Genomic DNA, 72,089 nt, shown 5'->3' with positions numbered 1-72,089 from the left:
TATCGTGATACTGGTATTGTATTGTATTGAAATGGTGCTGCTACTTGTGTGATATACTGGTACTGTAATTGGTATTTTTCGTATACAGTATTATAATGGACTGGTTCTGGTGCTACTTGTGAAACTGGTATTGGTACTTGTTGCGTAACCGATACTAGTGCTATTTGTGTATTGTTATATATTGGAATGGTGCTACTTGTGTAATGGCACTGGTGCTACTGTAGACTGGTACTATACTGATATGGTACTAGTGATACTGGAATTGGTGAAAAAATAGGTTGACCCTTTACCCGACTAGGATAGGGTAAGGAAAGTACGGGCATTATACTGTACTATATTGTACTTGTATTGGTATTGTATTGTACTGAAATAGGACTACTACTGCTTATGGGATATAATGGTATTGGAACTAGTACTGTTTGTGTACAATACTATACCAGACTGATTGGTGCTACTTGGGATACAGGTACTGGTACTACTTGTGTACTGGTACTATATTGATATTGGAACTAGTACGGTTTGTATACTTTAATATACTGGACTGGTGCTACTTATGTACTGGTAGTGGGATACTAGGACTAATGATTTTGGAACTGGTGTAAACATGGGTGGACCCTTTGCCCGGCTAGGATAATGTAAGGATAATATGTTAAATTCCTTGGACATTATTTACTGGGGCTAATTGACCTAGGGAGTCGTGGGTGAAATATAGTAGGCAATTCACTAGTTGAGTTTTTGAAGGTGCCTTAAATGCCACCGCGCGTGCACACACACACACACACACACACACACACACACACACACACACACACACACACACACACACACATGTTCATTCGGCAGGTTTCTTGACTCTGTAAACCTTGTCATTTTCTGCTTAATTTCACAGCGACTCCCTCCTGACAGGTCCATGCTACAACACCATCTAGGTGCTTTCCCATTCTCTCTCCTTGGCTCTCACCCCTCTCTCTCCTTCCTCTTTCTTTTCCATGTCTCTGTACTAGGCGACGTTGCTGTATTCCTTGTACCTCTTGATGATGGACCCACCATATTGCGCTGGAGGAATGTGGCCACTTGCTCTAAACACTATAAAAAGGCGAGCTCCCATGCTCACTTAACATTGGTATTGTATTCTTCTTTGGGGTGTATGTGTGTACTTAATAGTTGTTATCTGTACATTGGGACGGTGAGGGTGTTACCTGCAAGTGGTGTGCGTTACAGGTTGTCTCTCTATGGAAAAAAGGCAAGGATAAGCAGGCTATTGTGGAGCTAGCTGCTCTGACTCGATCTCAGGAGACCTATGGCATTGATATGGACTATTGTCCGAACTATTTGGTTCTGATATAATTCACTTGTTGCCATGGTTATGTTCTTCATGCATATGCCAGAATATACATGAATGGCAACCTCCACTGTATCATTTACGGCATTGGTTGTTTTCACCTTAAGGGTTTAGGAAAGGCTTTCATTAACGTATTATTGGCATATATATATGTGCATCCTTTTGTCTCGGCTGAGAAATTCCGTGTTGGGAGAGCGACTCACACACCCATGAAGTGCATGCAAACACTACCTAGATCAACATAATGTCAATCGAGGACACAGATGACACGATAGGCACACGGAGGAAATCTCTTTAGCTTGTCAGGCTGAGACCATCCTACACATACAACACTCTGGAAGGCCAACTATACCACAATCAAGAACCTCACTGCTCTCAACTACACCACCTAGCCACATACACACATACGGAAGGTAACTCACCTAATCATGCCATAGTCGTACGAAACTTAAGGAACACCATCCCCTCACTAGGATACACCTGTCCCTAAGCTTCTACACTCAAAACCCTCACTCTAAACCCATCTGTAGAAAACAAAAAGGATGACAGAGTAGAATTTTGAAAGTGCCCGAAGCTGAAATTTATGAGTACCTATGCGTAGCTTATGTCGCCAAGATTCTATAGACTACTAGCACGTAGAAAACAAACATCGTTTGATACACTTACGGCCACAAATAGCTCGTAGATGCATTGGCGTGTGCGCTTCGTCTCGCGTGGAATGCTTGGCGTTGTCGCGTAGCTCTCCTCGAGCCTACAACAATGGTGTAGTCGGATCTCCAATGTGTTGAGCGAGCCGGGCATAGCTAGAGGATAAAACTCACGCTCACTCTCTTTCTCTCTCACACAGAGTAGACGGCAGCGCTAAAGTTTTGATTATGATTAAAAGTCTTCTTTACAAAATGACCTAGGTACCTTATATACTAAGGCTACCTTAGGTTTAACCAAAAATGGGTTTAAAAGGGTCAAATGGCTTCGTATTTACAATCTGGAAGTGCCATTGCACCCCGGCTTCTGAAACTAGAATAACTACTCATTACAAATGACATTTATAGCCATAATCCGTAGCATTTCATAACTCGCAAAAGATAAGACTTTGGTACGAAACTTGAGTTATGTTGTGTTGTTGACCCAGCGGTCAACACTCCCCCCTTCCGCATTCATGTCATCCCCGACATGACCTGATTGTCGATGGCGATGTGGTCTTTGTTGTCGTTTTGGCTTCATCTGTTGCACTGCTTGTAACTTTGTCGAACCACAACAAGAACTATGATCCATTAGAGCGGACATCTATCATCATAACCATTCATCTTTTGAGATCCTCTGATTACTTTTATGTCTGCTCTTCTTCATTGGGGACTTCTTTGTTCTTGTGCAATCATGTTGTTAGTGTTGTTTGCAGCTTTGTCATTGTAGGCCATTCTTCGACTCGCCATTGAGGAGAAGTATGCTATGATCTGAAATTGGTGCTCCAATTCATTTGTCAATTGATTTGAGTAGCATTTCCTTATTGTTGATGTAGAAGGAATATGTACAAGAGGATGGTGATAGGTGTCTTTAGATTAGGGTCTAAAACCTGGATGACCAAAGGAAAAAAACCCGGTGGGAAAAAAAATGCCTTTGGTATACGCTAGTTGAGCAGTTGAACGTGAAGTACATGTTCATGAAAGGTGAGTGCTTGGGTGAAACACGGAAAGAGTGCCTGATGTAAGTGCTAATTATGGGACACTCTATATGCATATGAGAAATTTGTCACCAAAAGCATGCAATGTGAAAGAAGGAGATGATGGGTGTTTTGAGGAATAAATGTAGCACATGTGACATCAAAAGATGTCTCAATAACTTCCACCTTTCCAAGAAGGGTTGTCGATGTAGAAGTTTCTCCACTCGTATCTCACTGTGCTCAGTACGTGAGTGTCTTTTGGACCTTCTCCTTCACTTCACCAGACTTAAGTACTTAGACTTCGACTTTTTTGCTCACCTATACCAGCATGAGCGACACAACGTAAATATGCTCAACTCTTCCAGCTTGAGCAGTACCTAGAATAGCTAAGACGCTTAGACCACAGAGAATATTACTTGAAGCTTTGGGACTAATACCTCACTCATTTTGTGGCTTAGCTACTCGACTCTGACTTTTATGACTTGTCGGTTGCATGTTGACACTGCTTTTGACAAGTTCTTCGGATGTTGTAGTGGCTGCTGAGACATACTTCGTGAAGTTTCATCGTTTTCCTGTACCTTCTTCTCTTTGTAGTGCTCAGGCCTCTCGTCAGTCTTTTCTTCATGTGGATTATGGATTTTTTTATTTTTTCTTAATAATAAACAAAGAAAATCTTAAAACAACTCAACAAAAGAAAAATCATTCAAATAGAAATCTAAATGCTATGTACACTATACACATGTCCCTAGGGGCTCATATATGGATTTTGTCCCCATACTCCTTGTAACACTACTATGAGGGCATATACTCTAAATTTCGTCAAACAATTATCACAATAAAACGCAAAAATTCAATGCATCTCACAAAACATTGCCCTCTAATAGTCATAATGTTAGGTCCGCATTCAGAATGCCTCCCTCCTTCCTATTTGGAGTCATCCTTTACGACAGGGTATCGCAAAGGGTATGTGTTGTGCTTGGGCAATTAAAAGTTGTGCCTATGCAGGCCTTGTAATGTAGCCCTATTATGCATACACAGTCAATGCATGGAAAAGATTTATGTTGTGCAAGATGTGGGTATAAGCAATTTGCTTATTGGCATTTGTTGGCAAGGCTTCCTATTCTAAGCAATGTAATGGTCTTTGAAGCTTCTGTATCGTTGCTTGATTGAAGCGACTTGCTCTCTTCTAACTGTACTGTAATCGTAGGAAGAATTGTAAGAATTCAAGCGGCGATGCACTGACAACAGTTTTGTTGTTCTTCTTTGGGACCCATTTCTTTACGATTATTGGCTGTTTTGTTGCTGGCTCTCGTTTGGGAACCCATACTTTCTCGTGCTTCGTTTGTGTTTGAAGAGACTTCTTTGGGATCCACCTTTTTGTTGTGTGAGTCAACAGTGGTCTTTGCTTCAGCCCTTGTATGCTTGGTTGGGGACGGGATTTAGGCTTTGAAAGTTGATACTGTGGTTGTTTTGGAATCCAAATGAATTCCTGACTTTTTTGTGCTTGAATCAACTTCTTTGGAGCCCAAACCCGAGTTGTGAAAGCTTGCGACTTTGTGATATTCTTACCCATTCGTGCATGCTTTCCTTGCTTTTGTTTTGGTGTTGGATCTTGTGATTTGTCATTAGAGATCTTTGTCTTCTTGATCCATATCTGTTTTTGGCTGATATTGCTTTTTGGTATCCAGATTTGTTGAGCTTTTTGGCTTTGACTTGTTGTCCTGTTCTTTTGACCTGTCATGGTTGTTGCTGAAGGGGTTGGTGATAGTGATGGCCTGAGTTGATGATAGGGGATGTCGTAAGATTCATCACTATCGCTACTATCCTCAGCAAGGTTGACTTCATGTACTTTCCCTTGATTTTTTGGATGGTAGTGGAAAGTTACTATCTGTTTGCTCGTGGGTGGTAGTTTCTTGGAGGACTTTTCTAGCCCATTGATTAGAGCATTGTTAGCTCGTTGCTCTGGTCATATTCCTCCTAGCCGAGTCTTTGCATCCTTATTAGGAGCCATGTATGAGGATGCTTGTGGTGGCTGTGTCTTCACCGAGGACTTTGGAATCCACTTTTGATGCACTTTATTCATGTAGCGATGACATTGATTCCTGGGTCGTTGATCTTCTTGAAGCTCGAAGTGTTCTACAGAGTCATAGAACTAGTCGTCTTCTTCTTTTTTTGATTCTCCACATTTCTTTGTTTGCTCCTTATTTCGAGAGCTTGTTGATGTCTGGATCTCTTCGTTTTCTTGGATTACACTCACTGCAAAATAAGGAACGACAAAATAGCCATTTTCATCACAAAACTTTGTTGTGGGAGCATCCTCCACGGCGCACACGTCCAGAGTAGCCAAGATGTGTTCCCATCCAAAAGGCTCTAACTCTTCTTCAGGAAATGGTTCTCGAATATAGTCCCTATCCTCTATAACCCGCTCTAGGATACATTCCTCACGTTTCAAGCTACCACATTGTGAAGCTCCACAAATCCACAGTTCTTTAGGCTTACCTAACCAAGCTGGAAGTTCTGATCTTGCTACTGTGGCGGAATCCATCTCCTCAACTGGTGTTCTCGTCACATCCCTATAGCTATGGTCCCTCAAGTTTATCTTTGTTATGGTTTCCATATGTCTCAGGTATATATGGTCATAACCCCAATCTTGGACCATTTTCAATTGTCACATGAATGGTCTTCCCAGAATGATGTCATAGTTGTTCTTCTTGCCAAAGTCAACAACAACAAAAGTGTGTTCATATTCAATGCCACAAGAAGTAACAAGTACTTTTTCTAGCAGGCCTAGGGGCTTTTCCTTGTGTCCGTCTGCAAGCTGCAGGGTCATTCGTGTGGATATCAAGGCAGATTTTCCCCATTTTTTCCAAACCTCTTTGGTTGCAATGGCCACACCAGCTCCAGTGTCAAGGATTTCCATGGTTTTTACACCATTGAATTCCACAGGAAGGGTGGTGTTTCCATATTCTCCCTTGTAATACTCGCCTACCTTGTTTAATGGCACTGGCCTAGTATTTAGTTGAGGCATTTCAAGCTCTTTGATGCCTTCCTCGATTTGAGTCATTGGGGTTTTTACACCAAATTTCTCTAGACATTTACTCACATTAGCCCACATATTTGGTCTTATTCTGAGCAACTCGGCTAACATTATTGTACAGGTGACTGAGGTAGATAGAATATCTACCAGCCCCTTTGAATCGATGGCCTTGTTGGGAGACAGTCTCTGTGATGGGACTCCAACCACATCTGACTTGGTCTCGTACTCTCCCATGTAGGACGGTAGTGTTCTTAGCGAATGGGGTTGACTATCCATAGATTGTACAGATCCTTTGTCGCCCCAATACGATCGCACGTCTAGATTCATTTGAGATCCAGTCTCAAATTCCTCTATTGGTGGTAGAAACACTCCTCGTTCATCACCAGTCTTGTCTACTCGTCTTCTTAGGTCATCGGCTTCATTGGCCTCTCTCACTTGTTTCCACAATTCATCAAGACCGTCTATCTCTTTGCAATCCTCAGGTATAGCTTGGTGAAATCCCTCGGAAGAGTTATCCGTGGTATTCAGTACTATCCTTGGTTCTAATGCTGGGTCTTTGAGGTTTGGTATGTGCTCATGACTAGAATCTGGCTCTTTTAGTTCCTGGTTTGGTGGGATTACTTGTGTAGGCATGACATGGATCACATCCTCAGGTTTTGCAACTGGTGGTTCTAGTAAAGCTTGGGTTGTTTGAATCATTTTCTTGCACATTTCAAACCTTTGCTTTTCTAGTTCTGCATAGGGATATGTCATCCACCTGTGTTCTTGGGTTTGGTTGTTTTTGAGCATCACATCATAGGCTTTCAAGAGGGCATCTAATGTCTCATTAACCTTCTCTGCCAACACAGATCCTCCTGAACTAGCACTTCTCGATTTCTCATATGTGGATGGTTCTTCTAGAGGTTTAACCATCTGTGTAAGAGAAGGTGCCTCCTTTTCCTCATGTTGTTTTATCTTCTCCTCAGCTTCGGTAAGCTTCTCAGCTAGGGATTTTTGCTCTCATTCCCTGCGTGCTTTCATCCTAGTCTTTCTAGCTTTCCAACTATTTCGTTTGCTCTTGGTTTTCTGACTAGGTGCGTCTGTCTTTGGTCCATCATCTGTCTTTGGACTCGTGTCACTTTCCGTGTTCTTTGTCTCTAGATTCTCATCAGCTTTCTTTTGAGCTTGTGCTCTCGTAACTACTTGAACTGGTACAACATTTTCATTTTTTGAGCTACTAGGGAGATGAACAATGCTTGATACATTTGTCGTGATTTTCTTGATTTGGTTTGGGTTTTTCGGGCAATCGAGGATCAAGTGAGTGATGCCACACTCAAGACAATAAGCAGTTACTTCAGTGATCTCCGTATGAGGACATTGTTTGACCAAGTGGTTGTCACGACTTTTGTTACAATCTGTCTCTGGTTGAGGAGATTCTTTTAGCATTTCCTCTTGGCTATAAGCAAGCTTTGACCTAGATAAGCCGCTATTTGCAATGAATCTCAATGTCCTTTTGTCCATTTCATACCTTCTTTCTTTTGACTGAAACCCTGGAGGTGGAGGTTGTACCGGCCTCACCACTCCATGTGTTTCTCCCACATTTTGTTGCTCCGAAGGGTAGTACTCACTTTGGTTTCTATACCACATTGTAGCTGGTACTGGCGTTGGTTTATTTGATGCTTCCATCATTGGCATGTATCTCATGTCTACCGACATTCTAGCACTGGCAGCAGAGATTGTTGTCCTAAGACAAGCTGTGGCCTTAAAACTCCTACTGGTCCTGGCGCATTCCCCGTAATGTATCTAGGTGGAGTAGGTGCTTCTGGAACAGGTTGTACATACCTCTCCCTAGCATTTTTCATGCTATAATAGCACTCTTCCTCCGTATGGTTCGTCCATTTTCTCTCAATTTCACACCACTTCGGCTCTCCCGAATCAGACCTTACAAGAGGAATCAACCTCTTGACCAAGTCGTTGATAAGCTTTTCTTGATCAATAGGTGCCGTTGGCTTGGCAATGGACTCACTTATCTGTGAAACACTGTGCTGAGAGGATGTGTCATCTCCTTGACTCTTTAAGTCCTTTTCTTTGTATGCCTCACAGTTGTCCACTAGATAAAGAGCTTCTTTGATCAACTCGTTTAGCGTCATTCTCCTTATCATATGCAGATCCTTCTGAAGGCCCACATGTATCATTCCCTGGATAAAGATCAACATCAGTCGTGCTTGCGTAGGTAATTCCGCTCTCGGGCAGAGCTTAACATATCTCTTGAGCTGTAATGATGCTTTGCGTACTGATTCATTCTCTTTCTGTTTGAATCTATGGATTTGCGAGACCGTGTTGTGAGCAATGCCTTTTGGCGAGAATTCGTCAATAAACTCCTCAAACAGCTCATCTAGGGTCTCAAAATCCCATTTTTCCACCGAGTCGAACCATGTAGCTGCATCATCTTCTAGAGTCAATTCAAATCCCGCAAACTGTGTCGCAAAATTTGAAACTTCCTCTGCTCTAATCACTCTTCTAAAAGCCGTTACGTGATCTCTTGGATCTTTATCTCCGGAGTATTTTCAGTTTACCCATTTCTGGACTTGGGATGGTCTAACTCGTCGATTGTCTACAAGTCTAACCAGAGACTCTCCCAATCCTTCTCTTGTTATCGCTCTTGAAGGGAATCCTGGTGGCTCTCTTCTTGGAATTCCTATAGGAATTCTCGTGTTTGGTGGAGGCAATTGTGGTCCTTCATTGACCAAATATCCACCTCTTTCTAGTACAGTCTGTGGATTTTTGCTTTCTACAACTCTGTATTCTCGTCCATACTTGTTGACAACTATAGATCTCCAATGACAATCGACTCCGTATGTGTAGACATATAAGAGCTTGTAATCCGTTATCTCTTCTAGGTATGGATCTGAGCACCTATAAAGATTGACCTCATTGTCGTCAATGTATCTATATAGTCCTTCACTCTCATGACCAATCATCCAAACTCTCTCAACAAGATGGATCTTTATCAATTGCAAGTTTGGAAGATCCATTGTGGGAGGATATTCCTCTATCGTCGAGATCTCCAAGCTTGTGTAAGCTGCGTTTGAATCTAGGGTAGACATGATTTTTGGGCTTAAGAGCTTTTGCTTGGTTCAAGTAGACTTAGTCCAATGTGTTCAAGTGCTTTGGTTAGGGAAAAGTCGAAACTATGTCCAAAACCGCAATCGTTTCGTCACAATTCTCGCAAATTGTCGCTTTTAGACACCCCTAACTTGCGGATGTATTTTGAGGCCTCAAACGACTTTTTGCTCAGAATGACTTGAATTTTCACCTTAGCTTCTCCTTGATGTTCTGATCACAGTGGTGTGCTCATAGGTTGGTTTGGAGTCCTAAATCAAGCTGGAGACATCCTACGTGTAGGATGTCTAACTACTCAGATTTTGTCCAAACTTGATCCCAAGATTCTCCTAGTGCTCAGCAACCCAATGGTATGCTCAAAATTGAATTTGGATGCCAATAGGTCAAGATTTGGGCTGCATTAGCTTCTAATGCACCCCAAGAGTAGGATGTCTGACAATTCTTGTCTTTGCTTGGTAAATAGGCCAAACAAGGTCCAAATTCACTTTTGAAAAAAGTTCTGGAATCCTTGAGACACTTAGAATCTCCCTATATGGCCAAAGTAGAATTTTGACCACTTTATGACCCTGGAGACATCCTACGTGTAGGATGTCTTTTTGCTATGTTTTAGCTCAAACGCGCACTGTAGCTTCCCCTTGATGTGCTAAAGTCACAACTATTTTTACTTTTTGATTCTGACACCTATAGGTTGGTCAAATGATCAAGAATCTGTTCCAAAATCCTGATGTCTGTTCTGATGAATTCCTAAGTCAAATCAACTCCAAATTGGACCAAATTTGCCTAGGAGGCTTATCTAAGGCTATATGACAGCATGGTATGGTCACATTAGAATTTTGGTTTTAGAATTATGCAATAGACATCCTACGCGTAGGATGTCTCTTTGCTCAGAAGGAACCCAAACTTGGACCAAAGATCCCCCTAGTCTTCAGCAACCCACTGGTATGCTTAGATTTGAGTTTGGATGTCAAAAGACCCCAAAACTAGCTATTCTTGCCTTTTTTAGTAAAAAATGCTAAAGTCTGTTCAATCTTCCTTCCACTGACCCAAATGAGATGAAATTTATCACATGCACTCAATACAACATTTAGAACATGCCTATTTAGTCATCCTATGGTTTGGTCTCAAAATTATGCCTTGGACACAATTTTGGTAGGATGTCTGGCAATTTCTTGTCTTTTGGCTTTGATCTGTCAAAATTTGGTCAAATTTCCACTTTCCAGGTGAAAATAGGGTAGAACCTACCTTCTAAACACACTCGTAACCTCAGATTTTCAAAAAAGTGCCCAGATCACCCTGTAGACATCCTACGCGTAGGATGTCTTTTTTCTCAGAATGGACTTCTGTTTCTACCCAAGGTGCTTCTTGATGCATATAACAAGAATATGTGATCACAACAAATTTTGGATGTCAAAATTGCTCAGAATCACCACTTTTGGGAAAATATTTCTCTGAAAGAGTAACATCCCCTTAACTCTCAGTCTATATGTCCAAATGACATGGGCTTTGGTGTGTGTGTCCAACACAACATGCAGAATATGGGTATGATGTCAAAACTTGATTTTGCTTCCAGAATCAGTCTCTAGACATCCTACGCGCAGGATGTCTACTGATGAAATTTTTGGCAGAATTCATCCACAGGCATCCCCAAGTCTTGAGCACTACTTTTCAAGCATTCCTACGAGTTTTTATGCAAATTTGTGCTCAGAATCTTAAGTTTCTTGTTTTCGCGTTTTTGACACCCCGTCTTTGGTCTTTTGGGTGTTAAGAGTTGGTCAAAACTCTAGTTTCAATATATACTTAGGGTAAACCCCCCCTTCTGAACACACTGGTGCAATCAGAATTTTCAAATTTGGTCTCCAGAAACCCCTTGAGACATCCTACGCGTATGTTTACAGAATTGCAGGTTTTCTTCACAGAACCCTTGCAAATGCTCTTTTATATGCACAACATCAGTCAATCATATAAAAATATCCACAAAAGCTTGTTTAATGCATTTTTACCCTCAAAAGCACACTTTTTCGTGATTTCAAATGCAATCAAGCACTTTAGCAAATAATTCAGTGTTGAATAGCTCTAGATCAGAATCGGATCACTTACCTAAAGCTACTCCTACAAATCATACGGGGTTTTGCATCTATGAGTAGAAAAACGCTTCACTGCCACACACGGACTAGTAAACGATTTTATCACCTCACAAATCACTCGACCACCAACAACTACTCTAATCCACAGATCCTAACTAAACCGATCTAGTCGTAGACCCTTGGCAAGACACACGCTTCCTGGCTATCCACTTGATCTCGGAATATCCTCTTTCGGATCCACTTAAGAAAAACGCTTTCTTAAGCCGAAACTAAATCAATCAACCATCACACGAGTGTTAGTAGGAAACCTACTTAGGTCCTTGTGTCCTCGGCAACGGCGCCAATGTTGGGAGAGCGACTCACACACCCATGAAGTGCATGCAAACACTACCTAGATCAACATAATGTCGATCGAGGACACAGATGACACGATAGGCACACGGAGGAAATCTCTTTAGCTTGTCAGGCTGAGACCATCCTACACATACAACACTCTGGAAGGCCAACTTTACCACCATCAAGAACCTCACTGCTCTCAACTACACCACCTAGCCACATACACACATACGGAAGGTAACTCACCTAATCATTCCATATTTGTACGAAACTTAAGGAACACCATCCCCTCACTAGGATACACCTGTCTCTAAGCTTCTACACTCAAAACCCTCACTCTAAACCCATCTGCAGAAAACGCGTAGGATGACAGAGCAGAATTTTGAAAGTGCCCGAAATTGAAATTTATGAGTACCTATGCGTAGCTTATGTCGCCACGATTCTATAGACTACTAGCACACAGAAAACAAACATCGTTTGATACACTTACGACCACAAATATCTCGTAGATGCGTCGACGTGTGCGCTTTGTCTCGCGTGGAATGCTTGGCGTTGTCGTGTAGCTCTCCTTGAGCCTACAACAATGGTGTAGTCGGATCTCCAATGTGTTGAGCGAGCCAGGTGTAGCTAGAGGATAAAACTCACGCTCACTCTCTTTCTCTCTCACACACAGTAGACGGCAGTGCTAAAGTTTTGATTATGATTAAAAGTCTTCTTTACAAAATGACCTAGGTACCTTATATACTAAGGCTACCTTAGGTTTAACCAAAAATGGGGTTAAAAGGGTCAATTGGCTTTGTATTTACAATTTGTAAGTGCCATTGCACCCCGGCTTCTGAAACTAGAATAACTACTCATTACAAATGACGTTTATAGCCATAATCCGCAGCATTTCATAACTCGCAAAAGATAAGACTTTGGTACGAAACTTGAGTTATGTTGTGTTGTTGACCCAACGGTCAACATTCCGTTTGAGGTTAGGGATAACTGGCAATATATATCTACAGACTTTTTCATAAGCATGTTTTTAGAATAACTTTGAAAGGTGGTATCCTCTTGCAAACATGGGATAAATGTTACCTTGAGTTGCTGGTTTTGCTAAAATATAATGACAAAAGCTCTTGGGAATGGTCCTATACGATAGGGTTGATTGAGGGGTTAACATACGGCCTGGTATACTCTGTTATGGATGATGTGGCTTGTATGATACTCATGTTGTGCCTCTAAGTTCGTTATCCAGCTTACCATTAACTCTTGGTTTCAATCTATAATGTTCTAGGGTTATGGATATAGAGCTTTAACATCTGGTCACTTAGCCATGAATGGGTGGTTGTGTATAGAGTTATGATAGATTGTGGGCACAATGGTTATTCTACTGATATGTGCTTATGGGATTGGTAGTGAGCTTACCTTGCTTGCTCAGATACGATCTGGGCCAACTTAGTGTTGTGTATATTGTTCCTTTGTAAAAGTGCTCAACTTGGCCGAATATGGTTATCATTGTTGTGAATAGGGATAAGACTGATTGTGCCCGATTATGGTTAAGACAATGGCTATGAAAGGTTGTGGATTATGGTAAATACGATTGTAAATGGGCTCCTCATGAAGCTGTAGATGGCCGTTTTTTGGATCAAAGTTATGGACCATGGCGTCTCACTTTCCTAGATTTTTGAACAAATGTGAAGCTATGGAATAGCCCAGCTATATGTTGTAGTTTTTAGGGGAGTAGCACTCATACTACTACCTTACATATGATTTTGACTCTATCTAAGGAGATGTAAGACTTAATTACTAACATCTTTTTATGTTACAATGCCTCCAAAGTATAGATTGACTGCATGTATGAGCATTGCAACTGACCCTGAAAAATAGTGGCAATTAATGCCAAACTATGTAAAGTCAAGAAACAGGTATATGTGACCCACTTCGAGGCTAAAATGCCTCATAAAACTCGTCTCTGGCCTTATCTCATGAGAGCTTGCAAAGCTAAAGGGGCTCGAAATGTTTTAGTCCCTTGTAAAGGAAACCATTGCTGAATATATTAGTAGCTTCACATTTCTTATTATTTATCTTTGAAAACTTTTTAGTTGGGTGACATCTATAACATGTGGGATACCCATGCATCACCTGCACCCTGCATACGATGCCAATGCTAACTGAAAGTTGTGTTGTTTCCATGGATGCAGGTGAGGTTTACCTTCTCAACTATGGTTTTCAAAGTTCCTTGGAGTGAAGATTTGGATTATATATCTTCAGGCTCTTAACTCTCTTATACTTATGTATAAGGACCGTTCTGTACTATGAATGGGAATTATACCACCTTTCACTGACATAGTTTCTAGTGTCTTCAGTAATTTGAAAGAATTCTTTTGTGTTTATGTTATATTATTACTTGAACACACACACACACACACCTAACACCAAGGGTAGTAGAAATACTATTCAAAGACCTAGTTACTATATTTTATCCCTCGGTGTTTGTCCTAGATTGTTGTTCCAGGGACTAATACTTGTGGGATGGGGCTATCTTCACACGGCCCTTATAGGTTCTCCGTGTTGAAGGATGAAGATGCTACCGGTTCTTACCATTAGTCATTCCTGTCTATTATTAACACAATTTCTTTTGATCATGCAGAGCTTAACACTATCTCAAGGGTTAGAGCTTCCTATTGAGCCTCTTTCTAATGCCTCGCTTCAAGTACTTAGATGCATTCATGACCCTTTGGCATCTGAACGTATAGCAGGAGCTTCTACGAATCTAGCCAACTTCTTGGTCCAAACCATGTCATTTGATAAGTGTGTCCATACCCTTGCCTAGCTTGTCAATAACTCTAAGGAAGGTGTTGCAGATCTCTCCAAATTCATAGAGAAAATTCCTTCTCTAACACTTTCTCATAAAGGAGAGTTAGCTAAATTTTTGACTGAAGGTGATGAATTGACCAATCACTTACGCAAATTATGTGGTCTTACACCTGGGTTTGTTTCACCTTCGTCCATTCTGGTACAAATAGTATCCAACAATATTTTTTGTAGGGACCCCTTGGCCCTAGATGCTGTCAAAGCATTTTAGAAAGAGATGTGTTCTCTCAGTGAAACCTCACTAATGGAAATGGTGCCTAAAAAGTCTCCCGGGTTTTTCCCTTACCTTACAAACAAGTTGAAATCGGATCACTTGGTGTGGATCATCACCTTTGGGCCTTGCCCAACAAAGGACTTTTAGCTTTTCTAGCCAACCTTCCGGCATCTTCAATTGAAGAAGCACGACTCAAAGTGTTAAAGGGTGTCCAATCTCTTATTAAAGGTGACCTTATTAAAGCTCCTTTTACTATGCAGTTTCTTGATACTAAGAAATGTGGCTCAAATACTGGGTTGTATGTACGTACAAAGGGCTTGATGGAGTTCTCCAAAAGTAACTCTGAGTACTACATTGAGTGGATTTGGAACATTTACAGGCCTTATATCAAATGCGCTTGTCAGTTTCTTGACCCTAAGGCTTCTTGTGAATCAAGCATTATTTGGTTTGATCATACTATATGGTATGCCCTCAACAATTTGGATCTCATGTTTCCTGATACTCCTTCAGCTCACTACCTCTCCCTTTTTTGCTCTTGGTTTGGAGGCCAAGCAAACGATGGATTCTCATGCATCTCCTTTGTTAAGCAGCTAGGTGGGTGAAGAAAGTGAGCAAGACTTCACCACTTCACATGAATAGTAATCAATTTAAAGTAATCATTCAGTGGGTTCTGAACTGCTGCTTTATTGTACTTGGTAATGACTGCTTTCGACAAACAAGTGGCATCCCTATGGGATTCTCTTGTTCCCCCGCTATGTGTGACCTTTACTCACTATATTTTGATTATAAATGGATTATTAGACAAACTTCCCAAACAGAAGGGCTCTCTATACTTATAAAGTGTAATCACACTTTTAGATTTATGGATGACATATTAAGTATTAATAATCCCAACTTTGCCCGACAGGTATTGGATATTTATCCTGCTTGCTTAGCAACTGAAACCACCTTTTAGAACAAGATACTGTCAATGGTATTATCTGTCCATTGAATTGGCTTTTGACACCACCTGCTCTATCGGTAACTTTTCTACTATATATTTTTGGAAATGGGATCACCTTAGACTTACTGTTGTTGGTGAGTTTGAATAAAAAAAAAGCAATAGACCATTCAAAATGGCTCTACGTACCTGTTTAGGTATTCTACATTTAATTATCTACTCCTCCTCTAATGTATTTTTAGCCCTAGAAGAAACGAGGGTCCTTATTAGGAAATTTCAAGCTAAAGGCTTCCATAAACGAGTTTTGATTTCCACCATAACAGCGGCTCTGAGTAAAAATGAATGGCCTGGGGTCAAGTTTGATGTTGCATTACTTTGTCCTCTACTGAGGAAGTAGGCCCATATCTAATGGGCCTACTAGACTCATTAGTTATGGTGCCTGGGTAAGGGTGGGCACACACACACACACACACACACACACACACACACACACACACACACACACACACACACACACACACACACACACACACACACACACACACACACACACACACTGCTAGGGATAGTGAGGTTAACTTCACTATACTAATATTGGTGCTCCTTGTGTGTTGGTACTAATACTGTTGCTAGTACCAGTGCTACAGGTGTACTGGTACTAGTATTGGTACTATATTATATTGAACGGATACTGGTGCTACACACACACACACACACACACACACACACACACAAACAATATATTGGACCTGGGCCACAATTAGAGAAATCACACAATTTCACACACAGGAACACACACACACACACACACACACACACACACACACACACATTTGAGATGTACTTATTGTTGGAAGATGCTTATCTGTGAAAAAAATGACATAGGCAACTACTTCACTCGCAGAAGAGTGATGGATGGTAATGATGACAGAGTATGGCTCCAGACGGTGTACAATTTTGGTTATTTACAAGTCAGATTGATCCTTTGTATAATAATTCCAGCTGAAAACAGGTTGCAAAATAACATATGTACAATTTTTTTACTCCTTCTCAGTATCAATTATTGTGGATACTATTTTTTTTGGCATTTTATACCATTAAATCCGTGAGCAAACTTGCCCAAGGAAAATAGATGTACATTTGAAACTTATATGTAGTATATGGCTTTTTTTATATTCACAATTTTTTTGATATTCATTATTTTTTTGGGCAAAGAATTCAAAAAACCAAACTGACCCACTAAGGAGGTCCAATGATACAATTATAGTATCACTTTTTTTAGAAGATAAGCTGAGCAACCGTAAAAGCTTATCAGGTGGGTAACACCACTGACCATAATAAAGCATAGTAACGTGGTGCAATAACTGAGCACCATTCGCTCATCGTAGCTGTAAAGCCAGTGCGTTAGCCTGCAAAACAAAGCCAACCCTCTCGGTAGCTTTGCAGCACGTACACAATCCACACATAGTAAGGAGCAACCTATGCACACTCTCATACTCAGTAGCAACAACGATTTCAGCCGCTTAGTGCATACGGGAGCCACGCCCTTGGTATAATCCAAACGGAGGGTGCACAAAATGGAAACGCCTTCAGAAAACATTGTGAGCAATCGCCCATACTGCCATACAAAACGTGGACTGCCATCTGTTGCACATAATAGAAGGTAATCAATTAATGGATTGTATATCTCATAACAGAGAAAGTAGGCATAAATAAGGGGTTATTTTTACACAAGTACTTCTCACTAAACTGTTCATATACAGTATATGCCTCTAAACACATAGGTAACAATTATGCACATACATATTCAATACGTTTTTCGCAAAAAGCATTTTTTGCACACACGCATATACACATAGGCATAAACATAACACCTTTGCACTACACAAAGGGAGGAAGAGTGTCTCCGCAAAGATGAAGTACATGTAATCATATACGTAGGGAACAATGAGTACGACATAAGTACTAACCAACAGGGTTTACTTAACAACTAGTTTCGGTGCAAGAACAAGCTTGGAGTGGTGTTTTAAAAGCATACAAATATGACGATGCCAAGTTCAGCTCAGTTAACAAGGCTACCTATTGTTCTTTTGTATGTACATAAATTTGATACAAGTTCTGAGCGAACAAGGTAGTCATTGTTAGAAAGAACACTGTACGATTTGTGATATAAACAGAGGTAAAATATAGTGTTTTAGTTATGAAAGCCTCCTGTGAGGATAGAATGATACAATATGGTAATTTTTTGAAAATAGAGTGGTACTACAAAGGAATTGCTGCTGAAATTTTCCAAAATTCGAATATAAGTACAAAATTGCAAGAGCATTTAACACATTGTTTGGTTAATTTCAAAGTAAACACCTAGGGATAAGTGCCATAGTATTGAACACTTTATGTACTAGGAATATATACCATTTGGTTTCAGAGTATGGGTAAAAAAACATTTGCAAAGCATATATGCATAAGCCTTTTTAAAGAAGGGACAACATAGAAATTTCTAAAAGATAGTAACTAATGTACATATGTCTAAATTATTGTTAATAAACATGGATACAGGATAACAGCTAGGATGAGCATCACTCGGGACGCACTTAAACTCCAACGGATTCGAGACAAGCTTTTGGCTGCACATAATAGAAAAAAGCCATTAGTAGTTAGGGACCCTATCCTCAAACCATGTAAACCCATCAAATCTTTCAAAGACCGAAATAGACCATATTTACATAGGCAAGCTAAAGAAAACATAATTTATGTTTAGGAGTATGGTTGGGGTATGAGATGTGACATCAATAACAAGCAGTGGGATTGCTTGATATACCTGTCACCCATTTAGTACAACTTAGTTCTACTTGATTGTATTGGTGGTTGGTTGGGAGGTAAAGATCCCTGCTCTCATCTGGTAGGAGTTCCGGCTTTAACTCCGACTTTGTCATGTATCAAAGTATCTTGTAATGTACTTTTTATCAAGAAATTGTTCTATACACAATGTGCTTTTGCAAACAGTATTTAAGTTTATCAGTATATGGTTCTGAATGATGGGATTTTTAAATTTAAACACACACAACATTTCCTAGGATACCTTTGGTCGGGTATCCATCATAGTGAGGAAAGTTAATACTGGAATGAGTATACTTAATACTGGTATGTGCATAATTCGAATTGTTTGTATAATATTTATATGGTGATTGATTCATGCCTTTTGGATTCCATCTCTCACCCGTTTAAGATATGGTAAAGAAGAGGACATTCCAATCCCACCAATTGGTACCCAATGTATTATTTCTTGTTTCAAAGGGGTGGAACTCCACAAAAAAATGCTTGATTTTGAGAAACAAGCTATAATCACCCACTCTATATCTGTCTTGAACACAGCCTCTCTCTACTAATTCTTTTTAGAAAAGAGAAGGATAAACTTGTGGAGGCATTAAGTGCCTTCCTAGCCAAATTACGCATTATTGATGCACAAGATAGCTCAGATCTTGATTTTTATTTCACCTCTCTACCCTCTAATGAGAACAAGTTGTATTTCATCAATAACCTCCCTGCTGTTCCCATAGAAATTAAGCACTCAGAAAAAGTTATCAATCCCCTTCTAGATCTTGACCTTCTTGAAGAAGAAGAGAAAGAAGCACTTAACTTTTTAGCAGATGCAAACAATCTATCCCCAGAAAGAGCAGTTTCTAAAATATTTTCAGAAGTTATCCCACTATTACCACCCAGGCAAGTGGAATTGGATGCTATCCGACTTGAACACAAGCTCTGGGATTATGAAATATTGAACCATCGGGCATCTTTTACATTTCCTCTCTAGGTTTGCTTTGTAGCATACCTACGGACATTGTAGAGCAATGCAAAACCCTTGCATTACATGTTAAACATCTCTTATCACAAGATGTTCTCTTTGAGCTCAAGCAAGTCAAATTATCCAATGTGGATGGTAAGAAATTTCCAAACTCCGCAATCATTGTTCGCACCAAGGGACTGTCTCTTATGGACAGAGCAAAGGATCAAAAAAGTTTTCTGAGAAACTGTTGGAATTCTTATCGACCCTTCCTCAAATGTCAATGCAAAAGAATTGATCCAAATGCCAATTGTTCCTCTTCAATCATTTGGTTCGACTAATTTTTATGGTACGTATTTCAAAATCTACCAAGATTCTTTCAATTTTCATCAAGATCGGCACATGCTTATGCCTTTATAGCTTGGGTAGCCTCATTTCCAACAGAATTAAGACATGTTGTAATCATTTATTATCAATTTCATGAGTATATGCTAGAAGCAACCAAAGGGCTGGTACTATATACACCAGGGACGCCACTTCTTCAAAAGCTACATAACACACCTGTGTCCAACACAATAGAAACCTTACTCAAACCTCCAAAAGGTAAGGAACAATTAAAGAAGATCACACACACACACACCAAGCAGCATGGCATCAACAAGCAAGAAACCAAGGCAATTCAGAGGATCGGAAGACTACGGAGATACTCCCAAGGCACTTGAATATACAAATTCTGAAGACTAGGTACGCTCACTTAGTATCAGAAATAATGGTTTACTACATCTTGAACGCAATAGTTGGATGCATGGAAGATATATTCACATATTGTTTTGCAACAAATATATGGACTTTATCAACCCTAAACTATTATTTCAAACAATGATTAATGATTTTCACATCAATAATGATTTAGAAAAAATGAGGATATGTTTCAGTTGGAAGTATACCAATAACCTAAACCATACTCTTTACAAACCAAATTTTGTGTTTGGCCAAGAGTTTGATGAAACACAACCGTGTGGGTGCTTAACTCATACACGATTCTCTAAATTTTTACTTGATCTAGAACCCTTCGGAAAACATGTAATCACACAGACCATAACATAGCTAGGCATAAAATCTTCCAAGAATTTATCAGGAAAGGTTTAAATCACATTCCATCAGTACCTGTAAACCCTAGGTCAATAGTAAGAGAACTTGGCAAGGTATGGAAGACTTTATGCACCATCTTAGGATGTGAAGATAGCAAGGCTCATTACAATTATATCCGAAGTGTAGTTAATAAAACCTTTTGCCATAAATTCCCTTATCATAGGCAAAATCACACTCCATGGTACAAAAACACAGACCTAATGGATGAAATTCAATACATCTTACAATACTTATTTATTTGTGGACTAGATAAATTAGCACAAACACCGGTATTCATATGTAAAAAACTCATACAAATGGCAACAAGAAGAAGATTAGAAACCCCTGTCTTCTCTCCTCTAGTGAAGATGAAACATGTCAAGCCGTAGGCTCTTATGCCTAGGAAATTGGGTTAGAGACACCATTAGAATATTCACTCCCATATCTTATGGGAAATTTTAAAATTCACAAAATGGATTTTAGATGGATCACTAATGCACATAACTGTGTATTTACTCCTGCTACAACTATAATCACTAAATTACTAAAAGGAGTAATGCAGGGACTTTATATAGTACACATAAATCATACATAAAAACCTACAAACTTTTTCTGGGACACAAACCAATGTGTATTGGATGATCAATAACAATATGATTTTTTGATAAACTTACCAAAACATATCACAAACATTCATTCATTTGACGTAACATCGTGTTATGAGGCTATCCCTCATAAAGGCAAACATGGATTGTGTGAAGTACTGGATAACATTATTAAACTCATAAAAAATATGAAATATCTTGGCTTTAAGAAAAATCGCAAGCAGATTGTGCTTACCAAAAAGAAAAATGAAGTTGTCTGGACATTTGAATATTTACACAATATTAATGAATTTGTCCTTGATAATTGCTTTACCAAATTAGGCAAACATATTTATCGACAAGAGAAAGGTATACCAATGGGGTATAATTGCTCTTCACTATGGTGTAATTTGTATTTGGCATGGTTTGAAATAGAATACATAAAAAAATTATATCGTCTTGCATGTTATGATATAATGAAAGCTTTCATATATTTATGGAGATATATGGATGATTTGTTATTTGCTAAGAATCCCTTTATTTTGCAATGTTTAAACCACAAAAAACCCTTGTCCCATGAGGACCCCTTTACTATTTACCCTTTAGACATTATTGGGATAAAAGCTACACACTGCAAGGAAAACCAAGCTACATATTTAAATACACATATCCAATTATGTGAACCAATGGAAGGGCAGTATGTTACATGCATTGCATGGAAAAAAGACAAGTTACCGTGTCCCAACGTATCATTTATACTTGCAGCTAGTAATAGATAAAAAAGGATGGCATATAATGTATGTATATCACAGGTGCTGCCCATACTATACAATGAATCCCAAGAGTCATATGCGGCAACAGATTTCAATAAGCTTATTTCTATGTTTGTAGATAATGGTTTCAAAAAGGAGAAGATTGTTACATATATTACTAACTTCATTGAAGAAAATAAATTTCCTGGCATTAGATTTACCATCAATACCATAAAACATAGAATTGGTAGAGGATAGGTCCACTTGGTGGCCTATCCTCCACTAAGTGCACCTTTTCTCAGGGATGGGGGAGGGCCACACACACACACACACATAATATATTGGACCTGGGCCACAGCTAGAGAAATCACACAATTTCACACACACACACACACACACACACACACACACACACACACACACACACACACACACACACACACACACACATTTGAGATGTACTTATCATTGAAAGATCCTTATCTGTGAAAAAAATGACACAGGCAACTACTTCACTTGCAGAAGAGTGATGGACGTTAATGATGACAGAGTATGGCTCAAGATGGTGTACAATTTTGGTTTATTATAAGTCAGATTGATCCTTTGTATAATATATCCAGCTGGAAACAATTATGCAGGTTGCAAAATAACAGATGTACAATTTGTTTACTCCTTCTCAGTATCAATTATTGTGGATACGGTTTTTTTTGGCATTTTATACCATTAAATCCATGAGCAAATTTGCCCAAGGAAAACAGATGTACAGTTGAAACTTATACGCAGTATATGTTTTTTCTTTATATTCACATTTTTTTGATATTCATTATTTTTTTGGGCAAAGAATTCAAAAAACCAAACTGACCTTAGATAAATATAGCGCATAAAATTGAAGACCCACTAAGGAGGTCCAATGATACAATTATAGTATCGCTTTTTTTAGAAGATAAGCTGAGCAGCCGTAAAAGCTTATTGGGTGGGTAACACCACTGACCATAATAAGGCATACTAACGTGGTGCAATAACTGAGCACCGTTCGGTCATTGTAGTTATAAAGCCACTGCATTAGCCTGCAAAATGAAGCCAACCCCTCTGGGTAGCTTTGCAGCACGTACACAATCAACACAGTAAGGAGCAACCTATGCACACTCTCATACTCAGTAGCAATAGCGATTTTAGTCGCTTAGTGCATACGGGAGCCACGCCCTTGGTATAATCCAAACGGAGGGTGCACAAAATGGAAACGCCTTCAGAAAACATTGTGAGCAATCGCCCATACTGCCATACAAAACGTGGACTACCATCTGTTGCACATAATAGAAGGTAATCAATTAATGGATTGTATATCTCATAACAGAGAAAGTAGGCATAAATAAGGGGTTATTTTTACACAAGTACTTCTCACTAAACTGTTCATATACAGTATATGCCTCTAAACACATAGGTAACAATTATGCACATACATATTCAATACGTTTTTCGCAAAAAGCATTTTTTGCACACACGCATATACACATAGGCATAAACATAACACCTTTGCACTACACAAAGGGAGGAAGAGTGTCTCCGCAAAGATGAAGTACATGTAATCATATACGTAGGGAACAATGAGTACGACATAAGTACTAACCAACAGGGTTTACTTAACAACTAGTTTCGGTGCAAGAACAAGCTTGGAGTGGTGTTTTAAAAGCATACAAATATGACGATGCCAAGTTCAGCTCAGTTAACAAGGCTACCTATTGTTCTTTTGTATGTACATAAATTTGATACAAGTTCTGAGCGAACAAGGTAGTCATTGTTAGAAAGACCACTGTACGATTTGTGATATAAACAAAGGTAAAATATAGTGTTTTAGTTATGAAAGCCTCCTGTGAGGATAGAATGATACAATATGGTACTTTTTTGAAAATAGAGTGGTACTACAAAGGAATTGCTGTTGAAATTTTCCAAAATTCGAATATAAGTACAAAATTGCAAGAGCATTTAACACCTTGTTTAGTTAATTTCAAAGTAAACACCTAGGGATAAGTGCCATAGTATTGAACACTTTATGTACTAGGAATATATACCATTTGGTTTCAGAGTATGGGTAAAAAAACATTTGCAAAGCATATATGCATAAGCCTTTTTAAAGAAGGGACAACATAGAAATTTCTAAAAGACAGTAACTAATGTACATATGTCTAAATTATTGTTAATAAACAGGGATACAGGATGACAGCTAGGATGAGCATCACTCGGGACGTACTTAAACTCCAACGGATTCGGGACAAGCTTTTGGCTGCACATAATAGAAAAAAGCCATTAGTAGTTAGGGACCCTATCCTCAAACCATGTAAACCCATCAAATCTTTCAAAGACCGAAATAGACCATATTTACATAGGCAAGCTAAAGAAAACATAATTTATGTTTAGGAGTATGGTTGGGGTATGAGATGTGACATCAATAACAAGCAGTGGGGATTGCTTGATATACCTATCACCCATTTAGTACAACTTAGTTCTACTTGATTGTATTGGTGGTTGGTTGGGAGGTAAAGATCCCTGCTCTCATCTGGTAGGAGTTCCGGCTTTAACTCCTACTTTGTCATGCATTAAAGTATCTTGTAATGTACTTTTTATCAAGAAATTGTTCTATATTTTGTTCTAGACACAATGTGCTTTTGCAAATAGTATTTAAGTTTATCAGTATATGATTCTGAATGATGGGATTTTTAAATTCAAACACACACACACATATGTTCATTCGGTGAGTTTCCTGACTCTGTAAACCCTATCATTTTTTGCTTAATTTCACGGTGACTCCCTCCTAATAGGTCCGCGCTATAGCACCCTCTAGGTGCTTTCCCATTCTCTCTCCTTGGCTCTCTCCCCCTCTCTCTCCTTCCTCTTTCTTTTCCCTGTCTCTGTACTAGGGGACGCTGCTGTATTCCTTGTACCTCTTGATGATGGACCCACCATACTGCGCTAGAGGAATGTGGCCACTTGCTCCAAACACTATAAAAGTTGAGTTCCCATGCTCACTTAGCATTGGTATTGTATACTTCTGTGGGGTGTATATGTGTACTTAATAGTTGTTATCTGTACATTGGGATGGTGAGGGTGTTACCCGCAAGTGGTGTTGTGTTAAAGATTGTCAGCTCTATGGCAAAAGGCAAGGATAAGCAGGCTATTTTGGACCTGGCTTCTTCGACTCAATCTCAGGTGACCTATGGCATTGATATGGACTATTGTCCGAACTATTTGGTTGTGATATGATTCACTTGTTGTTATGGTTATGTTCTTCATACATATGCCATAATACACATGTTAACTGAGTCAACGTCAGTTAACAGAAGCTGCTAAAGGCCCGAGCCTTATGGATGCACATCGAGGATGAATACAAAGAAGCAGTAAAGATTGGAGCTACACATTTTTTACATTTTTCCAAAATGGTCACGTATTGTAAATTCCCAATTTGTTTCAAGCCATTGTAATATTTTAATGTGTTACGGACTCAATGGGAGTTTCAAGCTGTAAAGAACAGTTAGTAGTGTGCTTAGGTTGCAGATTCAGTAAGTGGTGGAGTCGTAAAGGCCTTCGGTGCCCGGACATTGCATATTTTTACCCTAAGTAAATAAGGAAGTGTGTAAAAGAAATTAGGGTTCTCAAGCTTATTTGTTGAGAGCACTCTTTGGTGAGAGCTCTTGAGGTGTGTGGATATGGAGTCCTTGAGCTTCTCCTCGCTCATGTGATGTGATTAATACTAATCAATGCTTAATTCTTTTTCACTATGCCTCTCTCATGCTTCTTATGATTGTCTATGATGCTTTGATTAGCTAGATCTTAACTAATTAGTGGTTAATTCCTTTCTACTCTTGTGTGATTGCCCTCTCTTGCTTGTGTGTGCATGTAGGTTTGATTGGAGTGTGGTGCTCGATAGATCTATGTGTGTGTGCTTGTGATTAGTATGTTGCATGATAGGATTAGTGTTGTGTGCGTCTTGCAATCGTTAGTGTGTGTGATTGGGTTGATTAGAGGTGAAGACAAGTGGATGTGGAGATTGCCCATCATTGTGGCTTAACTGCTCCATAGGCCGAGAAGCTCACCTCATAGAGTCAACCATTCATGTTGCCATGATTAGCTCACTAATCGTGTGAGTGTTTCCATGCCCTAGCCGGGTATCTCATCCCTCCGGATTGATAATTTTGTTGGTCATTGGAGCTATGTAATGATGGAAACCCCCAACATTTGGCACCGTTGCCGGGGACGATTGCCTACGCTAGTGTAATTGTGGCATAATCGGATGTGTTTCTTCACTAATTTCACTTGTGTGTTTATGTTTTTGTGGATTTTGGATGTGTGTGCATGAAGCAATGTGTTCATTATTCCCTAATTTCTCACCGTATCTTGCCAATTGTGTGTTCACACACTCTAATTTCACACTAACCCCTTGCTAATTTCACTAATTTTTGCTAACTTACACACTAATTTGTTACGAAGGATTGGAGCTTTCAACCGTTAACCGATCTTCATTGGAAAGGTAATCAAGGTGGTATTCTCAACCTCTCTAGAATCTAAAGATGTGTAAAATTGTGTAGAGACTACACCATGATGCAATGTAATGTTGATGCTATGTTATTGCAATGCAATATTGATGCTATGTTGCTTTGAAATTTTTTGGATTGTTCGTTTTCATGCCGTTGTAATGCTGAAATTTTCCAGATTTGGTGGCATATGAATTTGACATGTTTCAATTGCTAATTGGTGATTGTACATTGCTGATTGATCTAATTGCATGCTTGAATGGTCAATTGCAAGTGTGTGTGCATTCTAATTGAGTGTGTGTATGACTAATTTTAGGTGTGTGTGCACTATTTTGCCCTTGACTGTGCACGTAAAAATCAATGCGTGCTTAATGATTTTTCAATAGTGATGATTGATTTGTGTTGTGGTCATGCCCAACTAGAGATTTGTGAGATCACATTGCAATTTTGACAAGATTAACCCCTTTGTATGCGCACCTAAAGATTGGTAAAAACTGCCACTATTAGTATGTATATGCCTAAACAGTGCTTAATGTGCATGATTAACTCAGTGTTTTGACTGCATATTTGATGTGTGTAATTGTCAATTGCTACGTTTTTGAGCTCAAAACAGGGATTTACACACTTTCAATGCGTCAAAATTTTGACGTAATTTTGCCGATTTAATTGCCTACTTTTGATTTTATTGATCAGATTAATTGGCAATTGAATTGATGTCCTTTTTTTGATTTTATTTGGCTGCACTAATTCCCTATGTGTGGAGAAATTTCATTTTTTTTTGGGGGTGTTTTTTGGATTGATTAATTCCATAAAAATTTAATATCTTGAGATCTTTACGAGCTGTTTTGAATGGCATGATTTCGAGTGCATTTGAACTTTCGTTCGCCAAGTTTTGAGCGTTCTGCTATTCCCAAGGACCGGGTTGATGATTTTGTTAAATTTAGCATTTTTAGTAAAAATTCCTATTTTTAGTGTGCTTATGCGTGTCGAAAGTGTTCGATTGTGATTGCCGATGATTTTTAGAGATTTCTAGAATTTTCTAAGAATTTTTGGGATTTTTTTGGAGATTGTGGGATTTTCTGATTTTTTGTGTTCTTGGGTGTTTTTCGGCCTAATTTTGGCATTTTTGGACATTAAAATAAAATTTTAAAAAACGATTCTCAAGCTTTGACGCCTGTCTTTGCCCGATCATGCCTTTCGACGCATGGTTTCTCCGTGTCGGATAGATCTTTACGGTCTCTTGGGATAGTTTCCTACGACATTAAAATAATCTTGGTTCTTCTTCTATTGCCGCCACGCTCTCTCGCATTTCGTGGCGCGTGAACACCACCCGCACTCACTCTCACTCTCTCTCCCTCCCCACAACTAACGATTATCTTCTCTCTCTCTCTCTCTCTAACTTTTCCTCTCTCTCCTCCCCCCTCACGCTTATTAACTCTCTCTCTCTCTCTCTCTCTCTCTCTCTCTCTCTCTCTCTCTCTCTCTCTCTCTCTCACTAACTCCCACTCTCACTCTCTCCTCCCCACTCACGCTTATTAACTCTCTCTCTCTCTCTCTCTCTCTCTCTCTCTCTCTCTCTCTCCCCTCTACTGTCTCTCTGTCCCTGCCCACGTGAAGCGTACATGCCTCTCTCTCTCTCTCTCTCTCTCTCTCTCTCTCTCTCTCCTCTGCGTCCCTCTGTCGTATACCCACATTCCACTCACTCACTCTCTTATCTCGTACTGCGCGCCATCAGCCCACTCATGCACGTGTGCACTTACTCTCTCTCATAATCTCATTCTCTTTCTCACTGTCATGCTGCTAGCCCGGACCCCGCGCGCCTGTCTGCCCACGTCTACGCTGTCCGCGTACCCACTCTCTCTCTACCCCACTAACTCCGCGGAAGGCCGGCCAGTGGCGTCAACGTTGTCCATGCGTATAATTGCAACGAAAGCACTGTTAGCCCGAAGTCAACGCCGTTAGCGCCTGTAGATTCCCGCCATTGCCAACGAGGTAAGTAATAGAAAATAAGATTAAAAAAAATCATCTTTAAAAAAATAAAATAAAAACAAAAATCACAAAAAACATTTAAAAAAAATTAAAAAATTATTCAAAAATCCAATAGAAAATAAAAAACAGGTTTTAAAATTCACAAAAAATAAATAAAACACAAAAATTAAGAATAAAAAAATATAAAAATATATATTGTGGTGTGTGGCCGGATGGCCTGAGTGTGAACCCACTTGTAACTACCTCTCATGCATAATATAAATAGCTGCTAACACGAAAGCTAGGCAAACTTATCTTGGCCTATTCCGGTGCACACTACATTGGTGGAGTTGACGGGCACTTTCTTGATTGGGTGGGTTAGTTTTTCTAAGGTTCTTGGGTTTGCCTGTACCGGCATGGCGACCTTCCTCCTTGACACAGGCTAGCTGCCACCTGATTGCAGCGCCCCATGGAACTCGCCAACCCCATAGCTGCCCCCTTTCTAATTATTTCTCACCGGCCTTGGCCTGGGCTTTCTATTTGTTTCTCGTTGGCACCGTCTGCACACAAGTGACGCTGCTGCATTTTACGACTTGCCGCAGGTAGCCCTTTGCGAGCGTGAAGATGGCGCCCACAGGCAAGACGGCCTCAAGGGTGGCGATGAAGCGGCCGGGGAAGGAGGCCAAAGTGGGGGCAACCAAGAAAGCCAAGCTCGCAGAGGCAACTGAGGAAGCTCCAGAGGAGGTATGCGCAGATGGCGAGGTGAATGTCAGCACAGAGGTTAATGCAGGAAGGGTCCGCCTTCTCAAGCAGGCCACCCAACAAGCAACACAAGGTGCCCCTATTGTCTATTGGATGTCTCGTGATCAACGCTCTCACGATAACTGGGCACTCCTATATGCTGCCCAGCAGGCCCGCCAACAGCGCTATCCCCTATGTGTTTCCTTTAACCTCGTCGACTCCTTTCTTCATGCACAGGCTCGCCATTTTGGCTTTATGCTGCATGGCCTCCGCGTTGTCCAACAAATCTCTCCTCCATCGGCATCCCTTTCTTTCTTCTCCGGGGAAAAGTGGAGGACAATATTCCTGCCTTTGTTGAAAGATGTGGTGCATCGATTTCATGTCATGGATTTTTCTCCCTTGCGAATTGGCAGAGCATGGAGAGAAGCTGTTTGTAGAGGAGTCCCATCTTCTGTTTCTGTCTTTGAGGTAGATGCCCATAATGTAGTCCCAGTTTGGGTTGCTTCTGAGAAGCAGGAGTATGGTGCTCGAACAGTTCGCAGTAAAATTCAGAGGCATCTACCAGAGTATTTGGTTGAGTATCCACCACTCACAGCTCCTAGCCACAAATGGACACTGGATACACCTGAAATTATTGATTTGGACTCCCTTATTGATGAAGTCATTAAGAAAGGTGCAGAGGTGCCTGGTCTTTATGCTTTCATAATTGTGATCCAAAGTCGCAATCGCATAGTTTATCCTTTTCTTTTTAGGTATTTAGTGATTTAGCAAGCTAGTTTTTGTTGAATAATCGTTATCCTCACACCAAGCCCCTTCTGCGAGGGATGTATGTCACCAAAAACATCATGTTCATGCTGTTATGCCATAGCCCTCATTTTGTAGTTCCTCGTCTTGTCCATTAGCGAGAAGTATGAGTTCCGTGCCTTGACGATGATCGGCATGATGACGAGTCTAGCCCCCGAGTTCAGTCCCCTAGTCTCTGAGCTCTTGTAAGATCACTCCCCCCACATGAGGCGTTGGAGTTGATACAGTCCCTTCAGCCATGTCAAGTTCCTTCTCAGTCCAATCTTATAAAAAGATGTCCATCTTTTTCTCCCTAAGGGGGGAGGTGTGGTGTGTGGCCGGATGGCCTGAGTGTGAACCCTGAGTGTGAACCCACTTGTAACTACCTCTCATGCATAATATAAAGAGCTGCTAACGCAAAAGCTAGGCAGACTCATCTTGGCCTATTCCGGTGCACACTACAATATAAAACATAAAAACAATAATTTTTTTCAAAAATCCATTAAAAAATCAAAAAGGGGATTAGAAAGTCACAAAAAATAGAAAAACTCATAAAAAATTCATAAAAAAATAAAATGCTCATAGAAAATCATTAAATAGAAATTCACAGATTAATTTTTTTGTATAAAATTCATAAAAACTCAAAACAAATCCATAAAATTTAAAAAAGTGATCGAAAAAATCAAAATAAATCACAAAATTCATAAGACCTTCAAAAAAAAAGAAATACAGCAGAAAAATTCTTTGTAAATCAAAAATTTCACAAAAAAATTGATTAAAAATCATGAAAATACTAAAAAAATTTAAAAATTTAAAATTTAAAAAATAAAAATAAAAATAAAAAGAAAATCGTCGAAAGAGCCAGAAAGAGGCAGAAAAATAAAAAATACACCGCTAGAGAATCACATCGAACAAACCGTGAAAAAAGCCGCACACTGAGCAAACAACAGAAAAGCGAGCAAGTCGAAAAAAACAAAGCCGGGAAAATTACACCACGCAAAGCTAACCAGATCAACAGAGGAACATAAAACGATCAACTCAAAGCCGTTTGAGGGGCAAACAAATTTCAAAATTTTGCATGCTAGAAACGGGTAAGTGCAAGTAGTTACATTGCAAATTAGCTTCCAATTGGACAAACAGGGACCACTCACATGTGATAGCAGATTAGGCTAGTACTAGAAACATAAATTATGCTAATCAATACCAAAATCTGCTAGGAGACAATTTTTACAGAACAAGCCGACATGGGCTCAAATCGAGCCAAGAGTTCAAGTACAACAGAGCAAGCTAGTAGTGGTGGCAACACAAGTACAACTGCAACAAAGCAGATTCTACATCTATATGGCTACAATGGAGATAAAGTCTTATATGCAGATTCAGAAGGCCATAGATACTTGATGAGCAGAAAAAGCAGCACAGGAGCCACGATCCTATTGATTAGAGTAAAGCCAGATTCAGAAAACTCCCAAATGTTCACAGACTTCTGTGGAGCCAGGTATTGCAAGCTCAAAGATGAAGTGCAGATAGAAGTTCAGAAAGTTAACCCAAGTGGTTATCCAGAAACCTGCACAAGCTAGTAAAACATACAGTTGGTGCATATGCAATCAGGGTCATTGTACATGGATTATAGTGGTCATATCTATAATTGAGAACCAGAAATGGAAGATCCAACAAATCAACCAATAGAAGCAAATCTAATTGGGGAACCAAGCCAAAGACGGTACAAAGGTCAAGACGGAGCAGTCTATAGCTTGATGCTTAGTGTTTTAAAAGAAGATGCCAACAATTTGGCAAGCATAGAAACAGAAGCTTCTCAGCTAGAGCTTGACATGACAGAACCAATTGAAATACCACCAATCATTGCGTATTGCTTAGATTGTGGACAAAAAGGTGGACATTTTTCTGAAGGTTGTCCAAGAAACCCAGACAACAGGGACATATCAACTGCCAAGCAAGGTACAAATAAAATTGGAAATGCAAATCTCGATGTAAGTGCATTTAACTTGTCACTTTTAATGCAATCAGATGATTCTGCATTACCATTAGAAGCACTGCAAGTTCAAAATCAGCATAAAGATGCACAAGCACCTAGAAAGCTTAAAATTGATTCTTTGAACAACAAATTCTTGCATGAATTTGGTCAAGGTGTCAAGATATCACCGAATGTCGAAAAGACGGTTAGGTTTGCAAATGATTTTGCATCCAATGCCACAAGTGTGCAATCATTCACAAGTCTAAGGGACACATCAAACTGAATGATGTTAGCTTTGTATGATGGCACCCATAATTCATATGCACACTATGTAGACCAAACTGAATGATGTTAGCTTTGTATGATGGCACCCATAATTCATATGCACACTATGTAGACCAAAAAGGGAAGCTGTACAAAAAGGATCAACCAGTGTTTGAACAGCCCACATACCAGCTCATAGAAGTGTGTCCAGTGATAGATCAGAAAGGACGGTTCATTTTAGAAGATAGAATCTATTATATCCCATCCTCTCTAGAGCTGAAGGATATTACCTGAGTGAACCCAGAAATCTGTTCAGAGGCAAACTCTCCTCCATCGAAAATCAGACTTTGACGTTGTAACCAAACGAGCATATACTTTGACCAAAATAGTCATAGATATAGACGAGAGTGTAGCATCTATGATGCCTTGGGTCCTGAAACCACAGAAGGTCATATCATAGGAGACCCATGGGATAGACAATATCAAGGCAAAGATAATGCTATCTACAGCTTGACTTTGGGAATAGTTTTTCATGTTTCATGAAGATACATAGGAAACTATGCAGAAGGTTTACATATGCCAAACATCAACAGTGCTACCCAAAGTGTACCTTCACAGTCCCAAAAGGTGAGACTAAACCAGAGCCAAACAATTTTGAACTCTTACAATGAAGCAGGCTATAGTGATCACACTAGGAAGGGGGGAGTTGTAAATCCATCAAACTCAGCTTATGTACCAAGAAATGCTACACCAGTTAGAAGCCCTAGAGCCTTTAGCCAACAAACTCCTTCAGAGCAAAAACCATTGAAAAATCATATGGTGGTTGGAAGTTTCCAATTGACCCAATTTCCCTCAGAATCTGCAGACAATTGCTTATACGAAGATCATCAAGGACAAAAGTTTCAGCTGATCTCCACAAGTCAAAGTCAAAAACCGACAAATCCAATAGTGTTCAAACAGTTACATGTGATCAAGCTCATATATGCATATCAAGATGCACATGGTAACGAATATAAGCAAGATCAAGACCTTGTACAAACCCATATGGATGGTAAGACTGAAGTCAAAGACTATCTGAAGATGATGCAAAGCCTCAAGCTGCCAGAATACGTGATAGAAAAGTCAAAGCCAATAGAAGCTAAAGTTCAAAGATCTCCTTCAAAGAGACAGATTCTTCCAGAAAGTACAATGGATCTATTAAGATCAAGGGTTACCCAGATGCACAAGGATAATGCTCAACACTTGCAAAAAAGTACAGTATCACAGTCATACGAGTCAACATCAATGGAAGTAGGCGGTCAAAGCAAGAAAATGCAGATAAAGTTCAACCAAAGGACACGGCCACAACAAAAGCACTCAATACATAAAAAGATCCCAAGACGATCAAGTGTAACATTGTTGGTGATAATGAAGAAAAACTCTCAAGCGAAGTAAAGCTAGATTTTTAGCTAGACAAGAACTTCATGTCCTTTCGCACTTGGAAAAGATGTGGCAAACCACAGCTGGAAGATGCTCCTAAATTCATTGACATATCAAGAGACAAACGAGCAGAATGTTGGGGAATCATCTCCATCACCATTGAAGTACATTTAAATAACAAACAAGATCCAAATGTTACAAAACTTCTAGGACATGTTTATAAGACCTAAGCACACATGCTTATGGTCTCAAATCTCACTTTATGTCAAGTGCAAAAATCACAATTATTAATAGCAGTGAGTTTTTGACCTAGTCGTTTTTGACCCAGAATGCATCTAAATGCTTAGCAATGATGCCCCAATACCCCACCTATACTTATTTTATAACTTTGAAGCTTAAATTCCTACTTATGATGAAATTAGGCCGCAAGCCAACGACGCCAAAAGCTACGGATTACCATGAAATGCTTACTTCAATGCGTAGAGCTCTAACTCGCGGTTGCAACGCAACAGACGGCACTGCAATGTGACAACCAGAAAGGGAGTAGGAAGCGCGAGAAGGAGAGAAGTGAGCACCATTAGCTCACGCTGTGTTTCTATTATCCAAAACTTATAAAATGCTTAACGAAATTAGCTTTTATACCTTAGCCAAGGTTTTTATGGTCAAAACTAATAATCTGGGAGCTCTAACTAAAGACAGGTTGATACAATTTGGAAGCTTGTAGCCCCGTCTCATCAATTACACTGTTTAGTCAGAAAGTAGGAGTTACAACATTGCCGATTTATCAAAATAATAAGTGTTTTTACAACGAAAGTGTAAGCGGGTCACCGCGACAGACGTTTAAAGCATAGCTTTCTAGCAATAACATAATGTCAATACTCAGGGAAAGTGACTCGGATGGGGCACGGAGACTCTATGAGATCGTCAATCTCATGAAGTGAACCTTAACAAGCAAACACACTAGCACAACAAGCAAACCAACACTCAATGATCAGGGAAATCTGCCTATGTCATTTCTCACAGCTCTAGGTCATCCCGCCATTTCGGCACTCGAACGGACTCAAAATGCAACGAAACTTTAGGAGGAGGTCTAGGACACCTAAGTGCACTATCCTAGCAAGTCTGATCACAATCCGACAAGGTACCAAAATCAGGATCCATCAAGAAAAAGGTTCTAAAAACTGCAACAGAACATATCAGAAAGGTCTCCCTATGGTCCAGGAACACTCTCCTATGGTCAAAACAACTAAAAACACCGATTTAAGCACTCAAATTTGCAATTACAACTCACAGACAAGTATCACAAACCACAGCAAAATTGACAATGCTTACACTTAATTCAAAGAGCAAAGAGAGGAACATGATGCAAGTTTCAGATTTGAAAACGGATTACCCAATCATTAGAAAAGTCGATTACAAATTGGAGCAGCTCGTAGCTTGAGCGTACGTTTTTTGAGCTCCCTTCTTCCTCTAAAGATAAGCCCCCGCTTCACACTAAAGTTATTGACCTTTATACCTAGGGCATTCTAAATGGCCAGTGGCCGATTTACATGGACTTTTACAAATGTCATGACAACATTACAACTCAAGGAATTGAATCACTACTCTGGAATCAGGATTACACAAATTATTAATACACTAGCTCGAAAAACTAATAGAGTACAAATGTGGTGTTCGGCTACGTGTCCGGCCAGGTGGGTGCCTGTTTGGTTTGTCCTCAAACATTCCCCCCTTCCTAATTCATGTCGTCCCTTGACACAACCTTGTGTAGTCTTGTCATAGGGTTGTCTTCAGCTTTGTCGTTGATGTCGCTCCCCCCTTCCTTGAGTGATTCATATCTTTCGTGTTGCTGATACGTGATTTGAGCTTGATTGTTTAGGCAACTTATCTTCTTGTTGCGCCTTCTCCTCTTTGTTGTCAGTCTTCGCTGCCGTGAAGAGGGATGTTGATGTGCTTAAGCTTGTAGAACTGATTCCTTTGTGGTGTGGACTTTATGTTGGGTTTGTTTTACATGTCCATTGCAATTTGAGTTGTATGCAATAGGTCACCAAGGTTGAAGCACTGTGTGAGCTACGTATGGTTGTTGTGGATAGCTCGCTTGCTGAACTTGTCATTGCTTGATGTTGTAGGCCATTCTTTGACTTGCCATTGTTGGATGGAGATTTGTTGTTGCCCTTGAAGATAAAAGATGCTCTTGATAAGCATATGGAGACCTGCTGTTTTTGCTCCAAGTCGTTGTCAATCGATTTGGGTAGACATTTCCTTATTGCTGATGTAGAAGGAATATATACAAGAAGATGATGTGAGGGTTTCTAGATTAGGGTCTTAAAACTTGGATGACCAAAGGGAAAAACCCAGTGGGAAAAAAGTGCCTTTGGTATACGCTCTTATTGTAGTTGAGCATTTGGACTTGAAGTACCTGTCATGCAAGGTGAGTGCGTTGGAGAAACAAAGGAAGAGTGTCTAATGCAAGCGCCAATTATGGGACACTCTATATGCTGATGAGAAATTTTCACACAAAAGCATGCAATGTAAGAGATGGAGTTGATGGGTGCTTCAAGGAACAAATGTAGCACATGTGACATCAAAGGACGTCTCAATAGCTTCCACGTTCCAAGAAGGGTTTTCAATGTAGAAGCTTCTCCACTCATTCCTCACTGTGCTCAGTGCGTGAGTGTCTTTCGGGCCTCCTCACTATACTACAATGACTTAGACTCTTATGCTCACCTATACCAGCATGAGCGACACAACGTAATTATACTCAACTCTTCCAGCTTGAGCAGTACCTAGAATAACTAATACGCTTAGACCACAGAGAATATTACATGAAGGTTTGGGACTAACGCCTTGCTCATTTAGTGGCTTAGTTGCCCGACTTTGAATTTTATGCCATATATTTTTAATGGCGACTTGGACTTACCTGTTCAAGGCAAGAAACCCAATTCCATAAGTTTTGAAAATTGAGGCCTTTTCCCTTGTTTTGGTCTTTGGATGCCACCATTTTTTCCAGTAGGTTGGCATATGTTGGCTCTTCTTGACTTTCTTGTTGTATGTTCACACTGCTTTGTGAAACAAGTCCTTCAACTCTTGTAGGGGTTGATGTAGGTTTTTTGTTATTTCCCATGAGAAGCGGTTGTTTATGTGTGTGGGTTCTTTGTGTTTGAGTTTCCACGATCAATTTCGGAGCCCATCTTGTTTTTGGTCCTTGTGTGACCGTCTTTGGCATTTTATCTTCTTCTATAATTTGATGGACACTAGGCTTCGGTATCCAAACCTGATGATTTCCGTTGTAAAAGCCCTGATTCTGTAGTTGATGACGAGGTATCCATCTAGAAATTGTAGTAGCCTTGGTTACAATTGGCTTTTGTTGGCTCTTGGTTTTCACTGCTTGCCTTTGGATAGAAACTTGTGCTGCATGATTTCTCTTGGTTGTTCCAGATTGCGCTACAATTTTTGGTAACCATATTGGAGTGTTTCCTTCATAAAATCCTTGTGCTTCAAGTAGATTAATTGGAATCATCTGCTGTTGCATCTATTTGTGTTGGGTAGCTTCATTGAAGTTTGACTTTGGTACCCATACTTGTTGTGTTGCTTTCTTGAAAGGTCTTTTCATCTGTCCTTTTTTGTTGTTCTTTCTCTTGCTTGAGTTGTTTTTATTCTGTTGATAGCTTGGCTCGCTCATTGTAGAACTTCTTTCTTGAGGTGAGTACATCCAGGTTGTTACTTTAGGCTTTTTGGCCAAAACATTAATGTTTCCTTCAAAGTAGCCTTGAGAAGTGATTGACTCATTTGATGCTACCCACCCTGTCACCTTTTGTTGTTGAGGCTGAACTTGTGCTTCATGTATCCAAACTGGGGCTTTGACTTTGATGTGCTCTTTGGATACTAACACTTGGTTGATTCCCTTCGGCGTCTTCTTGATTCTTATTTGTGATGGAAACTTTGGTTGATAGACTTTTTGTTTCAGTTTCCATTGCATTGTCGATGGTTTGGATCTTGATGTAGAGGCTTCATTGGAAGTTTGATGTAGGCTCATTGAAGGTAAAGTCGTCTTGCGAGGTTGATATACTTCAGTGTTTACCTTTGCTTTACCTTATTCTAATATGCTTGGTTGCTCCTTTTTTGTATTGACTTGAGGTGCTTTTGGGGCTTTTGATGGTGTTGTTGTTGAAGATTTTGGTTGTTGTTGAAAGAAGATGTTCCTCCAGCTTTCTGTCAGGACCAGGCTCTCTTTGATGTGATGTGAGTCGATTATATGGAACGTATCCTTATACTCCCTGGTACTCAACTTGAGTACAGCTTCTGCCATGCCAAAGCTAGGAATCATTGTTTTAGAAATTGTGTACACTATCTCCTCTAGCTCAGTGATTGGCAGATTTTCCATCATGATCCATGTTCCATAAGTCATTAGATTCTTTTTCGCTTCAGGATCTATCACAGATGAACATGTGATTTTGAGTCCTGTTTCTCCGCATATGCTGAATTTGATCATCGTAGGAGATAGTCGATCTTCTTCTTTGTCCTTGTTCTTCTTTTGATCTTGCATTTTTTGAACATTTGATGTTGAACTTGGAAACTCTTTTCCTTCATCTGCTTTCATTTGCACTTTTTCTGGAGTCAGCTTCTTTGAAACAGCTTTTGTCGATTCTTCAGATATGTCAATAATGACATATTCTCGTTGTTGGTCTGCTTCCTTCATGTGAACTTTGGCATCATGATCCATGATGTAGCTATCTGTTTCACCTTTTCTGCTTTCACACTCAAAAACTTCATTAGCTTCCTTCAACACCTTTATCATAAATACGGGAGTTATATCATACCCTTCCTCATCACAAAATTTAGTCAGGGTCACCTCATTCACACACACATCAAGAGTGGCCAGTATTTGATCCCATCCAAAGGGTTCAAATAACTCCTCTGGGAATGGCTTTGGTACATATGCCTCATCTTCTACTGAACGCTCTAGGATGCAATCTTCCTTTCTAAGAATTACGCTCTCAGGAGCTCCGTACATCCAAATATGCACTTTCCAAATCAATTGTGGAGTTTAAGTCTTCCCCCGGGGTACGCACTACATCTCTATAACTATGATCTTTGACACTAATTTTTGTTGTGACCTCTTTGTGTCTCAAGTAGATATAGTTATAGCCACAGTCTTGTACCATTTTGAGCTGACGCATGAATGGTCTGCCCAATATGATATCAAAGTTGCTGCTCTTGTCAAAATTCATTATGGCAAAGGTATGGTCATACTCTATGCCACACAAGGATACAATGATTTGTTCTAATATTCCTATCGGTTCTCCATGTATCCATCTGCTAATTGTAGTTTCATTCGAGTTTTCCAAAGAGCAGGCTTTCCCCAATTTTTCCATATTTGTTTGGTTGCAATGGCAATTCTTGCTCCACTATCTAATATAGCAACCGTATTTACGCCTTTGTACTCAAGTGGTAAGGTGGTGTTTCCTTCTTCTCCTTCACAGTAATCACCCACCTTATTTACTGGTACTGGCTTTGTTTGTGGCTTCTTAGGCGAGGTGTCATCCATGTTTTTGTACGCAAGTTGGTCATGTGAAGGGATTTTCAAGCCCATCTTTTCCAGGTTTTTGCCCATTTGGCCCCATAGTGCGGTCTAATTGTTAGTAGCTCTGAGAGATAAAGTGCGCATTGTATAGGAGAAGACATCAATTCATGCAAGCTCTTCGTATCCATCATTTGTGGTGTGGCTTTCCACTGAGAAGGTACCACTTTAACCTCCAATTTGTCTCGTGTTCTCCTATGAAAGATGGCAAAGTCTTTAGAGAGCATGGTTTACTCTCTTCAAATGCGGCAGACCCAACATCCCCATATAGAGATCGTATATCCCCTGGGAAAAATTCGTGATCCATGTTTATCTCAGGGATAGGTGTTGACTGTAAAGTAGCACTACCATCTTTTCGGTTTTTGATTGATTCCCACAAGGATTGTGGCCACAATTCTTCTACCTCCGGAATAGGCATCACTGCTTGTGAGCCCACCCCATCTTTGGTATTGGCTACTTCCCGTGTATCTCCTGGCTCTTCCTCTTTGTTTACAATACCATGATTTTTTGATTCCTGGATTTTTTTACTGACTAGCACCTCCATTTTTGGAGCATCTGGAATTGGTTTCATAAGAGCTTGGGCCTTCTGGATGAGCTCCTTGCACATTTGCAACCTCTCTTTTTCATACCCTGGATGAGGATATGTCAGCCATCTATCCTCCTGGGTTTGGTTGGGTTTTAGCCTAGCTTCATAGGCCTTCAAAATTGCATCAAAAGGTTCAAAGACTTTTTCCACCAAGATTGAATCTCCCGAGTTAGTCTTTGACTCTTTAAGTCCCTTTGCGTTTTTGTTCCTTTCTTGCTCTTGTCTAAGCTACTCTCTTGTTTGATTCAGTTCAGTTTCCAAATCCGCTTTCTCCTTCAGCCTCTTTAATTTCATTTTGTCTCATCTGCCTTTCCATGATCTTCTTCCAAAGGTTTTCAATGATTTGTTCTCAAATTCTGTTTGAAGAGGCAATGTGGCTTTTTCAACTGGTTTGTTTTTGGTAGCTTCTTGAGCTTGAGCTCGAGTCATCACGTTTAAAGGAATGGTGGGTTCTACCTCGAATCTGCTTGAAGAAGGCATCACGCCTACAACATTCATTGTTGCTTTCCTTTGTATTTCTGGATTTTTAGCACAGTGTTGGCGTAGATGGTCTATACCACAACATTCATAGAATACAAATAATTCTATTTGTGGACCCTTGTTTAGACAACTTCATGCCCAATGATCACCTCCACACTCATAGCATGGACCTTCTTGTTTCATAGCTGGTGATCTAGCCAATGGTTGTTTTGTCCTAGTAAGAATAATCTTCGAACCATACTCCTGATGATTGGCTATGAACATGAGAGTATTCACATTGGAGTACTGGTTTCTCACGGGTTGTGGCATATACGTTGGCTGAGTGTAGTTGACTACTACTCTACCATCATTCAAAATAGGTGGTTGTTGCCCTAGCACACATTGTGGCTTTGGTTGAGTGCTACACCATGGAGTGGGGCAATCCCCTCCACAAGTATTACATCTCCTCAATTGAGCCTGTCGTACATTCAGGTTCTCTTTGTAGCCTTTGTTTATTCTTCTAATCACCCCCTCAACCACTTGATCAATGATTGGTTCCCAAGGAGTTTGAACATCTTGCTTTGTGGTTGATTCACTCTTCGGAGACGAGACGCTACTGGTCGTGTTGTCTATATCTTCAGTCACCTCTCCGTAGGCCTTGCAATTTTCAACTAGATATAGAGCTTCTCTAGTGACTTGCTCAAATGTTGTGCATCCTTTTAGATGTAGGTCCTTTTTGAGAGTTTCATTCCTCAAGCCCTCTATGAAGAGAACTGATAATCTCTCATCTTGCGGTAACTCTCTCACAAGACATCTATCAATGTATTGTTTGAAGCAAAGCAAAGCTTCCTTCACTCTTTCATTCTCTTTTTGTTTGAAAGCGTACATTTGGGACATTGTGTTATCTTCGATTCCCCTTTTTGAGAACTCCTCTACAAACTCTTGTAAGAGTTGTGCTATGTTGGGAAAATCATCTCTATTTAGTGGCTGGAACCAACTCAAAGTTGTTCCTTCCAATGTCAATCCAAATCCCTCATACTGAGTATGAAAATCCACAATCTGTTCAGCTCTCAAAACTTGTTTGAAGAGTGAGACATGAGCATATGGATCCCTGGACCCACTGTACTTTGTCTTGAGCCACTTGATATAGTCTTAATCATGGGGGTTTAGTCACTAATCTAACCAATTCGTTCGTTGTCTCTTGGAAAGACATCTCTCGTTTTCTCCTCTCGTCTTGGAGAAAATCCTGGCGGAATCCTCTCTGATATGCGTTCTGGCATCGTTTTTGGCTGAAAGTAAGTAGGAATCGGAGTACCCTTGTATGTGTATCTCTCTAAGTCAATTTGTTGACAAGTTTGTACTCTCTTCCATACTTATCTACCATCAAAACTTGCACTCCGCTAGCGTCTGTAAATGTGAATGCATAGAGGTTCTTATGGGTGGTCAACTCCCTGGCATCGGGCTCTAAACACTTGTAAAAGATGTATGTATCTCCGTTTGTGAATCTATATAAGCCCTCATGAGCGTAATCTGTAAGCACTCTCATGTATTCATTGGCTTTGATGAATCTCACGTTCGGTTTGTCGATTAGAGGATGCCTCTCCTCTAGGTATTCTCCCAATCCCCCTGTTGTTGGCATTGCAGTGTTTTTCATATCTCTGAGTGGAGTAGAAAACCCTGGTGGTGAATGATTTATCATGATTAAGGATCACTCAAATATCTCAAGATTGTCCTTGACAAGCCCACTTTGGCTTAGTGCAACTTATCCCTTTTTGCTCTTGGTAAGGTCTCTCAAAAGTCAAAAATTTGTGACTTTTTGGTCTCTGGAAACTACTCTTGGGGTACCCTAAAAGTTTGGATTTAGGAAACCTAGAAAAATTCAGCTCTAAACCATTACGGTAGCCTAATTGACTACTCACAAACTTAGCGAGAGCGAAAATAAGTACTTTTGCCAAAAGAGGAAGAGGTGAGAGAAATGGAGAGCCAAAAAGTGGAAGAGAGGAGGGAAAGGGGGAATTATGCAAAGAGGTTAACACCAAACGCGTTTCACAATAAGCTCATCAGTGGTGTAACCCATACAAGAGGTGTAGGAGGGTTTAAATAGGTATCCAACAGAGAGGGGGGTGAAGGGTTTCCCAAGGAAACAAGTACAAAGTATAAAGAGGAGGAGGCCTCTTCAATAGGGAAGAATTAACTCTTTAATGGGGTAGGACAAGGAGGAAAAGGAGAGGTTTAAAGAGTGCAAATTACAAGGGGGTACAAAGAGATGGGGGCTTTGACCCAAATTAATGGAGGAAAGGGAGAGGAAGGGGGGGGGGGGGAAGAGGGAATTCACATGGTTTGCACCTTTAGACTAGGGGCAAAGGACAAAAGCTAAGAAAAGGGAGAAGTAGGAGGGGGAAAGGGCGAAGGGGGAGAAGGGTCTTACTAGAGAGAAGGTTGTCAAGGTTGGGTGCATTCAACCAATAGATAATGGGTTTGGGAAAAGGGGGGAGTTCGGAGTTGTACTCCAAATGCTTCGAGAGAGGTTGGTTGATGGAGCGGGCTAAATTGAGTTGGCGGGTAAATGGTGAAAAAGGGATTTTGACAATAGAAGGTGGGGCAATCTTGTGTTTACTTTTAACGAGGATAGAGGGCCTTGAAGCATAGGTAACATAGAGGAAACAAGCCTTCAAGAGCGGTGGAGGGTAGCCTTTTGCCCTAAGTCGGGAGAAGAAGAGGTTGCAAATAGAGATAAAACCCTCTAGCGAGCTTTGTCTAATGATATATCTCTTGACCTTTGCTAAAATAAAGGCAATTTTCTGGTGAGTAGGGTGCCAAGACTGCCATGGTATGTAATTGTAAGAGTTAAGAGGCTTTTGGTGGCAGTGTGTGTCAAAAATCCCTCCAAAGAGAAAAGAGGGTCCTTTGAAGAAGTGTATGTCTAGAATAAAAGATTCATGTGAGGAGATGAAGGGAGTGTCTTAATGTGCTCTTGGAGAGGATGCCCGTACTCCAAAAGAGTTGTCAATGAACCTTTTAAAGTAAAGGAGAGAAGGGGAAGATACAAGGCTCCCACTCTCCTCCAAGGAGCAAAGAAACAGACAAGCATATACCACCGTAAAATTCGACCCCATAGCGAAGCCTTTAACCTAATGCCAAAAATTTCCTTGGAAAGAGATGTAGTGATGGTTGAGAATGAGAGAGGCAAGGGAAAGGATGAAGTTGACTTTAGGATGGGGAAAGAGCCCTTGGATAGAGTTTTTAAGAGCATAGAGCCCTTCTTGGATAGGGATGCTAGGGTAAAGGGACTCCACATCAAAGGTAAAGAGAGTAACATGGAGGGAGAAGGTGATGGAGTCTAGGTCTAAGATAAGAGAATGAGAGTCCTGGAGGTGATGTTTTTTAGCAAGGAGAATGGGGAAGAGTTGCAGATGTAGCCATTTCGAGGCATTTTCTAAGATATACCCTTTGTAGGAACAAATGGGGCGGCCTACAAGGTTAGGTTTGTGGATTTTAGGTAAAAGGAAGAAGGGACAAGTCTTGGGAATAGTTTGAGAGGAGGAGAGGATGAGGGATCTTTCTTTGGAAGGGAGGAGATGAAAGTGTGTAACGATGGAAAGAAGAGTGGATTGGACAAACGACAAGGGAGGTGAAGAGATAGGAGAGTAGGTCCAAGAGGTGGCGTAGGGCTTCTTTATTGTACCAAGATTGGGAGAGGATAACGGGGCCAAGGTTTTTATCGGCAGGTTTGATTATAATTTTACGATCATTCTTGAGAGAGGAAATGGCGTCCAATAGGAATGGTTTAGCACAAAAGGGTGGAGAAAGATTAAGGAGGGGTTCTAAACGGGAGAAAGTACAATCAAAGGCCCTCCTAAGGGTGGTGGAGTGAGAAGGAGGGTTCCAAGAGGGATTGGGGATAGAAAAGGAAGGAGAGAGAGGGAGTGACTTACCCAAGGCCAAGTTTTTGTAGAGAAGTGGGTTGGTGAGGGGAAGCCAATATTTAAGATCTTTTTCTATAATTGTAGTAAGAGAGAGGAAGGAAAAAGGAATTACATGGAGGAGGGATCCAAAGGTAAGGAAAGAGAGGGGTTCTGGAGAAGAGCAAGTGGACCCAAGAGGAAGGGTGCTCTAACCCTATTTCTTCCTCCTCCATTGCAAGTTTTTTGACATTTTAGGATTTTTGAGGAGGCTATGCTTAGGATGGGGATGTTGAGGGTGAGACAAAGGGGTGGAAGTAGCACAAGGGCTTAAAGGGTAATTAGGTGTTTTCAAAAGGGGAGGAACAAAGGTGAGGTTGGGAGAGGGGGGAGAAAAAAGGTGGTTTTGGGGGAAGAAGCAAGGGGAGGTTTACAAGGTGTGGAGGGGGAAGAAAGGATCCCCGGGGAAGAGGATTTGGGTTTTTTAAAGGGTTGATACATGACTTCTTCATGAGAGGCTCTTGCCAAAGGGAGGGGTTTTTTATTGTGAATCACACGATGGTAGGTTTTTTGATATGGCGGCCTCTTTGGTGGAGGTGAGAGAAGGTTCTTCATTTGATTGGTGACTTCATGATGTACCAATTCTCCCACCATTTCCTCTTTGGGTAGAGACTCTGCTTCCTTCAAAATGGTAGCTTGCACCCTCTTTCTAGCATTATGTGCCGCCGAGTTCAAACAGGAGGCCAAATGGGAAGAAAGGATCCCCGGGGAAGAGGATTTGGGTTTTTTGAAGGGTTGATACATGACTTCCTCATGAGAGGCTCTTGCCAAAGGGAGGGGTTTTTTATTGTGGATCACACGATGGGAGGTTTTTTGATATGGCGGCCTCTTTGGTGGAGGTGAGAGAAGGTTCTTCATTTGATTGGTGACTTCATGATGCACCAATTCTCCCACCGTTTCCTCTTTGGGTAGAGACTCCGCTTCCTTCAAAATGGTAGCTTGCACCCTCTTTCTAGCATTATGTGCCGCCGAGTTCAAAGAGGAGGCCAAATGGGTTTGAAGGATTTGCTATTGCCCGCAAGCTTTCTTCCTAGCTATACCTGACTCAATTTGGAGTTGTCTATCAAAAGTTAGAGCACTTTTAGTGAACTGCACTTGAAACAACACTTAAAACAGTTCTAAGATCATAACAGAGGGACTTTGGCTTGTATCTAGGTCTCTAGAAGGTATTTTTAGCTCAAACTTGAGATTTGGGATGTTCTCAAGTATGTCTACAAGATCACCAAGTTAGATACCCCCACTATGCTGAGTTGCGATCCATGTTCAACCACATTTGGACTTGTCGTCTTAGGAGTTTGTTCCTGACTATGTCCACAAGCTAAATCTCAAATATTTTTGGATTTGGACTTGTTTTGATAGGTCAAATGGCCGGCACTAGGTCTGTACTGTGGTTTTCTATCTGTCATCTGTTTTTCTCCCTTTTGATCCAAATTTGCTCAATTTTTTCCAAAATTGAACTTGGGGATATGTTTCTTTGTGTATGCACTATTGATGTGGAAAGTTTCAACTCAAGCTGTCACTATGGGTACATGGATCACGATCCATGTTTGGAGCCCAAATTAACTTTTTTTGGTACCATCAGATTCAGCATGATTAGGAGATCCTACGGTATCAAAATTTTTGAAAATGGACCTCTAGATTGAAAGTTAGGTCAGTTTTTGGCACTTGCTCTGAGTACCTTGCAGTTCTGGGCTTTTGGACAGGTTTTAGATATCCAAATTCACTTTTGAAAAGACCGCTAGACTCCTGGTGATGTCATCTAGCTATGGTGAAAATATGGTATCAGTCTGTGACAAAGGAACATGGATCGCGATCCATGTACCTATGTGTCAGATGATAATGAAACTTGGCACACAGCTTCCCCTTGGTCTTCTGATGCTAGCTATGTGGTTTTTGTATGATTTAGACTTGTTTAGGTCAATCCCCAGGTCTGTTTTAGGGTTTTCACCTTGAACTGCTTTTGGCTCTTTTCACCCAGGTTTTGAACTTTTTTGACAAAAATTCTTTGGGGACTTTTGTTCACAATGGTCTCTACTATAGGCTTGAAAAGTTTTTTCCCAAAAATTTCTTAGAGGTACATGGATCGCGATCCATGTTCCACCACTTTTGGATCTAAATTTTGTGTGTGCTAATAGCTTGTGATGTTTGTAGCCTGCTCCACAAATCTTTTTGAATTTGAATCAGTTTTGCCCAACCAAAATTAACTTCTACAGTCTGTTATGGCAGTTTAGAGAATGTTTTGTTTTTGGCTCTTTGGACCACTTTTCACATTTTTTTTGCATTTGGTTCTTTTGGGAAAAGTGTTTGTCTATGTCTCAGCTACCTACTGCTCAAATCTCAGCCAAAAAAATTTCAAATTTTTTTCATGAGGTACATGGATTGTGATCCATGTCTGGAAGCCAAATTGACATTTCTTGGTACCATCAGAATCAGCATGTTTACTAGATGCTATGGTATCAAAAGTTTTGGATTTGGACTAGTTTTTGCCAATCAAAAACAAGTTTTTTTGTCTATCCTGCGGTTTTTCACTAGTTTCTGTATTTGGCTATTTTGACCAACTTTTTTTAATGTTTTGACATGCTAGTTGTTGGCAAACCTGTTCCACTAGTTATCAGGAATGTACTTGTCAAATATTAGTCCCAAATGTTAAAAAGGTACATGGATCGCGATCCATGTTTGGCATCATTTTTTAATGAATTTTGTTCTGCTAGTTCTCTATCCCCTGTAGATGCCAAATCTCACCCCTTTTTGAATTTGGATCCCAAAATCTCAAGATTTTCTCAATTTTGTGTCTGTTTTTCCCTAACAGCCAATTCTAATGTGATTTTTGAGTTTTTCTTTCAAGCAAACTTGATCAAAGCAGTTTCCCAATGATGTACACTGTAACTGGTCACTTCTACAAATTTGGTTTTTTGGGGTACATGGATCGCGATCCATGTTCCTCCACAGAATCTGGCCAAACTTCTCAGATTGCTTCTAGAGAGTATATTGATGCCCTAGATCCACAAATTATTGAATTTGGATAACTTTTGAGGTCTCTACCATCAAATCTTCAAATTTTCACAGTATGGTCATTATTGCCAAAATATGGTTTTCACCCTTTTTTTCCCTCAATCTTTTAGCCCAAATTTGATGGTTGTAGTTTCTACTTACCCTACTCATAAGTACTGAAATGAAACATGAAACAAAAACAAACAAAAAGATACAAAATAAAGTCGTAACGGAAAATGGTACAACACTCTGAAAGCATAGAGAAAATCGAAGAATGATGCTTTTGGCTATCTCACTCACAACCCTCTTTACTTCTCAAGAATAGATCTAGCAAGTCCTTGACTTCTAGACTCTATCAAGCACTAAACCCCATGTCTAGCTGCTTCATTGCTAAGGTGTAAATGGAATGGAGAGACAAATCTTTAAAAAAGACGCTCTAAATAAGCACTAGGTCACTCACCATCTAAGGATCATATCCCCGGCAACGGCGCCAATGTTATATGGGTCGCCGCGACAGACGTCTGCAGCATAGCTTTGTAGCACTAACATAATGTCAATACTGAGGGAAAGTGACTCGGATGGGGCATGGAGACTCTCTGAGATCGTCAATCTCATGAAGTGAACCTTAACAAGAAAACAAACTAGCTCAACAAGCAAACCAACACTCAATGATCAGGGAAATCTGCCTATGTCCTTTCTCACAGCTCTAGGTCATCACGCCATTTTGGCACTCGAACGGACTCGAAATACAACGAAACTTTAGGAGGAGGTCTAGGACACCTAAGTGCACTATCCTAGCAAGTCTGGTTGCAATCCGACAAGGTACCAAAATCACAATCCATCATGAAAAAGGTCCTGAAAACTGCAACAGAACACAAAGTATTACTACACTAGCTCGGAAAATTAATAGAGTAAAAATGTGGTGTCCGGCTACGTGTCCGGTCAGGTGGGCGCCCGTTCGGTTTGTCCTCAAACAGAAAGCTCCAAAAATGTTATCCAAGTTAGCTCGCTGCTAACATTCCTCCCCTCCTCGACTGTGTCATCCCTTGACACAACTTCATGGACTAAAGTAGTCTTCGGGTTGACGGTGGCTAGTGACGAAAAGAGAAACCAAATGCTGTGATACCAATGTAATGGAATTGGCCTATTTAATTTGAGAGTAGCGGAAATTAATGAGAGTACTTTTGAGAAATGACTTTGTGAGCATAGCGGGTGAACATAATTGAAGATAGCAACATAATAATATCAATTAGTTAACTTGGCATGAACAATACTTTTGCAAGAGAGAGAATTTAGAGAACATGACAACAGTTGAGGACCGGATTTATGTGGAGCCGGTCCCCCCTCCAATAGGCATTTATATTATGATTTCTCCCATTAAGAGAGACTTGTTACAATACAATATTTGTGTTCCTTGTGACCTAGGTGATGCAATGAAGATGGAAAGCTTCATGCATCACAAACATAACATAAACTTGAAGAAAGCTTTAACTATCCCAAGCCTCAGTCCCGAGACCTCAAACACCTTCGAAGGTGGAGAGAGCTAATAGGGAATGAGGGTAGGGAAGAGGAAGAAGAAACATTTCGTAGGAGAAAGAATTAGTTCCTCACTTATCATAACTCTTGTTGCTAGCATATATAATAGCATAGTAATGAAGAAGAAGGAGATGGCAAGCTTAAGCATTGAAGCATGGCTCTCGGTTGGATTTGCACTCCATATCCAAGAGTGAACCTCTACTTGCTTGGAGAAGGAGAGGGAGCTCTTGCACTTTGCATAGCACACAATGAGAGTGTTTTTGAGTGTGTGTGGGTGAGTATACCCCCTAAGCAACCCCCTAGCTTGCTTGGGTTGACCCCCCCTTGTAGCTCATGCTTGAAGCTCATTGGACCCCTAGCCAATCACAAGCAGGAGGCATTACAAGCAGCAAGGGTAGCCTTGAGACAAGTGTCCCCCTTTCCCCTTTGAGAGAGAGATCTAGATAAATGCCAAATTAAATAATTAAATCTCCTAAATTATTATTGGATCCCTTGGGTGGCCAACCAATAGGCTTCAGGCACACCATGAGGGCAACATGAGGAGGAACTTGACAAGCGTCCCTTTTGATTTCTTTGTACCATGCATGCCTTGTGTGAGTGTGTGGGTGTTCTCTTTCATCCCCCCTCATGTGGGGCTCGCCCCCTCCTTGTAGGGATTGAATCTTTGACTTTTTGACACCTCAAGCCCCTCATGCATAGGCCCAGTTCCCACCACAAGCTTGGCTCATAAGCACTTTAAGCTTGGGCTGGGTTCTCACCTCAAGTGCAACCCTAACATCTCAAGCATGTCAAGCACCTCAAGCATCTCAATAATTAAGCACCTCAAGCATCTCAAGCACCTCAATCATCAAGCACCTCAAGCACCTTAGTCATCAAGCATGACAAGCAGGACAAGCACCTCGAGCTGGGTCGGGTTCCCGCGCCTCAAGCTCAGCCCTAGCTTACCTAAGGTCAAAGGAATTTTACACACATTATTGGAGGTCTTCAATGAAGCCAACCCTAAGGTCTTATGCTCCATTTGTTAGCCTTGCTCTTTGATAGACCATCTCTCATTTGCACCCCTTTACCATTGGCCTCGTGTTGAGATAGATCTATAAGCACATGTCTATATCTTAACACTTGTTCCCGTTTATTCTCCCACATTAAGTGATCAATTTAATATGGGAAAATAATTTGGGTTGGTTAGATATTAGATATTAGATTTTATGACAGGAGCATGGACACTTGCTCAACTTCAGTGAGTGGTACTTGAAAGTCCGACTCTCCTTCTAGCCCTTGTGACAGCTGTGTTCCCATCTCAGCAAATGAGATTGAGGGTATGTCAACAATTGGTTGTTCAAAGGTACCTGCTTCTTCCTGATGTTCTGGTTGTCCCTCTCTTAGCAGCTGATTGAATCTCTTTAATTCGGCTGTCTCTTTGAGCATTTGCTCTTCTCTTTGGACCTGAATCAAGGTAAGGTCTTGTCTTTGTGATTGTTCTAGCTTTAGCTCTAGCTCAAGATCCTTATTTCTCTTTTTCAAAGTCTTATAGACTTCATCTGTACCTTTGATCAAAGCGACAACATGGTTCTCTCTTATCTGTCTCAAAAAGGATGCCTGATCATTGATCCTTTGCTCGGAGTACTGCAGAGAAGCATTTTCTACATCGAGTTGCACTTGGATCTTTTGTACTGACAGAGTAGTGGTTAGAAGTTCATTGGTTACTTCTATCAATTGTTGATCTGCTTTTGCAGGCATTGGATAACTTGGTTAGAAGCTCTCCCAACTCTTCCATTTCTTTCTGTTGCTTCTCTTTTGCAACCTGGTATTGTTTTGCTTCATCTTTCAGCTCTTTGATCTGTCTTTGTAGATCTGAAATTATGTTCATCTTGTCATCTTAGCTCTCGTTGTAGAGCATCAATGACTAGCTCAAGCTCCCTAGCCTTAGCACTGCGGCTGAGTGCTGCTGTTCGCATTTTTTTTGTCATCAGTTGCATTTGCTTGGCATATTCATTGACCTGCATGATGACTTCGTCATTTGTTTGCCATTCTTCATACTCATGTCTAGAGGTTTCTATCATTTTGGTTTGTGGATCTTTAGGTGGTGGTGCTGTGGTTGCTGCTTGTGGTTGTGGCGGGGGTTCTACCTCTCCTCCTTGAGGCGTTGTGGTTGCCTTGGATGCTTCTATTGCTTGAGGCTTTGCGGATATCTCTGTTGTTTTTGGTGGGGTTGTTGTAGAAGGTTCAGCTTCAATTTTTTCTGTTTCTTTTGGCTATTCAAAACTTGTTGTTGCCTGTTGCTCATGCTCTTTTTCCTTGGCTTCCTCACCCTCATTGGGTTTAGCTATTGGGGAAGGGTTTGAACCAGGGGGATGTATCTCCGTAGTGGGTGAAGTGGGTTTTGGAGACACATCCCCCTGGTCGTGATGTGACTCACCTTGTTCAGTTGCCCTGGCTTGTCTCTATTGTTTGGACGCTTCCTCTTTTGCTTTCCTTTGAGCTTCTTGAGCTTCTTTCAACTTTAATGCTTCTGCCTCTGTATACATGCGTTCAAGAAAATCCTTGGGATCCTCTGCTCCTTTCCTTGCAAGGTTATTGGTTCTGGGTCCCCTTATATCTCTTGGAACCCGCCTTTCAGGGTCCTCACCTGCAGCTTTGGCCGCTCCTTTCAAAAATCTGCTTTTCTCTTTCAAATCTCGCCTTCTTTTGCTTAGGTTCTTCTTGGTGTGCGGCTGCTTCTTCTTCTTCATTTCTTCAATTCTTGCCCATCTTTCTTCGTTGTCCGAGCTCTCATTGCTATGAGCTTCATGGGAGCTTTCTACAGATTCTTCGTCTGACTTATATACTCTCTTTGATGAACGTGTGGTTCTTGGAGAAGGTTGCGTAGATACAATCCAGGTGTTCTGATATGGAGCTGGTGGCAAATTATTTTCCATTCCAATAGCATGATATGCTATTCTTGTCAGCACTTCAGGGGCACCCATATATGTGATTTTGCATTCTTTCTTTGTGCCTTTCAGTGTTGTCAACACATACTGCGCATGATCAATTGCCTGCATGGTTGTCGACTTCAACACTTGGATGAAGGTGGTCACAATTACATGGTTTGGGGCAGTGTACCATGGTAGTCTCTTTGATAAGAAGTGGAAGTGTTGATGGTATAGGCAATTTGGTTCTTCCTCTTGCCTTTGGATGATATCTCAAAAGGTGGCAACAATAGTCTCTTTGGTAAATGTGCCTGTTGTTTTTCTATCTCTAGCCCGCATAGTCATACCTTCAATCGACAGCTTCAATGCCTCGGCCACTATCTCCTTTGTGATTACTACTTCTACCTCCTGCTCTTGTTGATCATTGATTTGGGCTAACCCATCCTCTTTGATCATGGATAGTAGTTCATATGCCTTTTGGAAATCCACGCTGCATGGTTCCTGGTCGTAGAAGTCCCTAAGGCCCAACCTTCTGTGGGCTTCTTTGGTGTCTGGCTTTGTAGCTACATCATATATCTCTTTTGGTAGCATTTGTAGTTCTACTTGATGTCCTTCTTCGCTCTTGAATCTGTCCGTGAAAATCGTGGCGTTGTTTTCTTCAAGCTGTTCCTTAGATAAGTATGTTGCCTTGGCCGTCTTCACTGAAATGGGATCTAGTCGGTAGGGTGGAAACTCTTGCAACTTTTGTTTATGGGACACCCTTTTCTTTGCCTTCTTGGTAGCTTGCATTGCTCCCCTCATGTCTCATGTGAGACGGTGCTGTAAAAGGGCCACTGTGGACTCCGAAAATCGCACGCAAAGAAGGTCGAGAGCTCTCTCCTCGAAGAGTGACCAGTGGAAATGAGGTGATTTTGGGCTACCTTGCATATCTATACTCGGACTTCCCAAATATTTTACCTCAAATTCCCTTGTTAATCCTACTAAGCCCTTAATTAATTAGTTCCCTTCCACCCGTCCTAGATGGCGTACTCCGCGACGACTGTGTGTATGGTTGAACAATTGTGTCTATGCATAGCCTTGGTTGGCTCTACCATGCTTTGAAGATCAATGCAATTCAAACCATCATGCTGTGCAAGAGTTGGGTCTTGAGTAATTAACTCAAGGGTTTCTGAGGTTGAGGTTTTCTTTTGGTGTCTCCCAAAGAGCAAATCTTGTAGCTTGTGTGCTCTTTGCTTTATTGTACCATCAGAATGCTCTGGCATGCTAATTTGCTGAGCTGTCAGTATCAATAATGATGGTTGTCAAGCTTTTACCTGCCATTGGTATCTTGGTTTTTCTTCAATGAAATGTTGTGGTTGAGTGTTTTGAGACTTAACCCTCCACCGCTTCATTGGTTTTACAACTGGCGAAGAAGATAAGTGCTTCTTTTTCCTCGAAATCCATTTTGTTTTAGGTTCCCTGCTTGAAGATGCTCTTCTTTGTGTTTTGAATGTCGAAACCGTCTTTGGTACAGTAGATGATGTTTTGGGCACTGAAATTTGAATTGGCTAGTCCTTAATTTGTGCCTTTGGTACCCAGATATGCCTAACTCCTTACATGCTGTAATGGCTATTGCCCGCACAGGGGCAATAGGCATTACGGGAATGATTACCCGCAACTATATTATATGAACACCAACACATAGAATGACGATAGAAGATAGTACACAGTACACAGGCACATAACACCTCTTGCTTCATTCATGTGTAGTCCAGACACAGAGTTACAACAGTAGATACCATGAATATCATAGAGATTGGTTGGCTTACATCAAAAGACAACTATGCCCCTCCATATACAACCGCTGCTCCAGCGCAGATCGGCAATGGTGTACACACTCCTGTCCCATGATATCCTGTGAAGAATTGCCGCCACAGCCGCCGCATACCGCATGAATCTTGATCCGCAGTGTCCAGATCTCCGCAAGACCGTATGTGCGGCTAATACCGTAACACCTAGCACGCACGGTGGATTGCGCGAACCCACACTCAGCCCCTCCGATTGGAAGGTTCCGATTGTTGCTCTTCGACCTGTTCTGGTGAAGAGGAAATATCAATGTAGCCAAAGCCTCTAAAATCTGCAGTATGCGCCCGATAGACCTCATCCAACAGATGTGGGTCTATCTCAATATGTTCCGGCCAAGGAGCCCGAGGAATAAATTGTGTTGGTAAAGAAACAGATTGCGGCGCCTGTGGCAAAGGAGCAAGAGGTGTATGTAAAGGATAATAGCGAGAAAGATATCTATTAAGAGCAGACCAAAATGGAGTGCAAGGTGGTAGATTGAGAGAGAAAGAATGAGCCAAGGTCTCCACCCAAAAACAGACCCTACACCGCTCCTTACGAAATCGACGAATCATTTTCTGCAAACGAGATACATGAGCCTGGGCTTCAGCACAGTCCTCTGTAGCTTGCGCCCAATCAGCAACACCAAAACCCTCGGGAACAACACTCTTACCTCTATCAGTGTTGGATAACTCAGGTTGCTGCACCACAACCTGCTGAGTGGGTGGCTGCGCTCTCACCTCAGCAGATAAGCGTGTGCTCTAGCTTTGTAGTTAATTGTCCAAAAAGACACGGAGATCCTCTTACATCTCTACTGCCAACGCATCCAAATCATTCATATTGATCATTACATCACCAGGGTGCGAGGCTAAGTATGAGGCAAGGCTCTACTGCGTTCTCAACTGAAGTAGTTCCTGTTGAATACAAGCCACAAACGTGGCATTAGCCCCTCGTAGAATTTGTATTTCTGCATCCTGCTGGCGGGTTGTTGCAGTCAACTCTTCATTCTGATTGGACAACTCGGCAATGCGAGTTTGCGAGGCCTCTACCTGCGCTTCCAGCTCATTTACTCTTCCCTCTGTGGCGGGGGCTGGCCGTGCCGCACGAATAGACTTTGCAAGTCTGCTAAAAAAAGTGCCGCACACCTGAATTTGGTCAGCAGGGGTTGCTGCCGTAGCCTCCCAGGGTAGCAATGCGGGAAGAGTACCTCCCGTCGAGGCAGCCGCATTGGTAGTTCCAGAAGTTTCCAGTTTTGCGAAGAACATCCGTAGCCGGAGAGCCAGTCCTCAGCGAAGTAGCACTTGCCACTCTCTCCTGCATTCGGTGGCACCAGCGTGCCACCGCAGAATCCTCCGGTAGAAAAGATGCAATCCTGTCGGAGGTGGTGTAGAAAATTGCTGTTCCTCCCTGCCGCGCTTGCGGTTTGCTGATCCTGCACCTGCAGTGGCCATCTCTGGGACTCCAGAGGATACCATTGCCGTCAAAGGACCCGGAAAATCCCCAGTGCCAACATTCTGCTGTGCTGTGTTTCCCCCCCAACAAGAACTGCCAAAATTTGCGGTTGCGACAGAGGAGCAACAGTCCCTTGGACCACCAATCTATCATCTTCAAAGTGGCATAGAGGACGCAGGGCGAGAGGAAAGACTTCCCTTAGTGGAAAGATCAGTGTAAGCAGTTGGCCAACTTTTGTATTGGTTGGGGTATTTCGCCCCAACTGTGCCATCACTCTTTAGCATTCTGCCAGCAGTCTTTCTCTGACAACAGCTGACCAAGCCACTTGCCCAAAGTTGGCCGAATGCAAAACATTTCTGGCATTGGTCGAGATAGTGTAGGTTTTGGCTTGTATCCAAATCGCCTTGAGAAACCATCGATACACATCCCTGGTTGCCACATCTGACAACCCTGAAAGCTTATATTCACCTTTTACTTTCAAACCAAACTCCTGCTCGACATCTGCAGCAGGGATCACCTGAGACGCACGCACCACGCCATCGTTGGGCAAACAACAACACCTAGAGATCCTTTCGGCTGTCAACTGAATCTGTTGATTATTCAGCACCACAATATCTCCAACAGCCAGTTTCTCAATCAAACCTGCTGCCTGCGGGTGAATAGGTATCCCTTGCCAATCTAAGTTGGCGAACACGCGTAGCCGCAAGTCTTGCAGCCAAGCGTCCACTCGTCGAAGCGCTAGCTGCTGTACGGGAGTGAAGGGGATACATTGAAGGAGAGAAGCCGTCATGGCGACGATGAGATGCACGAGCAGAGAATATAGAACTAAAGATGCGCGAGACACAAAACAGGAGAAGCACAATAAGAATCGTCTGCATGTAGTAACCCTCTCACAATGAGTCCCCAAAATAGGGCGATCCACGGTGTCGCAACCATCATAGCGCCTTTCCCGCTTTCCAAGATTGCATGCAAAAGAATCCCCAATCATGATTAGGGCGGCTTCCGGCTCTTGTACCACAGCAAAAGGGGCACTGAATTGGGGTAGGTGAAACATAATGGCGTAGTCTTAAACCATTGACCGGCACAGAAATAACCTCCCCCCGCAAATCCACCAAATAAAAAGAGATAGGCCCGCATGCTTGAAAAATCTAGAATGGTCCTGACCACCGTAATTTAAGCTTCCTCGGCATCTTCCCGAGATGGGAATTAAAGACCAGGACCAGTTGTCCCCGAACAAATTGCTGTGCTTTCGGGTGATCCAGCCATTTTTTCCACCTAGACTGCAGATCCTGTAGCACTGCAAAGCTATTTAACTGCTCTTCGTCCAGTTCCTGCAAAACACCCAAACGATAAATCACAGAATCCTCTGAAAGAAGCCGATCCGCAATCAACATCCGCAGGCTCGGAATCACATGCTCCACCGAGGTGATTGCCTCCATGCCAAATGCCAACTTAAAAGGAGTCAATCATGTTGTCACTTTATAAGCTGTCCGATAGGCCGATAATGAGGAAGGAAGTTTCACATCCCAATCTGTTCGATGCATATTCACCAACTTTGTTAAAATCCGAATCAATTGCTTATTAGTTGATTCTGCTTGCCCATTTGCCTGAGGATAATATGGCGAAGATTTCCTGTGCAATACAAAATAAAACCGTAGCATTCTCTCCATCACCTTATTCAAAAAATGACTACCCCTATCACTAACCAGCTCAATAGGGCAGCCATATCTAGAAAAGATATCCTTATATAAGCATCCAGCCACAGAAATTGCAATATTATCTCTCAAAGGCCATGCCTCCACCCATTTGGTGGTGTAATCCGTGGCTGTCAAAATGTACTTATTACCTGTGTGAGTTGCAACTGGTTTAAAAGGTCCAACAAAATCCAAACCCCACTTTTGAAAAGGCTCCACGGGTAAAACCGGCTGAAAAGGCATTCTGGACCTTTTGGTAGGTTGCCCCAATCGCTCACACACATCACACTGTTGCACATAATTTCTCGCATCCTGAAACAATGTGGGTCACCATAATCCTGATTGGAGAACTTTTCGAGATGTGATTAATGCTACAAAGTGACCTCCTGCAATACCGGTATGGACTTCCTCCAATACTGCTTCCTGCTCCTGTGGTAGCACACATCTGAGTACTACATCTGCCATTATACGATAATAGAGCTTTCCTCATAATAATCTCAAAATTCCTGCTTTTGATAGCCATACGTTTCCTCTGATGGCTGGACAAGAAGGAAGGCATTTCGCCGCTGTCGAGAAAGTGAAACATCTCCTCATACCATGTCCATGGGATGCTAGGGATGACCCTTGCCTGTTGCGGAACTGCTATATCCTCTGCAACGACTCCTGTTAGAAACAGAGACGCATCCGAAAATTCATCAGCTACACTCGTTCGGCTCACCGGAATCTAACCTGGATAGGTAGTCAGCCACCGCATGCTGAGCCCCTGGCTGATGTATGACCTCAAAGTCAAATTCCTGCAGTAAAAGCACCCATCTGGCCAATCTTCCCGTCAAATTCTATTGCCTTACAAGGTATAAAAGAGCCGAATGGTCCACATGGAAGAAAAAACGTCGGCCCAACAGATAGTGCCGGAATTTCTTCACTGAATAAATCATCCCTAAACATTCCCTTTCGGTTACTGAATAATTTCTTTCTGCGGATGATAATCGTCTACTAGCATAATAGACAGGTCGGAACCATCCTTGACTCTGTCCCTGCATCAACACACTCCCAATAGCTCGATCCGAAGCATCCACAAACACATGAAAATCCTGACCCCAATTCGGAGCAAGCATAATCGGAGCTTTGGATAGCTGAAGTTTTAATCTCCGAAAAGCCAAGTCACATTCATGTGTCCATTGAAAATCTATAGCATGCGCTGCCTGAGTAATCGGGATTACCAAATGTGCAACAAACCGCAAATGCCTCCCATGCCAACGGGCTTGACCCAGGAAAATCTGACACTGTTTCTGGTTCCCGGTGGAGGCGCTTCCATAATTGCGGCTATTTAATCCGGATCCACGGAAATACCATCTTCCGAAATTATATGCCCCAATAGCCTGCCCCTGCGAACAGCAAATGCACACTTTAAAGGATTCAAACTGAATTTTACCTCTTTGCATTTCATAAAGCATAACCGTAATTGCTTCAAGTGCTCCAATTGCGTCCAAAAACATTGAGATCATCCAGAAAAATTCTCATAAAACCCGTCAAATAAAGACCACAAATTTGGAACATATCCCTTTGAAAAGTTGAAGGCGCATTCCGCAATCCGAACCACATCACGGTGCAGGCAAACACACCCCATGCGGTAATAAAAGCTGTTTTTGGCTGATCCCACAATGCCATTCGGATTTGGTTATATCCACTAAACCCATCCAGAAAAGTATACATCTCATGTCCTACAACATCATCCAAAATGGAATCCAAGAATGGAAGAGGAAAAGGATCTGGAATAGTAGCCGCATTCAATTTTCGGTAATCCACACAAATTCGGATTTGCTTGTTTCTCTTTGGTACAACCACAATTGGAGAAATCCACTCCGGATAATCAATAGGGGTAATAAAACCCACTTTCAAAAGATGATCAATTTCCATCTTAACTTGCTTTGCCACATTCGGATTCATCCTGTATGAGTGCTACTTCACTGGCACCGCATCCAGTTTCAGATCTATCGTATGCTGATAAAAATTAGGATCCAATCCTTGCATATCCGCATATTCCCATGCGAAAACATCCTTAAATTCTGCCAATAACTTGATCAAATCATCTCTAAAACTTGCCTCAAGCTGCTTATTAATGTATATGGGCTGCGACTTCGCTTGCTCTCCAAGAAAGACCTTCTCTAATTCATCTTCTTTAACCCTTGTAATTTTTTCCATCTGTGCCTCAAACGCACGTTCTTGTTGAATAACGTCCTCCAATGATTCAGGACTTGGAAGCACTTGTTGTTGCTCCCCTATTCCTGCTGGAGTTCCTGAAACCCCCACGGAGTTCCCTTTCAGAACCAGAGAAATATCCGCAAGATATAAAGAGACCAAATCCGGATTGGCTTTCAGAAATCGTTCCTCTTCATTCTCTTCTAATCCTTCCACCATATTTACTGTTTTTGCTATCACCAGCCATGCTGCCTGAACTGGTTGTCTGCATGTTCCCAACATCACCCGCACATTCCTTTTACCCTTCTTTACTGTAAGCATATTTGCTTCCCAATTATGCTTTACCCTCGATTGTCGTAACCAGGGTCTCCCCAAGATAATGTGATAATCCTGATTATGATCTTCAATATTCAAGACTACTAAGGAAACAGGAAATATTAAGCCCGCCACATCCAGGACAATGCCCCGAAGTAAACCTACTGGTTGCACTCTTCTTTGATCTGCCATGCAGACTACAAAGGGGGCAGGCTCCCAATCACTGAGGCCAAACCGCTCACAAGCTGCTTGAGTAATAATATTTACTCCCGCTCCTCCATCCAATAGTACCTTGTCAATGTATATTCCATGGTATCTAACTGAAAGCTCCGGAATGCGGGTATCCGTGATCCTATTTGTCGGCAACGGGGCTGAATCATCCTCCTCGCTTTCAAATTTCCTGATGGCGACTTCCTTCAGCTCTGTGGACGCTTGTCGCAGCAATGCATTATGAAAATTCGGGACCAAATGAACCCAGAGGTACTTGTATTGGCGACGCGAGGACCTCTTTCCAAACTGAATTCCAATCCTCTTCGTCTCTAATATCCTCGCTATTTCCAGATTTCGCTTCCTTTAGTTCCAGGCCCACAGTCGATGGTCCTGATAACTTCACTGGTGGTGCGGATTGTGGCAACCAGGACATAGTCTTTTTTCGCACTTCTTCCTGAGCCGTCCAATCCGGAATCTTTACATCGGGTGTGGAGACCACATTTTTACCCGATTGCGTGATTAATGAAATCACTGGATCTGACTCCTCCAATCCTTAATCTGAACCATAACCACACTAGGCTGTTTCCCTGCAGCGCGTTCCTGCTTCTTCCGATCGTATTCCATAGCTTCAGTACACTCGGATCGCTAGTGTCCATCCCCCAAACAGAAAAGGCATGTCTTGGGGCGATTAGGATCTCGGCCACCTCTTCCGCGACCTCGTCCTCCCCCTTGACCCCGTCCTCCTGCTTGACCTTGCAAAGGCGTCTCTGATGTATGAGCATGAGCCATCACCACAGCAGGCTCTTGTCCCTGCCCTATCTGTGGTTGTTGCGAGGTAGAAGAGTCTCCTCGACTCCGACGACCCCGGCCATTGAAATAACATTCCATTGTATTATGAGTATTGGTCGTGCAAATTGCACACCACTTCTGATTCATTGCGCACTCCTGAGCAGCATGGCCCGGATTCCGACACTGGGTACACCATAGTTCCTTCAGACTTTTAGCCACCACAGCCGATTTCGACGACCCGGATGAAACACCTTTCCCGTGACGCTGGGATTTTTCCCGAGGTGTCTCTTCCGATTCTTTCCCCGAATCGCTATTGCCTGAGTCTGAGGAATCTGATACTGCGGATTCCGACTCCGAACTATCACTGCCACTGTCTTGCGACTTCCGATGAGATTTCTTCCTGTCCTTTTTCTTTGATTTCTTTGGAGATTCCGTAGCCTCTAAAGCTTCTCCTGCTACTACAGCCCTAGCAATTACATTATCCAGTGGAGTAGTTACCTTATCCATTGTTGCCATAGCCGTCTTGAGATCCTTGTTAAGCCCCCGCAAAAAATAATCATTTAGCACTTCGGTTGTCGTCCTTTGTGCCTGAGGTACCCTCTGCAAAAGCATCCAAAATTTTGCAGCGTAATCCTCCACTGGCAATGACTTCTGCCGCAGCATTCGAAGCTTTTCCAAATGTTGAGGGACTGTCTTTTCCATTCGAAACCTTTGTAGAAACGCTGTGGATCCGTCAACATACATCTGAAAATGATCATCAGAGTATTCAGATAACCATTTCACAGCTTTCCCTGAAAGTGTAGATTCAAACACTGATTGTTGATGGAGAGGAATCGCCACCCCAGGATGATTCAATCCATAAGCTTTATTGAATTGGCACAAATGTGCATCAGGGTCTATGCTCGAATTACCTTGAAACCGACTATACTTAATCTGAGGATGAGCCATCACCCCTTGCCCAACTGTACCTCCTCCCGGAAAAAGCTGACGAGCACTAGGAGGTGGAGATAGTGGCGGAGACACCCCCAGACTGCTTACTGGAGACGGTGGTGGAGCAACCTATGTGGGTGAGGGTGAACGTACGATAGGAGGACATGACTGACTGCATGGAGTACGCCTCGCTCGCAGCAACTGCCTACCACGCACCGGGCTTGGTGATGGAGATACAGATTCCTCAATCTGTGGTGAAGAAAAAAAAAATTCATATGAATCGCCCCTCCTCGGACGTCTTCCTACAATTGGAACCACAGGGTCAGGCGGACCCTGCGACCTAGTGCGCATGCATATTCATCGCAGGTCGTCCATCATGCATCGTGGTCGCCAGATGTAATGGCTATTACCCACAATAGGCATTACGGGAATGATTACCTACAACTACATTATATGAACATCAACACATAGAATGAGGATAGAAGACAATACACAGTACACAGGCACAGAACACCTCTTGCTTCATTCATGTGTATTCCGACACAGAGTTACAACAGTAGATACCATGAATATGATAGAGATTGGTTGGGTTACATCAAAAGACACGTATGCCCCTCCATATACAACCGCTGCTCCAGCACAGATCGAGAACGGTGCACACACTCCTGTCCCATGATATCCTATGAAGAACTGCCGCCACGGCCGCCGCATACCGCATGACTCTTGATCCGCAATGTCCAGACCTCCGTAGGACCGCATGTGCGGCTAATGCCGCAACACATGCTACTTGTAGAATTTGCTTGTCGATAGGATGGAGAAGATCAATTGCTTCTTTGTTTGTTCTACTGGTAACCTCCTTTCCATTCCTCTTTGCTCGGTGCAATTGGAGGAATGACTTGTCCGCCTTTAGGTGATAGCTTGAGATGATTGGTATCCCAATCTGGTACTACCTTGTACGTCTACATCCATGAGATTCCAAGAATCATTGTTTCATTCATGTGTTTGTTTGGTAAGCATACAAATTGATGAGGGCATGAACATCCACATACAATCATATTTAAGTTGAGTACTCCCAATGTCGGTGTTGGGTTCTTGTTGCATCCTTTAATAATCGATATTCCTGAAGTCAAAGACTGATTCGTTGCTTTCTTGTACGTAGAATAATTGACTGCATTTACTCGAGCTTCTGTATCGACCAATGCATTTGTTCTATGATTTTTTTGTTGTACTTTGATGCGAAGGTCCATTCCATCTAACCATTCATCATCGGTTGACACTGCATCTTTCTGTAATTCCCATAGTCGGTCATCTAGTTCTAGAGTGTTGATGGGAATAGGTGTTTGTTGAGTTTTGAGAGCAGCTTTCCTTTTGAGTACTCGAAGCTGAGCTTCCTCTTGGGCTTCATCAATGACCTACTATCGTTTTATCTTTCTTTGCTTTGCTGCATGCATCTTTTCTAGCAGTTCATTGGTTAGTGGCAAATTGTACTTCTTTAAACATCATCCACTTATCCAATTAGCAATTGGTTCACCATCTAGGGTAGACAACTTAACTGCTCCACTTGGAGATACATCTTCAATGATAAACGATCCGTTTCCCTTTTTCTTAAATTTGGGAATGTGTTGCTTAAGGGAATAGACTAAAACTAAGTCCCCTTTTTGAAGATTTTTGTGACTAGATGGGAATCAAAAAACTATTTTTGTTTTTGCTTTTGTGCATAGATGTGAGCTACAGTTGTTAGCCTTTGCTCATCAAGCTTTTCCAAATCTTCAAGCCTCTCTGACAATTCATGTACAGTCCACCTCAAGATCCTTAGCTACCTTTAGTGTCGGCAATAGAAATTCTATCGGTAGTATGGCATCAAGACCATAAACAAGGTTAAAGGGTGTAGCATTTAAAGCTGTCTTGAATGAAACTCTATAAGCCCATAGAGCGGCATGGAGATTCATTTCTCAATCTGTCCGTCCTAAACTAACCACTTTAGTCAATACCGAGCTAAGAATTTTATTCGTATGCTCAACTTGTCCATTTGCTTGTGGGCGATAGGGAGCTGATTTTTTATGGATGACCATAAATTCATTAAGCAGATACTCAATTACCTCATTGAGGAAATGAGTTCCCCTATCACTAACAATTTCTATTGGCAGTCCATATATTGTGAACACATTCTCATACAAGAATGCAGCTGTGGTTCTGGCATCATTCTTTTGGGTTGCTTTAGCCTTTGCCCACTTGGTCAAATAGTCCATAGCTACAATAATATATTGAGCTTGGGTTCTATAAGCAGGTGGCTGTATTGGCCCAACCCCATTTTACAAAAGCTCTAGCCCCCATCATTGGTCTTAAAGGCATGCTATCTACACGGGTTGACATTTTTGCTCGTTGACATGCATCACACCTTTGAAAATATTCTTTGGCATCTACAAAAAGTGTTGGCCACCATATGCCTGCCATTAAGATTGCTCTTGCGGTGGTTTCACTTGAAAAGTGACCTCCATCTAATCCTTGTTCTATAATGGGAATATATTCGTCTTCATTTGCACAAAGACGCAGATGTTGATCTTTTCCTCTTCAATATAAATGGTTATTAATAAGAGCATAGTCTCTTGCTTCAGTTTCAATTGCTCTTTGGTGGCGTTTACTCATGTCCTCTAGAAATGTTCGGTTTGATAATAAGTAAGTAACTAGATAGTTAATCCACTTAGGAACAAGTGATATCTGGAAGAATGTCACTTGAGGTATGGGCGCTTGTTTTTGGCATTGAGGACATTTTTCTACAAATGAGTGAACATCGCTCCTCATAGTTGGCCAAAATACTCCAAGTCTCAAGATCCGCCGTATAGTTTGGTCTTCCGCAAAGTGAAGTCCCACTATGGTAATATGTGCTTGGCTTAGGTATTGGGTTTTCTCCTCAGGATTAATGCACAAAAGCAATATTCCGTCTCGATTTCTTTTGTATAGCCTTCGAACTAGTAATTGATACATAGCTGATTGCTCAATTAATCCAATTGTAATAGGAAGTGGTATTTGTGAATCCACTTGAGCTATGGTAATCAATGATACATATTTTTTGACCATCTAGGTATCATGTCCACGGAGAACAGATATGCATCTGGTAGATCATCGTCTACTCCCTTTGGTGGTTCTCCTAAAATAATCCTTGACAAATGATCTGCTCTTTGATGAGTGGTGCCCTTTTCCACAACTACAGTGAAATCAAATTCCAAAAGAATGATGAACCATTTCACTATTCTTCTTGTGTTGCATGGCTTGTTGACCAAGTACAATAAGGCTCGGTGGTCCACAAAGAACACAAGTTTGTTAGCTAAAAGGTAATGTCTATACTTTTTTTACGACATGGATCATTCCTAATCCTTCCCTTTTGGTGGTTGTATAGTTTTTCTCTGCCATATTCAACTGTCTACTAGCATAAGAATTAGGAAAATCAAATTTTCCGTCTCCTGATTGAGCTAGGATACACCCAATGGCAAAATTGGAAGCATCTACATATATGTGGAATATCTTATTCCAATCTGGTGCTTTCAATATTGGAGCTGAAGTGAGCTTGCTTAAGATTCATGAAGGATTCTTCACACTCATCCGTCCATTTAAAGAGTGTAATCAAGCTGTACATGGATTTCACAAAATTATAGCGTACATGTAAATGAATCGTCTGTAATATCCACAATGTCCCATGAAAGCTTGAACCCCTTTGACTGTTGTCGATCTAGGCAAATCAACATTAACATGAATTTTATCCATATTAGTAGCTATGCCATTTTTAGACACTATATGTCCAAGGATTTTTCCTTGTCTACCCATGAATGTGCACTTTTCAAGATTTAAGCAAATCCTATAAAGTCTACATTTTTCAAATATCTTTTTGAGGTGTTCAAAATGATTAGCCCGGATTGATGAATGTACACATAGATCATCCATATATACTTCCAAGAAATTCAAAGATATTCTTTAAAATCATGGCTCATCAATCTTTGAAAGGTAGCTGGAGCATTAGTTAACCCAAAAGGCATAACTCGATAGGCAAAAATACCCCATTCTGTTGCAAAGGTAGTTTTATGCTGATCTTTGGGGTGAACCAAAAGTTGATTGTATCCCGAAAAGCCATCTAAAAAGCTGTAAGCTTCTTTCCCTGCAACTCGTTCTAAAACATGCTCAGTGATTGGAAGAGGAAAGTTGTCTCTAATGGTAGCTGCATTCACTTTCTTGAGATTGACACACACCCTTAAATTCCCATTTTTCTTGGGTACTACCACAATTGGAGACACCCAATCTGTGTGTTCAATTTCATAAATGAATTTGGCTTCCTTTAGCTTTTCTATCTCCTCTTTGATCTTTTGGAAAATGTCTCATTATAAGTATATGGCCTTTGTCTGCTTGGTTTTGCATTGTCTCTCATAGGTATGGCATGTTGACAGATTTTTGGATCAACACCCTTGATATCCTTATAAGACCAAGCAAAGATATCTCGGTATTCTTTTAGTAAGCTTAACAAAAGCTCTTCTTCTTCTTTAGTTAGGTTGTTTGCAATGTAGGCAGGTCTAGGCTCTTCTCATGGTCCGGTCAGATCTATCTTTTTTGTGTTTTTAGGTCCTTCGCAGGACTCGCCATGTTTTCGTAATTCCCTGACAGGTTGTTTGATTATGAATTTTCGATTCTAGAGAGTATATTTTTTGTAATGGGATGGAACACTCATTACATCTTTAGCTTCCTCCTCAGTGGTTTCCATTTTAGCTGTATATATCTCCTTTAAAGCTTTCTTCAACTCTTGATACTTCTTTCTTCGTTCAACTCGTGTTGAATCCTTGTCCTGGTATTTAGGTTTTGCTTGAGTTTCCTTTCTCGTTTTTCTGAATGTTTTTTATATTTCCTGCTTTTCGTTTAAAGGATATCTACCAGTGATTTTGTCTTTGACACAATCATGTGCATCTATTTGCATCAAAAATTGTGCTCTACTAGAGACTGATGGCATAGGTCTAGCTTTCGAGTTTCTTGTGTCTCTTTTTCTTCTATACCATTTCTGTCTTCTCGGTTTCTGGTTTGGAAAGTAAAAAAACTTTTCCTCCCCTCCTTTCATGAGTAGTTTAGCTTTCACATGTTCTTTTTCTGACCTCGAATCATCTAAGGTAGCTAAATGTTCTTCTAACTCATGTGTTGCATCATAGTAGAGGCCTAAAAGACTCGTTGAGTTTTCATTAAGTCCTTGGATTCTTAAATTTTGTCTTCAATGGGAAGGGTTGAGATCATTTATGTGGGAATTATATCATAGCCGTCCTCATTGCAAAATTGAGTAGGCATAGACGTATTTACACACAAATCCATTGTTGCCAAAATTTGAGTCCACTCAAATGGCTCAAACAAATGCTCTGAAAAGGGTTCAGGTACATAGGCTTCATCTGTGCAATCCCTTTCTAAGATACATTCTTCTTGTTTTAAGCTCTCATTTTTTGAGGCTCCACACATCCAAATAGGTGAGTCTTTGTTCAACCAAGATGGAAGCTTCGTTTAAGCCGATGTGACTGAGTCAAATTCTTGTATGGGCATTTTCATGACATCTCTATAAGTGTGATCTTTTAGATTAGCCTTAGTTATTGATCCCACTTGCTTCAAGTACAAGTAATTGTTTCCTCAATCCTGGATAATTTATACTTGTCGCATGAAAGGTCTTCCCAAGATGATTTCATAATTGAGTTTCTTTCCAAAGTCCACTATTGCAAAAGTATGTTGATAATCAATTCCACAAGAACTAACTATCACTTTTTTAAGCAGTTCTAAGGGTCTTTCGATGTGTCCATCAGCCAATTGCAATTTCATTTGAGTTTGTCTAATGGCTGGTTGCCCCCATGATTCCCATACAGCTTTCGTGGCTATGGCTATGCCTGCCCCACTATCCAGTATTGCCATGGTTTCTATATCATTGTATCTCACTGGAAGGGTTGTGTTTCCTTCTTTCCCTTTGTAGTATTCTTCGACTTTGTTCATTGAAATGGATCTAATCTCTTTGTTATCCAATTTGTGTTTCAATTTTTTCAAAATTTTCACAATTAGCCCTGTTATCCCCACCTTCTCTAGAGTTTTCTGTAGATCATTCCATACATATGGTCTATTTCTTAACAGTTCTCCTAAAGTAAGAGTGCATTGATTGGGTGTAGACACGATTGAATGGATGGTGTCTACCTCTAGGGTTTGTTCCATCCTCTTTATCTGAGTGGTTTTACACACTATGGATTCGTCTTCGTTATCTCCCAAGTAAGAGGGTAGTGTTTTCAGAGTCATTGGTTTAGACAGTCTTGAAGCTTTATAACCGCAATTACCATACAAGGATTGTATATCCGTGTCCATATCAGGAGGTAGATTGTCTAACCAAACTTCCTATATAGGAGCTGACTTCAGAGTTGGGCTCCCATCATTAATCTCTCTAACTTTTTCCAAGAGTGTCCTGGCCAGTCTTCTTCTACGAATGGAATTCCATTTAAGGCATCTTCACTGTCAGTCACTATGAGTTCTGGCTCTTTAGTTTCAAGGTGGGGTTCTACCACCACTTCAGATTTCTCTTTACTGGTTGCTACCACAAGCTCCTCAGGTTTTGCCATACTTGCGAGCTTGGGTTTTTGTTTTTCCAGCATCTCTTGAGTAATTCTTACCAGATTTTGATAAGCTTCAAGCTTAGCTACTTCCATATCTGGAGAAGGATAGTTTTTCCATTTGTTTTTCATGTTTTGGCATGCTTTAAGTCCCGCTTGGTAAGCTTCCAAGGCTGCATTGATTGACTCAAAAAATTTGTCTACCAAAATTGATCCTCTAGATTTCATTGTCGTTTCCTTGATTTCACTTCCAGTTTCTTTCACTTTTTCCTGGAATAGTTTCTTTGCTTTCTCCTCAATTTCAACCCTTTGTTTTTGTTTTCTCACCTCATACCTTTTGCTTCTGCTTCTCTTGGTCTTTTGAGAGGAAATTTTAGTATTCTTCGATATAAGACCTAGGGTAACGGAACATAGGATCCTCCTCCCTACCGCCCCTTATATAGGCCTAGCTCCTAGCTCTTGCCCTAAGCGGATCCCCAGTCCGCACTGGTCTAGTCCAGGCCCTTGGCCTAGGTCCCTGACCCCCTAGGTTGGGCCTTGCCCTGTAGGACCCTTGTCCTGACATTATTCCCCCTTAAGGAAGAGTTTTCGTCCTCGAAAACACAAGTAGTAATAGCTTCTTAAGAATACTGATGTTTTCTTTATTGACGTCCCATAAGTGAGCCAGTTGTCTATATGACCGATAATTGGTGCAGTGAGGAGGTTCCATGAAACCAAGAGCAACATCTTGATTTTCAACATTGTTGTCCGTTTGCAACCACTTGGGTCTAAATGGTAACTCCATTTATAACTCACTTGAGTACTGTAAAGGAGTAGCCACAACTAAGAGTCACTTGGGTCTAAATGGTAACTCCATTTATAACTCACTTGAGTACTGTAAAGGAGTAACCACAACTAAGAGTTGTCCAAAGGCATAACCAGTTTTCAGATCTTCTGAAGGTATTGGAATAATGCAAGGAAACCTTGGCGTAACTTTCCATGCAGTTGTGAGCCAGATTTCCTACTCCCCTGAGTATATTGAAAAGTTCATAGATAGGGAGTGTCCTCATGTTAGAATTCTGAATAGTTTGGAACACAAAGAACTACATGTTCATCCCTACTGAAGGTTATTTGCCAACATACTTTGTCAGCACACCTGGTAAGTCCTTGACGTATGAAAGTATTGACACAATCTTCAACCCCACCACAACAGGTGTTCAAAGTCGAAAACTGTACTTAAGCAAATTCTAGAATAGGGAGAAAATCATTTATTCAAAAATATGTTGTGCTAACGTATGCGCTTAGCAGATCGTTTAGCACAAGATTACTCTTTGTAATCTGCCTATCCCCTTGGATAACTGACAGTACTGAGGTGTGTTTTCCTCACGGTTTACAGACAGTCGTCCCAGATGACTGGTGAACGAGGAATCACAGTAGTGTATAACATTGGTGAGGAATCAACAATGTCTGAAATAACCATCGTGGTTAACTTGAAAAAATCCACAAATGCCCAAACCGAGCCATGACCTCTATTGGTGATTAGTAGACCCGAAAGTAATCTCATAGAGATAGTGCACATAGAGTGCAAAATGCTCCATAAGCAACAACCTGAGGAATATGCATGCCATTCCAAATCAGCCTTTACTAAACACTACGATTGATCACCGATATCATTCATACACTCAAGCACGTACGCGATGAACATATGTCGCAGATCTCCTTCTGGTTTTCCAGCAGATCTACAAGTAGACAAGGTCTATTTTTTGTGCATGATCGACAAGGTCGAGTCTCTTTGCTATGATATCTGTCGTCAATAGCATTTGTTGGCAATGAGGCCATATAGAGTTCTATGCAGCAAGGCTTCAATTTATACATCTTGCATTGAGGTTGGCCATGTGTGGCATATGCTATGAGAATAAAAAATTGGGAAGAAATAGGCAACGTGTTTGCAGGATATTTCATATTGCAGGTTATTTCATTATGTACCAGATGGGTGTATAGGATATATGAGGGCATCTGGGTAGATATGGCTATGGGCCGTTTTGGAATGAGTTTTTTTTTTCTTCCAAATTTCATGACACAACTGGTTGCAGCAACAACGACCAGGTTAGCCAAGTAAGTTTTTCTTGTTTTTCCCTGTTTACACCTTACTTGGCAATTACTGTCATTGTGCAAAGCAAAGTGCTTTGGCAATTTTATATGAAGCAACGCTTCGAGGAACTGGCAAAATAGGGAATATCACTCACAGAATCCCTACCAGTCTAAACTGTGCACAACACTTATGGTTCTGGTTCTCACAATTGATGCCATCGCTCTTTGCAAAGATTTACTATTCTGCATGCAAGGCATGCTAGTGAGGTGGATTCAATTCCCCCACTTCATGAAATTATGCTTCCTCTATCACACTCGCAACTCTGTCAAGGACAGATTCAGGATAGATTGTTTAATATGATTGTTGGTTGCTATCAACACACAACACCACTAAAAGGAGCCTAAATCTAGTACTTATTTCACGAGCAATCACGACCCCTGCAAGGTAGGTGGATCGGAATGAGTTTTGTGTTTTTCTGTTACCTCTCTCGATGCGAGAGTCATACTGGAAACCTGGGGAATGCTTATACGATAAGCTGCAAGTCAGGCATAAGATGTATAAGAGCACATAGCTTTTGATACATGTTTTGCTCGTGAGTCAGCTTGGGCCAAGGTGCTCTAACTCACAGCTAGCACGTGGCTAAGATGCTACTCAAATTAGTCTTCATCGGTTTGTCGATTGAACACTATTTTGCATAAGGATTATGAGCCAAACAGGCTAAGAGCCGTTGTTAGGCCAAGGGTAAGACCCTCCTATTGGTATTCCTTGGATGATTGTTCTCAAGATCGAACAGCTCTACCCAGTGGGGTACACATAGACGTTAATTGACAAGGAAGACTCTTGTCATTACGGATGCTTAGGGTGTCATTTTTGCACTACATGTTTTCAGTGCGACACTCAAGTTGAGTTTTTGCTAATCTTCAACTCACAGCAGCTGATCTCTACAAGAAAGTATAGGGGACTTGCTACAAGAAAGTATCCTGCAAACACATTGCCTATTTCTTCCCAATTTTGTATTCTCATAGCATATGCCACACATGGCCAACCTCAATGCAAGATGTATAAATTGAAGCCTTGCTGCATAGAACTCTGTTTGGCCTCATTGCCAACAAATGCTATTGACGACAGATATCATAGCAAAGAGACTCGACCTTGTCGATCATGCACAAAAAATAGACCTTGTCTACTTGTAGATCTACTAGAAAAACATAACGAGATCTGCGACGTATGTTCATCTCGTACGTGCTTGAGTGTATGAATGATATCGGCGATCAATCGTAGATGCACTTGGCATACCATAGTTATGAAGCACATGTTCAATAAACAAATATCAACTGCGTACCCTATTGAGTACACCTGTCGACAAAGCTTACCGCCGGAAGAATCCAATTAGTTGCCATCAAGAAGAAAATCGAGAAATGGTTTTCCAGATACTGATGTTTGGTTCAATAGACATGGCCGACAATGGACTCAACTTCACCTGTTTTGATTGCCTGCTGTGGAGAATGGAATTTATAATCGGGACTGGCCTTGCCAATCACCGTTGCCTTATAAGGCACAGGCCATGCCCGAGTTGCCTCTACTATGAGACAACCATGCCTCATGGAAAAACCTGTACAGAGGTATTCTTTATTGGAGCCATGATCCTTAGTCCAATTTATGGTAATGAATATCAAAATTGGACGTAATATGTTAACCTTGGTCATACTGGACCCGGAGGTAATCTCTCAAGGTACCATGGCCGAGATAAACATAAGAACATACTCTTGCAATACAATTGTATACTTAAAGCTATGAAAATTGCAAGAATGTGAAATTGCAAACCTGATAATCCTTTTGTGTCCGTGTCCGAGGTCAAGCAATTTCTTCACCATCGATTCCTGGGAAACTCGAAAACATGACCATAGAGACTTCACTATCGACTCTTGTCATTGCTGTAGTTGAGTCATAAGATTTTTGCACACCCTGCATAATCACCTTATGCGATTTTTGATGATCTGCATATGTCCTTGGATGCACCTGTAATCCTCATCACTTGATCGACATGATTGTAGAATTTCTCCTTATCGTATCATGTACGTGCCAAGGTGACCATGCCTTGAAAGTCGCCTGCGCATGTTGTAATTGGCTCGAGATTACAACATCGTTGATTGCATCCCCTAACATGGCGACATGCCAAGCTACTGAAGTCTCAGGCCGAGGGGGGAGTTGGTCCATGGGCTCCGTCCCTTACCCTTAAAATTGGTGCCTTAAGGCCCTTGGCCTTGGGCGTTCAAGTGGGAAAAGAGGCCAACAAGCTATGGCGGTTTCTGTAAACGGCGCAGCCAAAGAAGGCGATCTCGCAGCAGGCCTTGCACGGCGTTTCGGCCCTCGTGGTAGAGACGAACCTTGGTGAGCATGGCGAGGCAAAACTGTTTGGAGATGGTTGCACTTCAACCCATGAAACTCAAGCTCCTTCGTTCTGCAGTTAAGAGGCACTTCCCGTGGCCT

At 41.2% G+C, this 72,089-nt stretch overlaps 1 pseudogene; it reads left to right on the top strand.

The window, feature by feature from the left end:
* Positions 1–28,940: 28,940 nt before the first annotated feature.
* LOC147443916 (deoxyribodipyrimidine photo-lyase-like) lies at positions 28,941–50,749 on the top strand (annotated as a pseudogene).
* The last annotated feature ends 21,340 nt before the right edge of the window (positions 50,750–72,089 follow it).

The sequence above is a fragment of the Adiantum capillus-veneris genome, chromosome 13 (assembly GCF_014529385.1).
Source record: "Adiantum capillus-veneris isolate H3 chromosome 13, ASM1452938v2, whole genome shotgun sequence".
In the NCBI taxonomy this organism is placed as follows: Eukaryota; Viridiplantae; Streptophyta; class Polypodiopsida; order Polypodiales; family Pteridaceae; genus Adiantum; species Adiantum capillus-veneris.
The sequence above is the reverse complement of the archived record's forward strand: the minus strand, read 5'-3'. Positions and strand labels throughout refer to the sequence as shown.